This window comes from Hakea prostrata, chromosome 2 (assembly GCF_041222555.1).
Source record: "Hakea prostrata isolate BN-2017 chromosome 2, UWA_Hpros_2, whole genome shotgun sequence".
Classification (NCBI taxonomy): Eukaryota; Viridiplantae; Streptophyta; class Magnoliopsida; order Proteales; family Proteaceae; genus Hakea; species Hakea prostrata.
Window position 1 is genome coordinate 62,623,129 of NC_142601.1, and position 60,792 is coordinate 62,683,920.

The 60,792-nt window shown below is 37.1% G+C and overlaps 3 protein-coding genes across 5 annotated transcripts; 2 read left to right on the plus strand and 1 right to left on the minus strand.

Annotated features, from left to right (window-relative positions):
- The first annotated feature begins 7,460 nt into the window (after positions 1-7,460).
- LOC149025533 (uncharacterized) lies at positions 7,461-13,572 on the plus strand. 3 transcript variants are annotated; one of them, XM_089145745.1, is made up of 6 exons: positions 7,461-7,745; positions 11,030-11,233; positions 11,357-11,438; positions 11,552-12,401; positions 12,694-12,869; positions 12,986-13,572. In XM_089145745.1, the coding sequence occupies exons 3-6, from the start codon at positions 11,436-11,438 to the stop codon at positions 13,190-13,192; spliced, it is 1,236 nt and encodes a 411-aa protein (XP_089001871.1). In that variant the 5' UTR covers positions 7,461-7,745; positions 11,030-11,233; positions 11,357-11,435; the 3' UTR covers positions 13,193-13,572. The 3 variants fall into 3 exon arrangements, with proteins under 3 accessions (XP_089001871.1, XP_089001869.1, XP_089001870.1); XM_089145743.1 differs by lacking the exon at positions 11,357-11,438 and having other exon boundaries at positions 7,465-7,745; XM_089145744.1 differs by lacking the exon at positions 11,357-11,438 and having other exon boundaries at positions 7,465-7,745; positions 11,033-11,233.
- Positions 13,573-15,270: 1,698 nt separating this feature from the next.
- On the plus strand, positions 15,271-47,045 carry MEE18 (maternal effect embryo arrest 18). Its single transcript, XM_089145746.1, has 13 exons — positions 15,271-15,506; positions 16,235-16,351; positions 16,484-16,616; positions 31,219-31,315; positions 35,279-35,322; positions 35,987-36,143; positions 38,394-38,465; positions 39,053-39,136; positions 41,073-41,174; positions 42,195-42,242; positions 42,458-42,583; positions 42,707-42,799; positions 45,930-47,045. Exons 1-13 carry the CDS (start codon positions 15,329-15,331, stop codon positions 46,050-46,052), a joined length of 1,374 nt encoding a protein of 457 aa, XP_089001872.1. The 5' UTR covers positions 15,271-15,328; the 3' UTR covers positions 46,053-47,045.
- Positions 47,046-47,086: 41 nt separating this feature from the next.
- On the minus strand, positions 47,087-52,447 carry LOC149025535 (alkaline ceramidase-like). Its single transcript, XM_089145747.1, has 3 exons — positions 52,041-52,447; positions 49,381-49,739; positions 47,087-47,856 (listed from the first exon to the last, which is right to left on the minus strand). The coding sequence occupies exons 2-3, from the start codon at positions 49,629-49,631 to the stop codon at positions 47,343-47,345; spliced, it is 765 nt and encodes a 254-aa protein (XP_089001873.1). The 5' UTR covers positions 49,632-49,739; positions 52,041-52,447; the 3' UTR covers positions 47,087-47,342.
- Between the last annotated feature and the right edge of the window lie 8,345 nt (positions 52,448-60,792).

The window sequence follows — 60,792 nt, forward strand, 5'->3', positions numbered from 1 at the left end:
TTTACCATCATGTTGTCTCTTCGTACTCTTTATCCATGATAATTACTGCAACTGTACTTGACTTCACCTCGGTTATTTATTCTGGGAACTAGTCAGTTGCATTTGTCTTATCCTTCTGCGCCCCTTTTGTTTTTCTTTCTCTTCCTCTCTTCCAAAACTAATAGTAATTTTGTTTGCCATGGTTCCTTGGCTTGTGTAGAATTTTTGATCAACTATTTTTGTAGTTTTCTGGCTTTATGTGCTGATGTTCCGAACACCTGCTTGCTGTACTTTGCTTTGAGTACTGCAATGTTGCCTGTCTCCTTGCTATTAAATGTTCTCTTGATCCCTGTTTCTATTGTCTGATTGGTGTCGCTTGAATAAATTTTGGTTTGTCTGCGGTCTTTGTATGTTAGTTTGTCAATGCTGACTTGTGTCTCGTAGCCTTATCCTTTGTTTTTGTGTTTGATATATCCTCAAAATTGGTAAATTTGAATTTTGAAGTTTGTTTTTGGCATAGTTACTTGATTATGCTTATATGAGTTCATAAGAGATAAATTTTTGACATGGGGTACTTGTGTGAGTGGGATTTCTGTGTGTTGTAACCTACTCACAGTGAAGCCCCTAACTATATATTTTGGTTTGTCTTATGAAAACATTTAAAGTTTTCCTTTCTTTTCAGTTTGATCATGACAATGTAATGTTTTATACATAGTGGGAAATAAGGGTCTCAGTTTTCTCCTTTTTGGAGTCTTGTGATGTTGTTTAGTGTTTGTTGCATGGTAATATATGTTAAAGTTTATGGTTATTTGCTTGGAACCCGTATTAGATATTCTAGAAAATGTTTTGTCTGGAAGGTGATAGCAAGTTCAGTGTCTATGTGATCTTGCAAACCTTGGTCCTGATAAGGTGGCTAGGAGGGCTGGAGTGATAGTAGAAGTATGGGGCTATTGGATTTATCATTATAGACATGACTATCTTTGGGAGCATTGAATGTTCTTGGTTTGTTGTTTCTTGGTTTAATTTGTCATCTAGCTTGCACCATGATTTTTCTACTGTTGAACATTGTCCATCATTTTCGTTGTTTCTTCTTAAGTTGGATTTGTTTATTAGTAAGTTCCATGGTTTTGGAAATTGCAATTGTAATCAATGGTTGTTGTCATTTCACACTTATTGCTGTAATTTATTCCCATAACTGTCCTCTGAAAGTTTTCAGTTTCCAAATTCACATTTTATACTGTCAGTGTAGGTTAAATGGTCGACGGTACATGCTTGATGTCCTAATTTTCTGATGTTTTTTATGGTTTGATTGTGACCGTCGGTGTCCTTGAGTTTTTGTCTGCTTGGAAGTGTTTGCTATTGAGCTGCCTGTAACTATTGATTATTTGGACTGCTTGAACTGTTGTTTAATCATATGATCGTGTTCCAGGGTTTTCTTTTATCTCTGAAGTGGTCTTTTTATTTTGAACTTGTAGCTCGAATACCTCTTTTGTATGTTGAATGTGGAATGATGGATTGAGTTTGAATGGGTGTTTGATTCAGGTATTTGACAGCTTCTTGGGCGCACATGCTTTAAATGCTTATTGGTGAATTGCAGACAATGTAAACTCTGGTTTGATGAAATGGTTGGCTGTACTGTTGTCGCCGCTTCTCTTCTGTGCCCCTTTAAGATGTGGTTTGCTTTTCTGTGGCTTGTAGTCAATATTGGCAGCTAGGTTAGTTTTAGTATCGCGGAAAGTTCTCTACCTATTTGTAGGAGCCATATGCTACATTGCTTTTTAATGTATTTGAACGGTAAAAGGTTCTCTGGGTTCCTATTGATGGATAAAAATATTATTACATAATTTTCTTCGTGTTGGCATTTGCGTCGTGCACAAGTACGTGCATTTATTCTTTTAGGTTGACAAATTTTGAGGGTTTTAGAACAACAATTGGCTTGGTGGACTAATTTTTATGTTTTTCTTTTAGTGTTTCTAAATTAGAACTTTCGAATATGTTCTGAGGTTAAAGATTTAAAAGATGCTTGCCAAAGGTTTTTTCCCTGATTGGTGGTACTTACCCTACCCTACTTTACCAAAGGATTTTTAATTGTTTGGTCATTACGAACTATTTGTATTTTACCCAAGGATTTTATTAATGAGTTTCTTGTTTAAATTCATTATCATCAGAGTAATTAAGAATATCCTAGCTCAGTGATCTTAATGCATGGGTTTTATTGTGTAATTACCTTGTCGGGTGTGCCATATATCTTCTAATTATTTTTTTGGCCTATGGTGTGGAATTTCTTGATGTGGACTCTTAATTGGTAATTCATCTAAATGTCATGTAATTATTTTTCGGCAAGTTTATTTTTGCATCTGTCTGAAACTTTTTTCCTTTTGAGTTTGAGGCTACTAATCTTTGGAGAATATTTTCCTCGAATCTCTTAATGCGTTCTCATTGCCACTGAATGTGGTGTACATTGTCCTTTAATAATGAGCTTGGGGGTGTGTGTAAGTTGGGTACTTGAGTGTTTGCTTGCAATCATCACTTGCATTGCCTAGTACTTAAGTGACTTTGTGGTTTATTAAAGTTTTGAGGTAGAAGTTAGTTTAAATTGGGTACTTTTGTGAAGTCGTAGCATTTGAAAATTTGAGGTTAGTGTAAGCTGAGTTGGGATTGGTTGGTTACTGCATTTGGTTTCCAGGTGTGGTTTGATGTGCATTTAATTTGTTTTCAACTGAACTTTGTGTCTTGGTCCGGTGCATTAAAAATTTCTTCATTATTGGCAGTAAAGCTAAATTGTTTTTCTTCTGCCTTTCCCATTCATGTTACGTGTAGGCTAGAATGAGGTTTATTGTTGGTCTTTGCCAATATCAACTAGCAATCCTAATTTGCTATAATGTTCAAAGGATTGTGTACTAGTCTTTCTACTCTAAAGTTTCTTAAAATATTATTATATTTTCAAAACCTAACGTTGGGATGAAATTGTAAAGAAAGTTTGCAATAAGCTCCATAACACATGTTGAAACCCATTAGATTATTTACCCCAAAAGAAAAAGAAAAAACACGAGATCAATGTTTCTTCTAATTGTAGTTTTTTAAAACTGAAGAGGTTACTTCCTGTGCTATGTTGTAATGAGTTTTCATGTGTTCTGGTTTTTGCACTAATATATGTCTCAGGGACTGATGTCTTGGGACTGGGAACTGACTATTATAGTTTGTGTTCTAATGCTTTTTATGGCATTGTTCCTCTCGTTGACTAACTATAATGTGCTTAATTCTGACAAAGGTAGGAAGGGGAAGTGGAGTTTTATGGTTGTTTCCTTTTTCTTAAGCCATATTGTTGGGAATGGGGAATTTTTGCTCTCTCTACCTCTCTCTTATTTTATTTTGGGCTGAGGGTTGGTGTGGGGGTGGAATGAACGGCGAGTGGGAGGTTTTGGTTACTGCACAATGAACTATGCAATAGTTTTGCTTCCGTGCTTTTACCCTGCAGCCAGCTTATGTGGTCACGTCTTGAGTGGTTAGACCAGCAAAGGCATGGATTGACGTTGAAATTACCCAGTTTGAGCAGCTCTGTGGAAAGTGCAGGAAAATTTTAATTAGATTTGGCTTGCCCAGATGAATCTGTTTAGATGGTGGCAAAGCAGGGGATATATAAAAATGATAGCAAGATATTGTCTACTAGATATGCTTTTTCCAGAACTCAGACCCGAACTTGTAATCGAATCTATTACTGATTTCAGCGTTAATCATTTTATGTCTGGTGGCATCTCTTATCAAATGGATTGTCTGATGCTTTGTGAGATATTGCATGCATTTATCTCCATACCCCAAGCTTCATGTGGGTTGGCAAATAATTTTTTTGGGGTTGCTTCCCAATTTGATGGATGCGGAAAGTCTGGGTTGTAAATGTTTTCAAGCAATTCTTAAGAGTGGTGGTTCGGTTTCCGGTTGATTCAAGTATTGTTTCTACTGGTTGTTTTCAAGCAATTCTTAAAATAGTATCCAAAAGGTTTTTTTTGTTAATTATACTTCAAGAAAGTTCAGATTGTCTTTGGGCATCGCGGCGTTGAATCATCCAGTGATATAACAAGACAAGATTCAATTGGTTTCCGGTGAACTGTGTTGATTAGATAGAAAGAGCTGGTTTTGTATGAAATTTGATAATCGAGTTTTACTTATTTTTCAATGAAGAGAAGTGCCCCCAGGATGCATTAACGGATTTACCCAACAGAAAAATCTTCCCAATTAGATATCTTATTAACGATTGAAGTACATCTCTTTCAAAGAAAGTGTCCCATAGAAGTATGATGCTTCATTACTGCTTTCCCTATGAATCATCTATTGCTTTATGAAAAGAGAGAATTGTGTTTTCAATAAAAGGGTTTTTGCGTCAAGACTTGGAGAAAGCCTATTCGTGATTGTTGTGTTTACGTAGCCGTCATCCGTCTATAATTAGTTGTTCAAAAAGTTAACTAAAATTTATGATTTTGCTTAGAATTTCTGACGTAGATATTTTCTCAGATACGTATATCTACTCTTGAAATGCAAAATAAAGTTGGGTGTGAGGGTGGATTCAAGTTTTCTTTTGGTACAAGTTGGGTGGATTAAAGTTATCCTATGCCCACCAGGGGATGATATACTCATTGAGTTGAAAGAAGAGTTGATTAAAAAAAAAAAACTTTTTGGTTGTTTTTATGCTTGAAAGGTGTAAGCGAATGTCATGAACACGATTAGCTCTTGAGAGATAAATAACATAACCGGTGAAGGTTAGTGGTTGTTTGACAAGGTATAAAAGGTCGTCTGCTGAGCACACTAGTGTATCATATAAGGCAACATGTGGATTATACGAAAAAGAAGTTAAGTTAGGCTTCATCCGCTTCCGTAATAGCCCCCATGCTTCAAGTTGATTCTCCTAGAGATTTGTGATATACCCCTAAACACAATAAAATTCTAACATTAGTATTACAAATCACATTTACTTCATTAGTGCTCTTTGGAGGAAAATAATAGTGTTCCTGATTTGATTCATCTACTAAATCCACAAAACCATTTTCCAATTGTAAGCTATGTATCCATGTGTTGATGCTTGTGAGAACTCTATAGGGATTTGGTGATTATTTTTTGAAAACTAAATTATTCCTTTCTACCCATACAAAGTAGCATGTAATAATGAAAATGGAGAGACACCACTTCTTTGTTGTGTAGTCCAACTCAGCATTGTTTAAGATCGTAATGCCCCAATTGGTAATTGAACTTTCTGCTATTGATTCGGTTCTAAGTCCAAGTCTTCCAGTCGCCATATGGTTTCATTTTGTGTTTCAACAAAGCCCGCATGTTGGGTTCACCACCAGCCATTGTGAGAGGACGGCTTTCATCAGTAGTCCTGCATTCAGTAAGCGCCAAAAGAAAGATTTAAATTTTGGGTGGATGGGTAATTTCCAAAAAATTCTCCACCATGTTGAGGATTTTGTTGTGATTGGTTGGTTATGTATCATCAACTCTTTGACTGCTAATTTGGCGGTGAATTTCCCGGTTGAAGAGGTCGCCGAAACCTATTTATCATCTATAGATAAAAAGATTGAGGTTATTAAAAATTTGATTGTAGTTGTGGAGAGAAGAGAGATATTTCTTGTCTGTCTAAACATTTTGCAATTTTTGTGCGACAATGGCCTTTAGTGTCCCATATTTCCTCCTCAGGATTTTGTTCTGCAATGGTGGCAAACTGTTGGTGCCATGAATCATACCAAAAGAAGGTGTTAGAGCTAATTCCAATTTGTTGTCTTACCATTTGTTACAAAAGTGGAAGAATACTACAAATACTCAAATACTCAAATACTCAAATATCAATTCTAAGTGAGAAAAAATCCCAATTTTGAGATCTGTTTAATTTGTGCTGCCCATGTTTGAAAATAATTAAACACTTCTCAACTCCCCCAGTTCCCTTTTTCATTTGAGACTCCTTTTTCTCCTCTGTAGTTCCTCCTCTCATTTGAAAGCCTACTAATCAGAATAAGGATACTTATTCTCTTCTTCTTTCATCAAATAATTAAACAAACAATTCATGATTTCAGAAATAGAAGGAATGAGATTTGGTTATTGAAAGACTCTCTTATATTATGTTTCAATAAATTAATGGATATCTACATGACAGATAAATAAAACAAAACTTATAAGGGGAGGGCTTTAATTTCATTATAGGTTTAGTCTTTGCTTGCAAATTAGAATACTCATTTTCATCTTTTGAGCTTCATACTCTTCAGATATCGGTTAAGCCCTCTCCTCCAAAAATCTGAGCAGTTGGAGACTTCTTGAGCTTGAAATTGTTGAAGAAACAAAAGAAAGTTTGGTTTTAGTTGCTAGAGCCAAAGCTCTAAGAGAGAAATTAGTAGCGAAAACGACGAAATGTCCCCCTCAAAAACTCTATTATTCAAAGCATAATGAAAGTATATATACACTGTCAACATTGAATTAGACAACAAAATTTTCATGTATATTTCACATCAAAAAAGTATAATTGATCTTTTGTGACCCAAGGGGTCCTTAACAATACAATTACATGTTGAGAATTACAATCAATCAACAAAAGTTCATGTATATTTTGTTTACGAGATTTGTAGTATTTGATAATCCCCTAGCCCAATTGGGAAAACATTGGGATAGAGAGGATGTATATTATTGATGGGAGGCAAATTTAAATCTTATGACATTTTAGTGATTCTTTTATAAAATTTTGAAAATTAATATATTTAGTAATATTCATTTCACTAGTAGATTTTCGGTCAGAGCAGTATATACATGCCAATATGCCATAGCAATAGGTGCATTAATAATCTACTAAAATTGAGGAGTTTTTGTTAAGCATGATTTTCTACTTATATGTTAGTAATTATCACAATGAGGAAGATGTTGTTAACCAGCCACATGGTAAATTGAATGCAATCCAGATGGAATGTTATGCTTTTTTAGTGGATTACATGAGAGATTGTATGGAAAGTCATGTTTGTTGCAATGGTCAAATGCTCATTCATTTAATGATTGACCATGGATACAAGCCCTTGTAATAATTCTCATTTAGTTTGTGATAGATCCAATTTAGTTGGGATTTCCTACATTTTGGTTGTATATGAGAAATTGTCTAAGCCTAAATCAAAGTGGTTTTTCTTACCCAGAAAAAATCAAAGTGGTTTTCAGTTTAATGGGTTGGAATCGAAAGATAATCTCATGGGGAACTTGGATTAAGTTCAAGTTGTCATTGATAAACATTGACCAAATGTTGGAACAAAAATAGCTGTATACATCTTAGTGTTCTGTTTTAACAAAGATTGGACAAAATATTTTATCAGGTCTATTTATATAAAGAAATGAATGAAGAACCCATGTTGAGCCAAACCAAAATTCCAAATCTCCTAAAAACTTTAAACTGTATTGGAAACCGGCAACTTCCAAAAACCCACCTCCTTGTTTTGTGTGGTGGACCAGCTAAACTTAGCTGGTTTTCCACTTTCCTATAAATTGATTATCGATTGCAATTGCAATTTTAGCAGAGTTTCGCTCCTGTTGGACTCTAAAAAGTTTCCCTGTTTTTCTCCAACAATATTTTTTCACCTGCTTTCAGTATTCTGTTTTCCCATAAATTGATTTACTCTCTGTTGGACTCTGAAAGATTTCCCTGCTTTAAATTTCTCAGAGTCTTGTTCTTCAGAGCCTCTCTGGGTCTTGTTGTGATTGTCATCGGTTTGCTAAGCTTTGGTCTTTTTGATTTTCGGTTATCAGACTATGTAAGTTCGCTAGACCTTATTTTGCTTCTTTTCTTTCCAGTTGTTTGTGGGTTTTATGAAAGAATTTAGCTCTCTTTCTTTGTTCCTTGGAGGTAGTTTTTATGTTTTCCGGTTTTCATCTATGTTTTTACTCTGTTGAGCTTCTTCTCTTCCCTACTCCTACCTCTCACTTAGAGGCGCCCGCTTTGGGGGAATGGGTGTTGGAATTGTTTCACTCGTGCATGTCGCTAACCAGCATACAGATAGGCTTGGATTGTGCTTATATTTTTTTAATTTTGACTTGACTCTAGCCCAATAAACATGGAGTAGTATTTCAGTCTAGATTATCTTCAATAGCGAATAAAGAAATTGCAGGAACGAAAAAATTTAGAAAGGGATTGATGGAACCTGAGGATTTCACTCTTCAACATCGCGTTTGATTTTATTTAATCTAAGCTGAGATGGAAGGAATCTTGAGTTTTTAGTTGTGAATTCTTAATGATTGATTCTTCTCTCTAATCAATTTTTCTTGGGTCGAGGGTTGAGGAAGGGGGAATGGAAGATGGGGACGGATTAGAATTCCCAGTCCGGTGTCACGTTTCCATTTATGCTGTTGAGACCCGGGGGAGCGTTTGAGCCATGGAACATCTAGGACAAGCATCTATTTTTTGGTAGTTGCTGCCCAAAATTTGGCTTCTTGATCTTTGGGCTGTTTAATTTTGTTAGTTTATTTAGCAAGGTAAATAGTATCTTTCGTTTAGCAGAAATGGATTTCTTTTTCCTTCTTTCCTGGGCACATGTATGGTCTTCCTTTGTCTTTAATAAAGTTTCTTGCTATATTGTAGAGTAGTTCGATCACTTAAACTTTTGTTTACTCCAAAAGTTTGCCATTTACTGTTTGCACTGGGCCAGTCCAACCTGCAGCATTTTTGAACCGGAGAGGCTGCCATTAGAATTGAATTACTGTGCTGATATATATAGACCAGTTGAATGATAATATTTGGTTTGAGCCAGAACCACACTTTTCGCCAGAATCTTTCCCATGATTCTTGAGTTCAATGCACAATTTTACACATGGTATCTCTTTATGTTGGAGACTTATAAAGGTCCTGTATCCATATGCAAAATGCAATAAAAAGCACATTTCATTGGTCATGATGAAATCTTATGGTTTAGCATTGCATGTCAATGTCTTCTCTTGGAACACAAAATATAGACATTCATTGAAGTATTAAATAGCCCTACTCCCTCTCCCTATTATGAAGGTGGCAAAAACAAATTTTTGGTGGATTCCTAGATTAGAGAATCATATAGAAGTCGCCATAGAGATACTTGCTACAAATGGTGCTTATTTTAGTATACTAACCCCATCTTGGAATGACTCAGACTGTATGTGCATCATTTGCTAATTTATCTCAATATGTCTTAACTGCTTGGCTGTACAGGTATTTACATGTGATTATTATGTGCATGAACTTCTATCTTCTTTCTGCACATTTGCTTAGCCAAGAACTGAGTATGGCTTAAACATTATTTTTGACTTCATGTACTCCTCTATGGTTAGTAGCTTCTCCTTCCACCCCCGTTCCTCATTTTCCTTTTTTTCCCATTGGATTGCTATCAATCAGAAACCGTTGAAAGATAAAAAGGGTATATTTTTATTTTTATTATTTCAGATATATTCTCTTATGCCTTTCCTGTTCAAATTCCTCAGTACCATTCTGTAAGGTGAGTTCCTCTGGAGTCTTGCTGGGTTTGACTTGTTTCTTCCATATCAGCTCCCTAGACTTAAAGGGTCACCTGTGGTCATTTCTTTAGGTTTATGCTTGAAATTAACAGGGAAGAGACTTAAGTTGGTTGAAATAGTATAATGATGAATGTTTGATAATTTTTTGGCACATATAACTGTTTGATAATTGTCCATTAGTAAAGAATGATTCTGTTAGAAAACCTGTTTTTATCCATACCTTGTAAAGGTTGTTTGTCCTTTCTCTTTTATGTATTCTGTGGTTGCTTGTGGCTCAGTTGATCACAGGTTTTTGAATGTATCTGCATATTTCAGTACGAGGCTAGGAAAAGGGATCATTTTATTTTAATCAATATGTCAACAACACAAATGTGACATTTTTCCTTTTTCTTTTTGCCCTTGGGAAAACTTACTAATGCTGTGTGGGATATTTGTGGTTTGGTTTTGGAGTTCAAATTCGTTCTTTGATGGTTGCAGCCTCTGAAGACCACCAGAATCCCTGAACTTTGTCATTTAATGCCCCCAAGATTAGAAAATTGCAGCATATGGATGCTGAACTTAGATATAATTGGAGTCTGTCATCGACAGTGTCTTTACATGACTGAGTGTTGAAGTTCAGAATTGTTTAGGTTACTAGCTTCCTATTAATGTTGCAAACATTTCATACCAAAATGCCAATTGTTTGCTGATGTTTCAGTTGTGATAATTTTAGATTTATCTGATGCATCTTGTCTTTGTTGTACTTTCAAGTTATATTCAAAATCAGGCACCTCATAGGTTATGAACCCATCTCAGCTTTACCTTTACACCTTTTTCTCCTGAAATGTTTAACAACTCTAGGGTCCCCTTTTTGTTGTTAGAACAAAAATATGGATATAAACTGAGCCAGTTTATTTCTGATGTTACTGCAATTAGGTCTTCTGATTTAGGGTGGCCCTACTGATGTTATTAAGGACCTCTAATGGTGTTGACTTTGGTTTTGTTTTGTTGAACACCATCCCCCTGCCATGAAGCAGACTGAAGGTGTAGCTTAGATGAGAACTTAAATAAAACTAGAAAGTCTACAACTTGGGATGGGCTTTTCAGCAGTCAGGAAACTGTTTGTGGCCCAATGCGCTCTTAACAATCTATGAGTCCCACTTGCTTGATTTGCTTGTTTGTGTTCTTATTCTGTATTGTGGCATGCCTTCTGGGTGATACAATAGTTCAAATCTCAAATTTAGTGTATGGATGACAAGTTGGCTTCAGTTCAGATTGAGTTTGAATACCTTGAACCTGGGTCTGCCTTAAATTTTTAAATCTATGAGTCCCACTTGCTTGTTTTCAGTTCTTATTCTGTATTATCGCATGCCTTCTGGGTGATAAAATAGTTCAAATCTCAAATTTAGTGTATGGATAACAAGTTGGTCTTCAATTTAGATTGAGTTCGAATACCTTGAACCTGGGTCTGCCTTAATTTTTTTACATTCAACTGCGCAAGCCTGTGTTCTTATTTGAGGGACTAATCCTGCAGTTAACACATCTTTTTCGTGTAAGTTTTGACATTGTTTCTTCTCAGCAGGGAAGGAATGTCTCCATGTTGCAGTAAGCATTGAAGAAATTGGCTTGTCTATCCAGGAAGGTGAAGGAGTTTTGGGACCTACTTCATTGTGGTGTAATTATGTCCAACATGGACTCACAATCTAAAGGTATAACTTGGGTGGGGAACTTGTATCAGAAGCTTGAAGCAATGTACTTGGATGTGGAAGATATGGTGTGCCAGGTATGCATCTATCACAACCCCTAAAATCTTCTGGCAACAGAAATCTCCTTTGCCACTTGTTTCTTTTGTCTTTGGGGGTGATGATCTGAGTTTCATGTGTGTGTGTGCTGTCTTGAACATTAGTTGTAGTCTGTACGAGTGTGTATCTGCACATATGGAAACACTCTTCGTTCACGCATGGATGTGCTGATAGATTCTCATCATGGTCTGCTCTATAGTATTGGTGGCTTGCCCTTGTTTCTCTATATGCAGATTGTATATTCACATTTTTGAAGCTTTTATTTTCCTAACCATGTGTTGAATTGCTTTATTGGTTAGGAAACAACTAAATATGTCGAAAATCGGGTGCAGTCGGTTGGTGGAAGTGTTAAAAAGTTTTATTCAGAACTGATGGAAGAGTTTCTCCCTCCATCCTCTGAAGATCCTGAGAAGCATAAGGCAGGCATCCGTGAATATCCCATGGACAACCCACCTCCAGCCAACGAATTGGAAAAAAATGATCCTCTTGGGAAAAATTTGAGTTGTGATTCATCAGTGCCTCCATCCTTGGAAGTTCCTGAGAAGCCAAAGGAAGGTATTGATGAAAATCCCGTGGACAATTCACCTCTGGCCAAGGAATTGCAAATAGTGGCACCTGATGGGGAAAACTCGAGTTGTGGATCATCTTTCAGGGTATCCCCAAATATAATGTATTTGCCTCCATCCTTGGAAGCTCCTGAGAAGTCTAAGGAAGTTATTGCCGAAAATCACATGGATGAGTCTCCTCTGGCCAAGGAGTTGGACAAAGGTTCTGACTCAGCTATAGAACAAAATGAAGATAGCACTGTGTTACGTAGAAAGCTAAAATTTGGGGTTGGAGAAACTACCGTAGACGATACACTGTCTTGTGTGGAAGTAGTTGCTCCTTCAGGGAATGATTTGAGTGGGAGATTTTTATCAACTGAACTCCAAAATGAAAATGACAGAACATGTGACGTAACAACTGAAATGTCTACCCTCACTTCAGTTGATGTCACACAATGCAGTTCCATGCAAGGAACTGGGAAGATTTGTGATGAGCTTTTAGATGCAGCTGACGGTGTTTTTGATGTTCCCGCTGCATTCTTCAAAAACGAAGCCGGAATTGGACCAACTCCTTCTGGAAGTATCCCACTGATTAAATTAAATGGTATTCATCCCTTTCCTGCATTTAGTTTGTTAATTTCTTAAATTCTGTTACTGAACTCGGTTAACTTTTGATATGTGCTAACGAGAGAAAGCAATGCAATGATTATCCTGAATTAGATGGTATCCTGCTCCCTCCAGGCAATGGTAGAAGTTTCAGTGCAGGCAGGCGTTTGTCCAGACCTGTGAACTTTCCTTCTGTTCTGCTTTTTTTTCTTAATCACTGATGTCATTTTTAGATGCAACTTTTAGGATTTTGTTATGTTGGATGTAACGACTAAGTCTAAGCTGTGCAGGAACATCAGATGGCTACAACGTAGAGGAAATTGCTAAAGGCAATGGTGTTGCCAGTTCAGATGAGGCAACCATCGGTGCATATCATTGTGCGAACCTTGAGGAAAGTTGTGTATTGGTGGACATCGATGAACTTCACGTTGCCTCCCAGAGGGCAGTCAAGAACAGATCATATAAGGTACATAAGCAAACACTCTTTCCTTCTGCACCCCCTGTTGTGTATGGTACATGCTTGTGCATGCAAACTCAGTGACCTACAGATAGCCCACAATCTTAATATTCTCCTGTCTCCAGAAAAAAATTTATGATGCTTTTGCTTCAAGGAGGAGATCGCAAAAGAAAGATGTGTATGAGCAGATAGCAGTTTTGTCTGGAGAAATTGATACAGGAACCAGCAATGAAGCTGGAGGAAGTTCCCGAACATCTACACTCATTAGGGAGTTGGACTCAAAGAAATTGCCAGTTCATGATCTTTGTGATTCTGAGTGGGAAATCTTGTAGATAAAATAGCAAAGATGCTGTGAAGAACCAAGTAACACCACTGGTTATGCAGGCAGATGTCAAAATTGTGGTTCTGAAGATTATGCCGTTCTGCATCAATAATGGTGGCCCCAGAGCCATTTCCAAGTACAGAATGAAGTGAGTTATTGGAAAAATAATAGGCAGTAGTAATTACTAAATCTATTAGTTTTAGCAAAGGAATATGTGCGGTAGTTAATTCAATAAAAATTTATGGCTGGGTTTCATACTGGTGAGTATGGAATGTTTTCTGGTGGGGCAGGGTTTTTTACTCGAGACTCTTATCTGCGGTCAAAATTTTGCAGTTGCCTATTGTTATAGAGCTGTGGTGGTTATTTTGTTTGATCAATGCTTCATTTAAAGCTGATGGGCTTTATTTTTATTATTTTTTTTACTTCTTGTCTTTCCTTATAATAGAGTTGCTGGGAGTGAAGAGTTTGTTTTTTTTTTCTTCTTTTTTTCTTCGTAATCAACAATCTTATTCATTGTGAGTCAAAGGCGTGGTCAAGCGTAGCTTTAATAACCACCCATTAGAACAAGGTCATGTTGTTGGACTCTCAACTGAGAAGGCCTTGCTAAGAAATCTGCAACAATATTGGATTTCTTAGAGATAAAATGGGTTTTGAAACTTAAAAACTTAGTAGTTAACACCTTTATTTCTTGTATGATAGGTAGAATATAGGGAGGGATAGGGGCATTACTGTACAGTCAAAATTTTACAGTCAAGATTCAACATGAATATAATCCATTCCTTTGCTAGAGCCTCAAGTAACCTAGCTCTTAATGTAAGAGCCTCACACTCTGCTGTGAAGAGGAGGATATTCATATAGGGTATAGAGTGGGCTTTGAACATTGTTACATAGATTTTTTATCGCAGTATATAGTTTGTGTAGGGTGACAATCCCAAGTTCAAACAATGGCTGATGTAATCATATCAACTCAGAGGTAGCATTAGTATCCCCTTTGTACTCAGATTTCGGTAGAGAGTGGGCTACAGTGGGTTGTTTCTTGGAATTCTACGAGATCAAGTTAGGGCCCAAGTAGACACAGTAGTCACTTGTAGATCGTCGATCAATAGTTGAATTGGCCTAGTTCGCGTCACTAAAGGCAGTGAGAGAAAGATTTGAATTTAAATTCAGAGACTTATCCTTTACAAAGAGTAATCATTCAAGTTGATTTTTACTTTCTTTTTATTGAGGTTGTTATTGATCGACACCAAGCATCGATTGATAAAATTTTTGTTGAATATAATCCACTGGAGTGTTTGATAATCCAACGAAAGATAGCAATCTACCATAAAGAAGCACCAAGAAACAACCGTAGATTTTGCACAATTTTGGAGTTTCCATTTTCCAAATCAATAGAACTGTTAGATTTCCTGCGATTAGAAGATGATAAGGAAATTATAAATGATTTACTGAAGGGATATCGCATATAGATAGTATTTGTCGAATATTTATCGACGGATAATATCTAACTTAAATTGACATATCCAAATTCGAATCCGATTATTAATTGAATCATCCAAATTTGAAAAAAAACGTATGCAGTTGCTTTTAAATGGATATGAGTCCAAATCCAATTGAAAATTTGGATACATTTATGTTCCTAGGTGATCTAAATCCAGATCACGAAGAACAAATTAAAGGAAATGAAAGTACGAGTCAAACCAGTGTAACTGAGTTACACTAGAACAAAGGCTAAAGCAGCCCAACTTAATTCTAGATTTGCGAATAGTGTTGATCCTTTCCACCCAACTGCCTGTCCTTCCGTTTCCCCATCTTCATATGTGGGTCTGGGCAAGTTTGTGTTAGACACTTAGACCAACCTTGAGCCTGGGAGGATGGGTGAAGAGGATTTAGACTAGAATCTAAGCCCCGGTTAACCCAGGACCCGTCGGGCTCAAAAGGGGCTTGGGTCGCCGGGCGAAACTTTGTGGTACCCTTTCGTGACCATTGGGAAAGGGCAATCTCGTCAATTACGAAATTCGAGGACGCAAATCGCAATGACGCATGGGTGAGCGGTTACCGTATACGTTTTCTTTAAGATGCCGTATTTGTTTCACGGCCGATAATTTCCGATCTCTTTCGGATAGTTAATGAGGGCTTTCCCGGTAGTATGGCGGACAGCGGTTTGAGTCGAGCGTTATGTAAGGCGGCAACCATTCCAGTAGTTTCATTTGGTTCAAAGGCGCCTTCCATCTCCAGATCTCTGGTCATGGCTAAGCCATGCTCCTCAGCTATCCATGCTCAATCCTTTGCCAATCCTAAGCAACCTTCTTTGCTTGTTTTCTCAGGTTTGGCCTTCCCCATCGTTAATCTCTACTCTCCCTGCCCCAGATTTTTCGTTTTCTTCGAATTCCGTGTCTTCTTTCGTGTGCAGCTGAATAAAGTGATTTCAAATTAGAATGCAGAACAAACGAAGCGAATGTGAATCGATAGTGTATGGTAAAAATAGGAAAAGAAAACGAGATAGTACGAGTAATGAAATCTCTAAACAGCAATCTATTAGTATGGTTGGGATCCCTGACCTTTTCACTTCTCTGAATTGAATTATAAGTGAAAACAGTATATGGAGATCTGAAACCTATGGGGACTGCGACAACCAAGTGATATTGCCAATGCAACATTTCGTTTTTTTTTTTGTTTGTGGGTCTCTTAGCTCTTTTTGCATCCTTACATAGAAGAAATGACTTGTCAATGGCTTTATATCCAAGTCAGTGGAACCACTGAGGGGCTATTGGCAGAAAACGTTTTCTTTTTCATTTTTCAGATGATAAACCGGCATTGGGTCACTGTAGGCCCTGACCACCATAACCACCATTGAACTGATAGCCATCCACCATATAACTCAGTGGTTTTATGCGATGCTGGGACCTAATTGGATTTGGATATCTTTGAAACTGAATTTGAGGTCTTGCTTAAATTTTTTTTCTTCTTCTTCTTGGATTTGGTACTTTTTTCTCCTTCCAATTATTATTATAAAGTTCAAGGAATGCATTATAATTAGCATGTATTCGTTCAGGTGGAACTGCATTTAATGGTGTTGTGGAAGAATTGAAAAAGTTAACAACTCGTGTTGCACATGTTCTCCCTGTCTCTGATGATGGAGGAAGTACGGCTGAGATTGTTAGAGTGCTTGGTATGTTGGGAAGTTGTGGGTCATCATTTTATTTTTTGTTCTAGTTCAATTTGTTGTCTGCAGTTAATTTCTATTGCTTGAAGAGGAGCCCTTATAGCATTGGTACTATATAATTGGATGTGTATGCTGCAGGTGGTCCAGCTGTTGGAGACATAAGGTCAAGATGTTTGAGATTGTCTGATGAAAGTACTTCTGAAGCTCTAGCTGTGCGAAGATTGCTTGGTCACCGCTTACCTCTTGATGCTTTACAAGCCAAATTAGAATGGTACTTCAACAGATTCTCTATATGAGTGTTTTCGATATGATTCATTCAGAAATTCTACATGTTACCTTGTTACGCCATTGTGCACATTGTACTGACACAAGAATTGAGTTCATGGTTTCTCCTTTTATTGGAAAGCACAAGTCCCGATCAAACCTAAATTGGATTATAGATTATTTTGTGGGTGGTAAATAAGTTTATTGAGATTTATATTGGATCATAGATTATTTTGTGGGAAGTAAATAAGTTTGTTGAGATTTATCTTGGATCCAGACACCTCCGGATGGAAATAAGAGGCTTGGAGCGCCCTGATCAATTACAAGCTCCAAGAGAGTTGTTTGAGATGGGATGTTCATGTTTAACATAGGCCTAGGGACCCCCTAGTAAGGAGTGATAAGGTTCTTATTGAAGGAGCTAAAAAAGCTAGGCATTCCTAAAATGACCGTAGGAGAAGTTGTTAGGAAGGATCTGCATTTTCTGGGTTCTGTACTGAGTATGACATTGGACAGAGGTAGTTGGAAGGCAAGGATCAATGTGGTAGAACCCATTTAGTTGAGTTGCTCCTGCCTTGCTGGACTGTGATCAATGTGGTAGAACCGTAGAACCCATTTAGTTGAGTTGCTCCTGCCTTGCTGGACTGTGCCTCCTTCCTCATACTTTCATCTTCCTCTTTCCTGTAACTTGCCTTCATTTATTTCTCTTCTCATCCCCCCAACCCCTCTCTTGCTGTATCTTCATTCCCTTTTTCTTGTTTAGAACTTAGTTTTCCTGGCTGTCTATGTTGGATCCATGTAGTTGACCCCTTGAAATTGGGATAATGCTGAATTTGTTGGTATTGTTGAATAGAATAGCTATGTTAATTAAAGCTACTTTTTCTACTATTGGTAAAAGACAGAAAAACAGACACTTTAGCACCCAACACTCCTAGTCAAAATTGGAAATTAAGATAGCTAGAGGATACAATTCATTAGACTTAACTTTTTTTTTTAGTGGGGTGAAATTCATTAGACTTAATTTACTACCCCTTTTTTAGCCCAACAAAAATTGACTCTCCTCTTAAACTTATCTAATTCTCATCATCATCATGAAGGTTTCTTTGACAGCCTAGATATCTACCACATTGAAGGAAGCTTTTCTTCGAGGAAACTTTCTTGGGTCTCAGATTTATAGTCTAGCTAGATTCTTTATCTTTATCCTGAGCATCTATATAAGTATGGTTATTAAACCTTTTATGCTTTAGTATTATATGTGTTGGGTTAAGATGCAAACAAGACTATATGGGTTTTTTCTTTCTTTAATTTCTCTTCTTCAGCTATAACTCTAGAGATTAAGTCATTTATAGACCAAGTTTTATCTTGGGAATTGGTCTTTATAATAATGTCAAACTTAATGGGAATGGTGTTATAAGCTTGATGGACAATAGAAGGGTCATGAGGAGAAACGTTAAGGGCTTTGAGTTTGGCTTGAAAAACAACTATCCTAATGACATTATCCCTTACTCCTCTAGAACCATCATACCTTGTGTTAAAGAATCCCTGCAGAAATATACTATTCAACGCTAAATGAGTCGCTACCTTTGTCCCATTGCATCCAAGAACTCCTTAGCAGTGCATTTAGTGGGTAATTGCTCTTTATGTGTTCCTTGATGGACCTCGTAATTGACAACAATGGATATGATTACTTTCACCCAAGTAGCAAAAACAAATTTTCATCTCGTCTACTTTTATTAGTCAAGTTTGCTGGTTTCTCAGTAACCAAGGATATGTGGACATTTATCATTTTCATAGCAAACAATACATCCTCATCCTATTTGTTAAAATTTGACCCTATAAGAACCTTAATAGTGACCATATTTTGTTGACTGAAAAGATGACTAAAAATTAAACAATACATACTTTATTGGCATGATGTAGGTAATATGTAACTTAAAACCATACAGGTACACACTAGAGCATATGTATATTATCATGTAAATACCTTTGGCCATAATTTATGACATACAATTGTGTTACCCCCTTACATATCAATGGCCATGAGAGCATTCCAACCTTGGAAAACCTTCGAAAATCTATCACCTTTGGTGTATAAATTTCTTGGATCAGTCGACTCCCAACCATATGCTGTATATGTTACTCTCTTAATGCCCAATACACAACATCACCTTTGGGTGAATAAAAATGCATTCACTCTCAGAGATATCCTATTAACATATACGACTGATATTCCACAAATCTAATCATGAGTGCCACTTTTGCAGTCACCCACAATCAAGTTCATGAAACTCTCTCATATGGAGATGTGCTTTATGTTACCCACAATACAATATTAGTTGTAATTTCAAACTGAATGGTGAGGGGTTGAATTGCCTATAAAATCACAACACATGTTAATACATTGATTGAAAAAGGTTCGGGATTATCAAAAGACAATGAAACTTTATAAAACATGTGTGCTTTACATTTCATAATAATTATATGAAACATGGTCACAATATAAATACTGTAACGCAACATGTAGGAAGCATGCCAAAAATCTGCCCAACGACATCAGAAGTAAAAAAGCTATAAACATGTCATATCATTAATTCACATATATAGAAGTAAAATTAGGTTTTGAAAATGGTTCCATTACTTTTGAAAGGGTTCAAAACATAAAACCACAAGAGCACGCGTCAAAACTCTTTATGGTTTGGCCAAAAAAATAAAATAAAATTATATATATATATTTTTATAGCATTCTGGTTGTGAGTCTTTTGATTGAACTAAATGTCTTTATCATAATGACATCTAAATAAACCAATTTATATTTACTGAACGTCACTAAACAACTTGAATAAACTGAATCAATTAAACCATTGAATTGGGTCGATACAATAAGCCAAACCTAAACCAAGCAGCCAACCAATACTGTTCCAGATAGACTGACCATTGACCAGTCAACTAGGTTACTAGGCTGACCCGTTGGGTCAGTTGACGCCCATGCGGGTTGGGTCGGGTTTAACCCATTGATGGGTTAGCTCGCTACATCATCACTCTTTTAATTAATTAATTAATTATTAAAAACCATAAATTGGGAAATATACTCGCAAGATTCCGGTGGTGCATGGCGGTGCATCTGACAACCTATGGTGGCCTATGATATATCGGAATCTTCCTTTGTTGAGAGCTACACAACCATGGTCTTGGATTTCCAAAGCTTATAGAAAAAAGTTATAAGCCAAAAACTGTATGGTTTTGATGGGAACCTTGGGAAGAAAATTATAAACATGTATAGGTTTGATTTTAGAGCTCAAAATTTGTCACACAACATGGGTCTTTGATCAATTCTATGCTAGTTTTGATACCATATGTCAGATAAAATCTGTCCAAGATCTTGTTGATTGAATAAAAATACCCCAAATAGTGATGAAAGAAGGATATAAAGCTTACCTTAGGATCCATTGGACATAATTAGGAATGCAGCAGAATCTTTTCTTCAGTCTCCTAAAAACAACGATATTTTTTTATTGACATTAGGATCTTCTTCTTTAAGCTCCTCCCTTTGACACTGGCCCAATAAAACAACCACTTTATCTACTCTCTCCTTATGTACAGAGAATTATGCATGATTAATCAGGGTTAGAGGAGGGACCTAACATCTCCTTATGTAGGCAACCCATTAGATCCTCCATTAAGATCTAATGGTTTGTATTGCCTATTACTAGCAATCCATATTAAAATTATAATGACTTTATATCTTCTATATTAGACTAATTTAGGAAACCCAATAAGAGAGAATGTTTATAAAATACTCCACATAAGGTGGACTATTATTGATTGTATCCTATTCTTATTTGATTTTTGAAATTAGTCTAATATGAGAGTATAGCTATTAGAACTCATATAGACTGGTTAGTGTGGGCTTATAGGGACTATCAGATCTTAATGGAGGATTTAATGGGTTGCCTATATAAGGAGATGCTAGGTCCCTCCTCTAACCCTGATTAAACATATATAGTTCTTTGTTAAATAGCGAGAATTTAGAGGGTGATTATTCCATTGAGCTAGTGAAAATGGAACAACTTAGAGGAGAAGATTCTAGTGCCAACAGGAGAGATCGTTGTATGTAGGAGACTGAAGAGAAGAATCCATTGTGTTCCTAATTGTCTCCAATGGATTCCAAAGAAGGCTTGCTTTATGTCCTAATTTTGTTACTATTTAGGGTGTTTTTAATTGATATATGCGATCTTGGTTAGATTTTATCTTACATATGGTGTTAGAGCAATCATAAAATTGATTAAAGACCCATAAGGAAGTTGTGTGATTAATTTTTCGGCTCCAAAATTGGACATAAATTTTTTGAATTTTCTCCCATGAGTTTCCATTGAAACAATATGGTTTTTGGCTTATAACTTTTATTCTAGAAAAAGTTTTGAAAATCTGAGTCGATGGTTGTGTAGCTCTTGAGAAAACAAAGATTTCGATATATTATGAGTCTCCATTGGTTGCCGGACGCTCCATCGGAAGCCAGTGGGTATTTTCCCCAATTTTTTGGTTTTTTAATTAATTAATAATTAATTATTAAAGGGATATGGCATGGCAAGGTTGCTGACCAACGGGTCAAACCCAATTGACCCTATAACCTGGCTAGGCGGCTCAACAGGTTGACCCGATGGGGTAAGTTGGATGAACCGTAGTTGGCTAGTCAACTGTTCGACTGTACTGGTTCACCATTGCTTGCTGTTTGATTTAGCCGATTTTGGTTTATTGGTTTGGTTTCTGTTGGACTAGTTTTAATTGATTTTTCTGATTAAAAATTGTTTGGTGATGTTTAGTAAATATAAATTGATTGTGTTTATGTCATTGCAATTGTAACAGTTGATATTGTCACAATCAAAATGCTCTATTGCCTATACACTTACTGTTTTTTAATATTTGGCCAAACTGTGAGGAATTTTGAGTCGTGCTTTGAGGCTCAATCTTTTGTCCTTTTAAACACAATGGAACCATTTTTAAGGCCTAATTTCACTTGTATGTATATGAATTAATGATATGACTTGTTTATGGCTTTTGTATTTTTGCTGCCGTTTGGTGGATTTTTTTGGGCATGGTTTTTACATTTTGGCTTATGGTTTAGTATTGTGAGCATGCTTCATATGTCAATTATGCAATTATGATGTGTATGACACATTTTTTTATAAAGTTTGATTGCCTTTTGGTAATCCGTAACCTTGCTTAAAGGAATTGAAGATAAGTCTTTGGGCGTAGGCCTACTCTTGTTGCTGATGTAGGACCACTCTTTATTAGATGGAGTAAAGGTGCAACAACCTTTTCAAATGATGTATCAACATATGTTGTAATTTTATAGGCAATCCAACCCCTTGCTATTCAGTTTAACATTACAATTAATATTGTTTTGTGGGTAACATAAAACATATCCTTGTATGAGAGAGTTTCGTGGACTTGATTGTGGGTGATTGTTACAGTAGCATTTATGGTTGGATTTGTGGAATTTCAGTCACATATAATAATCGGATGTTTTTAGTGTTAATGCATTTTTTATACACTTAAAGGTGTTAATAATTGTGTTTTGGCATTAAGAGGGTGGCATATATAACATATGGTTGAGAGTTGACTGATTCAAGAAGTTTATAAACCCAAAGGTGGTAGATTTTCAAAGGTTGGAATGTTCTCTCATGGCCGTTGATATGTAATTAAATACTACAACTGTATGTCATGAATTTTGCCTAAAGGTATTTATATAATTATGTATGTGTGCCCTCTAGTGATGTACTTACAATGTTTTAAGTTACATGTTATCCAAATTGTGGTGATAAAGTAAGCATTGTTTGCTTTTCAATCACTTTTTTTTGTTAACAATAATATGGTTACCGTCTTATGTGCAAATTTTAAGAAGTGAAAGGAGGATGATTGTTTGTTATGGAAATGGTAGTTTTCAACATATCTTTGGTTATTGAGAAATTGACAGCTTTGACTGATAGAAGCAAGATTGTCAAGGCAACCAAAGCGATTGGGGCTCCGTTTAGGCGACAAAGCAACGCCTAAGGCAATAAGGCGACCAAAACGGTTAGGTCAAAATTTTTCAATACAACTACAAACTACTTTTTAATACAACTACTTTGTATAATAATTTAAACAAAAATTCAATAGTCACATTCATCCAAAAAAGAAAGCATTCAAGAATCATAATTATGATAAATTATCCAAAAAAAAAAAAAAAAAACACAAACATAAGTTCATCTCATCAAGCATCATAACAATGACTATGTATTAACAGGGCCAACACGATAAATTAATAGATCTCATTATTCCGGTTTCCAAGTCATTGTCCATTTAATGATTCATTGATTCTCGATGTTGAGTATGAGTCATGCTTCACATTCTGTTGTTAATGGGCACGGGGTCCCGCTCATGCTACTTAGGTGAAAAGTAACTGTACCTACTTATTGTCAATTAAGAGGTTCCATCAAGGAACATTTGAAGAGTAGTTTACTCGCTTAGTGCACCAAAGGAATTGTTGGATGCAGTGACACAGAGGTACTGAGTCTCATCTAGTGTTGAAATAAGTACATTTCTTTTGGGATTCTTTAACCTGAGGTATGATGGTTTTGAAAAAGTTAGGGATTATGTCACTAAGATGGTTGATTTTCAAACCAAATTCAAGGTCTTTAGTATTTCTGTTCTTTACCCTTGTATTGTCCGTCAAGAGCTCGGCATTATAAAGACTAATTACATTTTCCACTATGAAACCTGGTCAATAAATGACTTGATCTCTAGGGTTATGGATGAAAAAGAGAAATTAAAGAAAGACAAAACCCATGTAGCCTTGTTTGCGTCTAAACCCATCACCCATAAGGGTAAGAAGTTTAAATAACCATAAGGATACTTAGGGTGAAGACAAATAACCTAGTTAGACTAACAATTTGGGACCTAAGAACCCTTAAAGAAGGGAGGTGTCCATTGCCTTTTTGTAAGAAGAAGGGTCATATGAAGACCTATTGCAAGTAAGTATAACGCTTGGTTAACCAACGCAAGAATAAATCTAATGATTCTTTGGCTCTTGTTTGTGAATGTAATTCTTTTTAGTCCCATTCAGTTCCTGGTGGCTAGATAGTGGTACTTCCACAATACATGGGTTCATAAATAGGAGGAAGCCAATTAAGAGGAAGTTAAAGCTCATGATGGGGACACATGTATAATAGAACATGGAGTTTGCGGGAGACATCACTTTTGTATTAGATATTGACTTTAAATTGATATTAAAAAAGTATTAGATATTCGATTTAAATTGATGTTAAAGAACACATTCTATGTACCTACATTTAGAAGAAATTTTATTTCTCTTTCAGTTTTAGACTTGTGTGGGTATTCTTTTGAAGTAAAATGCAGTAAAATATTTATGTTTTCTAATTCAAATAAGGTTGGATGCTACACAATTTCATGCAGATTATATAGATTGTGTTTGACTCCTGTTGAGGATATCTTTGTTTCTTATAATGTTGAAAAGCTGCCCCCACAAGACCCTTGCCTAAAGAATAATCTTACATATTGTGGCATAAAAGGCTTGACCACATATCTAAGAAAAAAGTAGGAAGGTTGATAAAGTTTAACATCCTCCCTACCCTTGAAGGTACCAAGAGACTTGTGTAAATTATTATAAGTGGTAAGTTGACAAGTATTAGAAAGAAATTTACAGTACGTAGTTTTGACCTGTTGGAGGTCATTCACACGAAAATCAGTGGTCTCTATTTAGTCACCTTTATTATTTCATCATATTTATAGATGAATACTTCCAATATGGTTAATATACTTAATTAAGGAAAAATATGAATCTCTTGATAAATTCAAGATCTTTAAGACATAATTTAAAAGCAATTAGGAAAAATCATTAAAATTGTTAGATCTGATCGGGGAGGAGAGTATTATGGCAATCATGGGGATGCTAGACAGCTTAAGGGCCTATTCACCAAGTACTTGTCGGATTTTGATATAGTTGGTCAGTTTACTATGCCTTGCAACCCTGAGCAAAATGGTGTAGCCAAAATGCCCTGTAGATATGGTGAGTATGGTTAGTAGGACTAATATGTCTGAGTTTTTATGGGATGAAGCCTTGAAAATAACTCTTTATATGCTTAACCGTGCCTCTCCCAAATCTGTTCCTTTGGCTTCTTTTGAGCTGTGGACTAGTCGAAAACCTAGCTTGAACCATCTTAAAGTTGTGGTTGTGCTATAGAAGTAAGTTTGTATAATCCTACATCGGGAAAGTTGGAATTTAAAACTACTTGTTGCTATTTTGTTTCTTAACTAGATCATTGTAAGGGATTCGTGTTTACAATCCTTATGGAGGTACCTGAATTGTGAATTCTTAAACAGCCAAGTTTTTGGAGTTTGATGTAGCCGAGAACGGTGGCTTATGTTCACTGATTGTGGAGTATAGTAGTAATATTGGAATATCTGCATCTTTCTCTCTACCTATTCATATGGATGTAGAGAATACTACATCAAATGTTGGAGCTATTGAGTTCCAGGAGCCTATTGTTGTTGATTTCCTATTCAGGTTCCTCAAGTTCAAGATGCAGTTGTGGAGGCTTTATTTAAGAGATCCATTAGGTAGAGAATGTCTGCAATATCACCATACTAAATGGTCTACTTGGGTGACCATAACTATAACATTGGAGGTATGATTGATCCAGTTACCTATCAAGGAGTTGTCTCTGGTCTTTATTCTGATATGTGGTTGGATGCGATGAGATGTAGTTGACATAATGACATTCAGGAGCTTGTTGATTTGTCTAAAGGCTACTCAGGTAGTTTGGCTAAGGAATCTTGTTAGGCAGTTGATAGTTTTTTGACATTGTGGATAGACCTTTCTAGTTGTATTGTGATAACAATTCTTTTATGTATCACAAAGCCTAAACCCATGGAGATCAAGTATTTGAGGGCAAATTACATATAGACCCCTTGGGTTTGCAATCAATTTTATCTGCTACCCCTTGAAAAAAGTCAATTATAAATGCCTCTTATTGTTAAAGATTGAGGTTATGTAATGATCCCATCACCAATTAAATATTTAAAATACCAATCTTGCCCTTCCTAGTTGAATTTTTAACCCCTTTGGATGATGAACACATGGTCAATTTTAATCCAATGGTCACCATTCCCAACCTTTAATTTTTTTTCTCTCTTCCTCTCACCCAACATTTCTATTCTTTTCCTCTGCCGCCGCCTTCTTTGGCTTCAGTAGTACGGCGCCACCACCATGTAAAAGGAGATGGTGGGGATGAGTTTATTTTTCCGGTTGGTGGTTTGCAAATCTTTAAGCCAGCGGTTGTTTGATTCTTTTTCCATTTTCTCATCCAATGTGTTTATATTTGCAAAGAAGATGTCCTTTTCGGCTTGCTTAGAGAGTCTGATTTACTTCTTATTTTTGCGAAAAAAATTTCATCCCTTCTTTGTCTATTATCCTCTATTCCCCACACTATGAATCAAGAGAGAAAATGATGCAGAATTGGCAGGAGATACAAAAGAGAGAAAAGCCCAAAGCTCAAGCCCATTAAAGCCTAAGGACATGACCCAAAACAGCCCATGGCTTGCATGGGCTAAGACTATTGGAGCGGGTTAAAATGAGCCCATGGTTTCATGGGCTTGGATCACTTTAGTGGAAGAAGAATATCAGCCCACTATTTTGAACTAAGCCCAAGTCTAGCTTTGAAAAGTCAACAAAAGGAGCTAGTAGGTGGTGTTGGTTAGTGGTGGGGTATAGTTGGTGGATATTTCCATTATTGTTTTGACTAGTGGTGTTGGGTAGTAGTTGGATGTGTCCAATGTTGTTTTGACTAGTGGTGTTAGGTAGTAGTTGGATGTTTCCATTAATGTTTGTAGTAGGTTGTGTTAGCTAGTGGTTGGATGTTACCATTAATGTTTTTGTCTCTTTAGAATGCTATATAAAGAGACTTATGTAAATGGTGAAAAACCAAACTTGGAAATGAAATCAATTGCTTGCTAGCATTCCTCCTTTTGGAGAACCCTTGTGTTTGATCAAGGTAGATTGGTGTTCGATCCAATCGATCCACCTTGCGTTGAGAAGCCCGGGTGTTAAGACTCCTTGTGTTTGATCAAGGAAGGTTGGTGTTTGATCCAATCGATCCACCTTGCGGTGAGAAGCCCGGGTGTTACATGTTACTTTGTTGTTCTTATTGTTTTCTTAATTCTCTTATATTGTTCCATCCATTCTTCTTTATAGCATACTGCTGTTTTGAAGACCTAGTTAGTCCTTGTTCTTAAACCAATATCCTTGATTCCCTGTAAAAGGTCCTATTTGGCTACTATTTTGATCAATCAAATTCGGTATCTACATTAGAAAAAGAGAACATAATTCATAGAATAGAGCTCAGCATTTCTTTCTTGACACTTCTACTAGGAAGAATTTTTGGGTTCTTGTGAAAAAAAGGTGAAGGACCCACGTGCAAAATCGCTTTTAGAATGAGAGAAATCATGAAAACTAATCGGGTTTGATGCCATTTTACTTGGGTTCTTCAAGGAGCTAGTGAGGAAACAGAAGTTGCAAGTATTGTTTCTTCTCCTTTTTGACCTGTATTTGCCTAAAATCTGATTTCCACTTTGTCTCTTTTTTTTATTTGATTTCATTCCTGACAAGTTCCTTATGCATATTTCTGTAAAAAATGACGATCTAGTTTTTCTTCTTGCTTTTTTGTTTATCCTTTACATTATCCAGTTTTTTTCCTTTCCTTTTTTTTGGGGGGGGGGTGTGGAAGGGTGAGGCCAGTCCTCTGTAGACTAGGAAGAAGAGTGGAGAGAGTAGAGAGAAGATTATGGGAAGCAAGGTAAATTTGGGATTGTAAAAATACTTACATAGAGAATGGGTAAAATTGGTATTTCAGATATTTTCTTGTGATGACATTATCACTTAACTTCAATTCTTGACACAGGGGCCGTTTGTAATTGATTTTTTTTTCTAGGGGTAATAAATGTAATTGATTGCAAACTTCAGGTGGTCTATATGTAATTTGCTTAGTATTTAATCATTAAAGAAAAGGTGAAAGAAGGTGATGTCATAACGGGGCACATTGATACAGATGATATGGTTGTAGATCCCTTGACTAAGGGCCTTCACCCTAATGTATTTTGAGACTTCTGAGACATTTAGTGATTATGGGCCTGGGAGCATCCTTTGATGTGGTTTTTAGTGGTAGTGTTTACATTTTGCTCTATTATGTGATAAATTTTTTTCATCTGTACTTGTCTATCGATATTTATTTACGTATGCACTAATTATATGTTGTTGTGATATATGGGTCTTTACATTATTATCATGTTACATACTATGTGTGTCTTAAGGTGTGTTAATTTTAAGTAATGTGATGGGTGTTGAATCCACCAAAGATAATCCTTCTCTCAACTGATTTGTAATAGCAGTAAGTAGGGTCAAATCCGCAGATATTGGTGAAGATTTATTCATTGATAAAAAATTGGGGGGGCCGAGAAACTAAATAATGAATAAAACAAATAAACAGATGTAGTAGTTAACAAAAAAATTAGAATAATATAAACTTTCAATCAAGATTTAATTTCAGTATTGATTCTTTCAATTGATCATTGACTTAAAAACAAAAACTTTAATTTCGGGTAGATTGGTTATGGTCATTGAGGATCAGTCCTCTAAGGCTCTAACAACCAATCTTTCCCTACTTTCTCGATAACCTTTAGATCCGTCCTTTGAGTTATTCCCTAATTAATAAACATAACTTTCAGCTCTGTCCTTTGAGTCATGTCTATTAATCGCATCAAATATTAAAGATCCAATCCCTAGTCAATAAACCCGGAAAAGCCTTGTTTATTTAAACTAGGACATACATTTTCATAGCAAACTCTCTAGGGCATTGATTACCCATTCGAGGATGTTATTTGTCATTTATATTTGAATATAAATAATTATTCTAATTGACTATGTATTGAATTAATCATTAAACAATAGACTTTTTGTCTAAGTATTAATCCAATAACATAATAAACATAGAAAATGTATAAATACTTGAAAATTAAAGAAAACTAATTACTCGGAGTCTCACAATTGTTGAAAATCAAACTTCTATTAATCTTGATTGAAAGATATAATTAGCTAGACATGGGAAAAAAGAATAAAGAAATGAAAATGGAAAACATCGTGCCTTTTCTTCCTTAGAATTGTGGCTTCTTCTTGTTGATAGTGTGTGATAATAAATCTCCGAAAATGCCTTCCTTCTTATAAAGTTTTCTTGCCAATTCTGCATCCTTTCCAATTTTGTCATTTCCATTGTTCTCTTTAGCAATGCAATTCTTCCCCATTCAGTTGTTTCCTTTCTTTCTCCTTGCCCATTTGATGGTTTCCATTCTTCATCCTTGCCTATTTGATTGTTTCCATTATCATTCTTGCCAATGTAGTGGTTTCTAATTTAGTCACTTTCCAATTCAGCTTCTTCTTTAGATGTCCAATTGCAAAAGAGAATGAAATCTTTGTTTGTTGAGTTAAGACATTTTATGAAAATCCTTCTGATTTGGACAAAATCAAATCTCCAGCTTTGGACATAATCAAATCTTCTTTGATTTGATTTAAAAATGTGGCACTATGGTTTTAAACCACTCTTTTTCTGGACTTGATATCCTAATGCTTCAATATGTCCATATAATAGAAATCCAATAAAACAACCAATTAGTCTCATTAAAATACAAAGGATTTGATATAATATTAATGCAATTAAGCGACCTATCACAAAGGTTGAGACAATTATTTATTAGCCTTGAGGTATGTCATGTAACGCATAAAATTAAACTTGAGTTACTAAAGAATGACATATAGGTTCATGGGAACCATAAAATATATTCTCTCGTGGCCTTAGGTCACATAAAATAAGAGATTTGGACTGACATAAGGAATGTGATATAAAGATATAAACAAAATGTCATTCAATTGCCGCACTGCCATCTTGCATCATCCATTTTAGTAGAGTTAAGAGTTGTGACTATGGATGGTCCTTTGTCGCTTAAAAGATGCAATTATTGCTATAATTCGGTATTTGAGGCTTTATGTGAAGGGATAGAATTTTAGTATTATCTCTAGACTAATATAAACTTGTGCACTTAAAGGTTAAAACATTTTCAATGTATTTTTCAACTGTTTTCTTAAAAACAGATAGAGTTTTGTTTTAGTTGACTTTAGTTACAAGCAATATAACCCTAGTGGGAGAATGTTATAATATTAATAGAATATTCCATAGTAAGGTGGACTATGGTTTATTGTATCCTATTCTTATCTAGTTTCCTTAATTGGTCCAATTTGGAAGATATATAGTTAGAACTTTAATATGGACTGGCTAGTGTGTGCTAATAGGGACCGTTAGATCTTAATGGAGGATATGATATGTTGCCTATATAAGGAGATGATAGGTCCCTCCTTTTAATGTTGATAAACACACATAGTTCTTTACACATAAGGAGAGAGTACAAAGAGTGGTTAGTCAATTGAGCCAATGAAAATGGAGGAGCTTAGAGGAGAAGATACTAGTGCCAACAAGAGAGGTCATTGTTTGTAGGAGACTAGAGAGAAGATTCCACTGCGTTTATATTGTCTTCAATGGATCCCAAAGAACGTATGCTTCATGACCTTGTTATATCACTATTTAGGGTGTTTTGATCAATCTGTGCGATCTTGGTTAGATTTTATCTTACATCCTGGTTGAGCAGGGTTATAATTATGAAATTGTCAAACTTAAGGTGTGGATAGTCAATGATTAATAAGGCTTAAAGCTGTCTGCCAGTGAAAATAGTGTTGCTTTTGATGCATTCTCATTTCCATTTCCATTTAATTTGGTTTTGGTTTTTACCTATTTAACTGTAAAGAGGGGAAAAATTCCTTGCCATGACTGCATGCTTCTTGATTCACCTCCATGATGACCTCAAACCTAATACCTTCTAAGAGCAAAGAAAAAGGGAGGTTTCCGGGAGGGAAAGCCTTCAATGATTTGTCAAGAACTAAGTAGAGTTATTATCTTGAGTGGCATTTCTTGTTACGCATGTTCTGAACTATTTTCAAAGTGACATTATGAACTTGTGTTGTTTTTAAATATTACTTGCTATCTTTTATGCCATTTTTTCTTTGTACATTTTGATGACTTGTTTCCATGTTTGTTTGTTTTTTATTGGCATTTAGCTTAGCTGTTGAAGTTCATCTTTGGTTGTCTTTCCTGTGGAAATTATATTCTAGAACCCTTTGTACATCAAAATTGACCAATACAAAGTTGACATGGTAGCAGGAATATCACGGACCTTCTTTTACTTATTCTACCCTCCCATGAGTAATTTTGTTTAGAATCTTATACTGCATATTGCTTTAGCTGATCCATCCATCTAGAACCTTTTAGACTTTTTATTTTTTGTTGAATAAGTGGGTCGAGAGGAGATTTGAACTTGTGACTTCTTAATTATGACTCTGGTCCTTTCCAATTGGGCTATCCCCTTGGGTTTGCTTTTGTTTGTTACTCTATGAAATTTTTTTTGTTAGTTTAATGGAGCGCTTATTGGAATTGGTATGTTGGGTGAATTTATGACAGGTACAAAATTGTTGAAGGAGAGCACCCTTTATGGAAAGATGTATCAAAACCCTACAGGGAAACAATTCAAGCTTTTCTAGTTTATTTTCAAAGTCAGGTATTTAACACTGCTACTCATTGCCTGATACCAAGTTGTGGTTGTATTCTAGACAAACATGTGTGGGACTACTTGGGGTAGGACTCTAAACCTTGAGGCATTAGGTGGAGTGGAGATGGCCCAAGGGCATTTTGACATCAAGGCATGTCCAAGATCCTAGATAAAGTATGAAGGACTTAAAATGGGCGAACCTGGTGCTGAAGGCTTCCTCACAAGCTGAGTCCATGGGGGGAGGGGGGGGCAATTTTTGCTGATGCTGTTTCATAGCCTGACCTTAGACTACTAGTGTCATCCATTGACAGATTGATTGTTGTGGCAAGGCCTGCCCCTCAGCACTCTGTTTCAGGTGTAGCTTCAGCATACATGTGGATATACATCCGAGGAAGGCAATAAACAGACTCAGCTTTGGTAGCATATTAAATAAAGTGGGCAGCCTATGAAATACCTTCCATCTGGAGGTGAAACACAAAGCCTAAGGCATTGGGTAGAGATGACCAAAAGGTATATTAAGACACAGCGACAGTCCCATGGGTGACTGGGTCATAAATAGTATGTCAGCCAATGTAACTGCCAACTTCTCAATACTATCTAGTGACAGCTAAAGTGCTGGATGTGGTGGTTGGAATAAAATGTAATCATCATTGTGAGTTTGATATTTTTTTATTTTTATTTTTTAATTCCAAAATTTGGCATATCGGTGGTTAGATTCTCCCTAGCAATCTTAGCCCGTCTGGGGTGTCAGTAATACTACAATATCTTTTCATATTCTGTCATTGTCAAGATATCTTTCTTGAAGTTGAATCATAGAGGACAATTCTCTTCTTGCTAATGAATTCTTTTTGGTGTGGTTTTTCCTGTTTGTAAATATTCCAAGAGTCATTCAATTAAGGAAGTGATAAGAAGCTACCTAAGGACTTCGCTTCCATTTGAAAGATCATTGTCAAGACTTTTTTCTTTTTGGCTTTTGTTTTTGTTTACCTGACTACTCATCTCTCTCGCCCTCCCTCCCCGGTTCACTAGTTCCATTTCGTGCGTAATGTTGTCCTCTGCTGTAACAACCAATCTCTCAGCTTGTAGCATAGTTCCCAAGCATGTATAGCATCTTTTTGTTAATTGTGTAACTTCCAGTAGATAATTTTATAAGTTATCTTTCTTTTGAGGGGTGGAGATCTTAAGTTGAAAGGGGGGGGGGGGGAGATCTTAAGTTGAACCATAGACAGACAATTCTCTTCTTGCTAATGAATTCTTTCTGGTGTTTTTTCCCCTGTTTGTTACTCTTCTAAGAGTCATTCAATTAAACAAGTGATAAGAAGCTACCAAAGGACTTCTCTTCCATTCCTAAGATCATTGTCAAGACTTTTTTCTTTTTTGGGTTTTGGGTTTTGCTTTGGCTTACCTGACTACTCATCTCCCCCCCCTCCCGGTTCACTAGTTCCATTTTGTGCGTAATGTTTTGTCTGCTGTAACAACCAATCTCTCAGCTTGTATCATAGTTCCCAAGCATGTATTGCATCTTTTGTTAATTGTGTAACTTCCAGTAGATAATTTTGTAAGTTATCTTTCTTTTGAGGGTGGAGATCTTTCAGAAAACCATTTGTGGTTGTTATAATTCTTCTCTGGTTTTTATCATTTGAATTGTTAAAACCTCAGTTTTTAAATTCCACTGATTCAAAATGAATCAATGGCCAAATGGTTCACATACTCCTGTTGGATTGATTTTTAGAAGAACACCATTGAATATTTACTAATTATGTGACATTAGTTTGTGTGGATCTGTGTGCTGGAACACTATTCAGATCTCATATGGTGATATTGTGATTATCATAGAGTCCAAGAGTCAAGACTATGAAAGGAAAGCAAGTAAGTGGGATAAAATGTGTGAGTGAGGTGGGTAATCTTGGAAGGGAAAACAAAATAAGGGTAGAACCATAGAAGGGACCTAAGGGTGAAGATCAAGGCAGGCTGGGAAAGGGCATTAATAGGCGTTTAAATAAAGAATCATAGTGAACTAGTGCTTTGAGCCAAGGCAGTTTGTGGTGCGTAAAAGCCCATTTCTACAAGGTGGTCTTGATTCAAGCCTCTGTTTCACATCTTCCTTCCCCTACCTGCCTATCACAAACTAGAAGGGAGAAGAGAGAGCACCCCCCCCCGGGCATGAGGAGGGTTGCATTGACTCAAAATTTCGGGGATGGATCGATACCTCTATGGGTGGAGATTTTATTTCTTAAAAAAATTCTAAATGAGTAGCATGTCAGTCGTTGATATAGTTCTCACACTTCACATGGGCACTGATCTGGAATAGATAGCCGTTTCACGTTAGCACGCGCTGATAACCAACCAGCAGGCATCTATAGACGTATAACCCTGTAGTTTGACTTATGTCCACAGGAGGGGTTGCTCTTAGGGTAGTAGCAGCAGCTGCAGCACTAAATCTGAAATAAAGGGATTGAAGAGAAGAAACTTTGGTTCTCTTCGGCTGCAGCTATGTTAAGAACAGAGCCCAATAGATTAACAGTATAATGGTATAAAGAAGAACAAGAAAGAGGGAGAGAGATCTTACAGAAGTTGAAAAGAGAGGGGGGGGGGAGCTCACACAACATTGGCTACGGGTGCACCAAACCACACACAATTTCAATTCATTATGGAATCCACTTTTTAAATTTTAACAATGGTTATATAGTATTAAATAGATAAAAATCATGGACTCTTTATTCAATTCTGAAACCAAATAATTCATCCAAAAAAAAAAAAAAAATCTAAAATCAAATATAATGGAACTCCAGTACTATGTTAGTCTACTCAACATAAAGTAAAAGGCCATAAGCTAAATCTAGATAATTGTATAAATTATAAATGTCTTACCTAGTCTACTCAAAAGGAAATAAAAGGCCTTAGGATAAATCTAAATAAATAAATAAATTGATTATAAATATGTTACTAAGACTGCAAAAACCAATTTGCCCCATTTCATCTCCATCCAGGTTCATTGAATCTATAATTCAGTTCATTAAGTGGAAAAGTGTCATACTTGGTGTTAAAAAGAAAGGAGAAAATTTCAGGGACACCCCTAGATAATTGGCCAAAAGCATGGACACCTCAAAACTATGCCAAATTGGCAATTACCCCCTTTTCCGTTTGAACCATTAATTAGTTAGAGGAAATGACAAATATGCCCTTAATTTTGTCTTATTCTATATCTTATTATAACATACAATGATGAACGAAGGAAGAAGGAGCTCCTGGAGGAAGAAAGAAGATCATATCCTAGGGGCAACATTGTAAAATCACAAGAGATTAGGGGCAATATAAGAATTATGAAATTATCTAACCATGACTTAATGGAATTTGCTAGCAAAGTGTACGATTGCACAATAATTTAAGAGACATTTTGGGGTGTTTGCCAAGTGGCAATAGGATTTTTTTTTGGGGGGGGGGGGCGCTTTTTGCCAATTGTCTTTGGGTGTCCCTAAAACTTTTCCCCCACCGAAAAAAAATAATAAATAAAATAAAGTTAAAAAATTGATTCTTGTGTTTCCTTGTCACTTTCCTTTCTTTGACTCTTCAGACATCCAAGGGCTTTAAAAACCCCATTTACTTATTCTTCTAAGAGCAAGAATTGTGGGATTTGCAATTTCCCCCCCCCCCACAGAAGCTGATGACAATGTTGTTAAATATGTATGAACTTCTAAAACTTTGTTACATGATCTTGAATTAATTATAATGCATTAAGAGTAATAAGTCCTTTGATACTTCCTTTGCTTCTGGGTTTTCTGTAGTTTTCCTATTGTTTTGGGGTGTTATTGTGAATCCTATGATTCACAGTTTTAAATCCATTTCAATTCAGTAAAGACCTTTTGTATTACGATTCGGTTCAGCAATTAGTAGTATGTGAAGTCTAGTTATTCACAATTTGTAGTATTGAACTTTTCATGGTTAGATGGTTGATTTGAATCTGTATTGCAGATCCTTCGACGGTCAAGTGAATCTTTCTCTTTCTGCAATGGCAGGTACATTCGTCCTCAAGATGAATAGTTCAAACATATTATGATATGCATATAATGGTCAAGTTTTATAAACTGTAACCAGGTCTAGTGAGTAATCTAAATTCATGCCATCTCCAAAAAGCAGGTCTTGGGAGAAGAATGGGTGCTAGTAGGTGAATAAGAAAAATTAGTTAGGCACTTTAGGAAGGATTCCCCCCCCCCTCTTCCTTTGGAGAAAATTGGTAATATTTCTGCAATGATCAGTTGATGATTTTATAGATGAAGCATCAGAAGGGCACCCTAGCACCATAGGGAATTCAGGGATGCTAAGTGCTGGTTTACCTAAAGATGCGGAGGATATAAATCCATGACATGGCCTAGGTATCACATTTGACATTGACATTGAAACTATCCCCTACATCTCACCAGCAAAAAGATTTATCTTCATCCTGAAGGTTTTGAGAGCATGTATTTTCTGGGTAGCCCAAACATTTAATGTTTCTTATCTATCATCTAAAAGTTGGATGATAAATCAAATTACTTGTACTAATGCTTTTTGACTGCTTTTCAAGTTTTGCCAGAGGTTGACTACCAATGGGTGAATGTTGTGCCTTATTACTATGCAAGCACAATATCTAATTCAACTGTTGGCATGTTTAAAACTTACAGAGTTCTATTATGTTTGCAGCATCGGAAATTTCTTCTTTGCAGGGGCACGCATATTCTTTCAGTCTTTAGATGCTGCAATATTTTTGTTTTCCCGTGTTTCAGATATACCGTCTGAAAGTCTTGTTCTCCCAGTAATTTCCACAAATGACAGGCTTACGTTGGGCTGTGAATTATGGGTAGGGTGATTGCTTCTGTTTCATGCTTATGTGAATATCTTTATTCATCAAAGAAAAGCCTATGAACAGCTCAGCTTACTCAACCCTTTGCCAACTTTATGGGGTTGGCTACATGGATCCTTTTCCTCCAGTAGCTCTATTCAAAGCCATACCTGTTACCAGTCCAAAACTGTGCATTCATTCACTTATTCTGGAGTCATTAGGCCTAAACATGGCTCTTTTAGCTCATTTTATCTGAATCAAATCAATTCCACTACTGGAGCATTTGAAGGCCTCCAATGCACCTCAAATGGCTTTGTTGCAACTTATCATGTAGGAGCTACTGTTAGATTAATTGTAGTTTGATCATTCTTTTCATGGTTATCAAAGTGGTTAAGTGACCATGGCATTTGAGGGCTCCCTTAAGTGCCGATTAGGCTGCCACTTGGTGTCTCCTTGGCAGACAAAGTGTTGTAGTGTATATTTTTTTATACAACCATCTTATGTGGCACATAGAGCATATTAAAACTTATAAGCTAAACAAATGTTAAGAGTCATACCAATAAGATTATCATTTAGAAAAAAACATACTAACAGAAGTTCATCTCACCATAATGGAATAGCAACCTATCCATGTTTTGTTGTACAACTTGTATGGAGTCTATGGAGTATGGACTACGAAATACTCGGCTACTTATGGAGGAAATAAGAAGAGATTGAAAGGTGAAAAAAAGAGGGCCTAGAGGACCTATGGTGGAAAAATCCAATAAGGAGAGGAGTGCTGCCTACTGGCTTGCTGTTAGTGTGAGGTTTTGAAAAGAGCTTCAGAGAAAAGCAAGAAGAAGTCATGGTCATGGACTTGGAGTGAGATGGAGAAAAGGATTTCTGTGGAATCTTGATGAGAAGAAGAGTTGCTGAAGACTTGTTTCTTTTTTCTATTGCTAATTTCTAATTAAACTCCAATTGGTTTTATTCTTTTTAACATCAGATTCCCCCCCCCCCCCCCCCACACATCTTTAATGTTAAAATGTTCCCATGCTTCTAGTTTCAGGTAATAAAGTGAATCACCGAATGATAAATGGTTTATTAATTATCCTCGTTTAAAAACCCAAAAAAAAAATTAGAAGTACTAAATGTCAAAAAAGTGACCGTTCAGTCCATAATGCATCATATGGTGTACTAGTTGTCGTCTAGAGTCGCAGAAAGCAGGCCATCACCTTGGGCCTCCATAAATGATGCTTTGATAACTATGTTAGTCATTGTATCCTTTCTGGTTTTACCACACTGACTTTATTTTTATGTTGTTTATTCACTACTAACATTCAGTTCCATAAGTCATTTTTTGTCATATACTCGTATGATTGTCCTATAAACTTGTCCTTTGAGTTTTGAAGGATACATTGATCATACAACAACCCCTACACTCTCCGCCACTTTACCCATACTATAGTAATTCATTGTGCAGCAACATTCTTTATTTCTCCTCTAGTTGTGATCGAACCTTGGTACCTAAAATTTCCAGTTTGCCATAATTCCATATCATCAATTTTGGCCCATCTGCTTTCAGTCTTATATTAAAACCTTTTCATCGCAAGGTTAATCTCCGCAGTTCCAAGTCAGAATCTATTATGCACACTTTAAAAGAGTATTGCAAGAAAAAGTTGTTCTTCAAGTGATGTGATCTTGAATTTATATCTCAATAATTTGTGTTGTGTTTTTAAGCTCTCCCCTGGTATAAGCTTACAATCTTTACACAATATCCTGTTGGTTCTTCTAGTTACAAACAAATCTATTTGGCTACTAATTTACCCACTTTTGAAGGTTAGTATGCTTCCCTTTTTCCCTAAGTATCTGTTTACTTTTGATGAATCATAACCAAAAGAAATTTTATAACTGGAGTCCCTTCCTTGAACTAATGCATCCTTGTGTTCCTAAAATTGTTTCTTGGTATTCTGATTGAACCTATTTTGGGTGCATAAGCATTATAAAAATTGATCAACTTTTTCTTTTCCTAGCACAAGTTTGATGGATATTGCCCTATCACCAATTCATTTAACTTCCATGTCTCCTTTTAAATCTATGCCTACTACTATTCCCTCCCCACTTGTGTTATTTTTATTGTCATACATGAGAGTGTATGGTCATCCGGTTTCTTTGTACCCTATGATATGGTCTTTTGTATGCAAACTGTCATCTTCTGCTTAGTATATCCATGAAACTTGGCAATTATGCTGATTGGTTTTTCATTGATTTTGTGCAAATTAATTTCAGGATGGAACTGTGATACGTGGTCAGAACGAAATATCTCATCCAACCAGTGGATCTATCGCAACCATAAATAAGGTACCTGTGATTAGTGACTCTTTGAACTTGTGCTACAACATTGAAACCTATAACTCCCTCAGAAACATACTACTTGAATGAGGTTGCCTACATGGATCGATGATTTTTATGTTTTCCTATGAAGTGTCAATAGATAATTAGTTATATTGCATTCTGGGTAGGAGATGGACATGATTGGAATAATTCCATTGAGGAATGTAACCGTCATAGCTCCAGACTACATCTAGCTGACATCATCTCATGGTAGAGTCTATAACTAGAAGTACTTTTGTAATTACCAGTAACAGGGGTGGGCCTTGGTGCTACGGTCAGTGGACCACAGTTGTAGCCTGAGGTCAAGGCATCGAAACAGCCTCTCAGAAAAAGTTGCTAGGGGTAAGGCTGCGTAGGAAAATTGCCCCCTAGACTCTGCTTGTGTGGAAGCCTTTTTCTTTGGTTACCAGCAGTACATTCGGTGTTTAACTTGAAAGAAGCCATGATAGACTTTTAATCCTGTAGATAACTCCACAACCATATAAGATGCTAAGTTGGTTCTTGTTTGTGTTTCATCAATTGGATCGATAATAGCGTTGGTTTATTCTGGATAGGAAAACTCTAAAGTTTCGACACTGCCTTCAAGAATAAAGAGGGTGTTCTACATGTCCAGTGAGGGGAAAAATTTGCTTCATGAGGTAAATAATGCGTGTTAATTTTTCAAGTTCTTCAAAATATACAATGAAGAGATTGGTATGTGTATCTACACTGTTCTCAACAAATGCTGTTATTTTCATTTGATGGGTTATACTGTTGCTATCCACACTGTTTGATGTAAGAGGTATTTGAAAATATTGCCTATTTATTGCTGTGTAGTTTTATACAGGCAGAAAACATGGATAAAAATGAAGAAGTGAAGAAGATAGGATTTGACATCCCCACTTCAACCAGCCCTCAAACCACCCCAACTCTAACTATCAGATTAAAAAGAAAAGTGATAAAACCCTACTATTACTTCCCAAAATCAGCACAAGAATTGCAAGAATTTATAGACTTTGGTTTCTATGGGAGACACCCCCACAGCTGGTGTCCCTCTGCCTACGGCGGAACTCTCTAAACCGGCCCCCCCCCCCCCCCCCCCTTTTATACCCCCAACCCCCCCCCACACCCCCCCCCCCCCCCGGCCCCCCCCCAGGTGTAACCCACTAACCCTCATTCCACATGGCCTCATCCCTTGGAAACCCTTTGAACCCCATCGACTCACTGGCCTCATCCCTAAGGTAACCCTAACTAACCCTCATTCCACATGGCCTCATCCCTAGGGTCCTAACAAAAAGTGAAAAGGATAAGAAGACACAAGCTGTGTTCTTTTTGTGAGTATCCCAGGAAGGTTTCATTCTTGAAAGATATACTCTGAATGAGTATAAAGCTAGGAACAGAGAGGGGGAGAATGGTTCCCAGAACAAGTGAAAGGAAAAATTAAATTTTATATGGTTTCCTAACAACCATTGTGCATTCACTGTGCGTTTGCACCATTTTCATAACCGCCATGTGACAGCTTGCTTAGCACCCAAGTAAATTTGAGATGTGGCCAAACAAGGGTAACCTTCTCTATGCAATAATACAGGTTGGCAAAATCGCCATCACTCCAGCACTATTGTGCTAGCCCTACAAAATAGTGATAGCATTTATTATTTTCTTACTAAATGGCTGGAAGTCTAAGTGGTAAGCAAACATATGAGCTGAATGTTGATCGATAATGACTCTTATTCGATCCATTTTTTACAGTCACTTGCATGACTGAGCCAATTATCTTCTCAGGATCTATTTCATCCAGCCCCTTTTTCATAACAAAAATACATAAACTCTGCCTTTTCCCAACTAAATGTGGTTGGCTATATATGGATCCATTTTTCTTAACCAAAATAAGATGCATAATTTCATGTCATTACCAAAGCACACCAGCATCTGTACTAGCTAATTGTATGTTACAGTTGCTTAACCAACCTTCCTAATTCACCCCTCCAACCCATCCTCCCCCACCCCTGCCCCCCCCCCCCCCAAAAAAAAAAAAAAAAAGAGAAAGAATAATATAGTGCGCTTGTTGGTTGATAGCCCCCCCCCATGGCCCCCCCGCCCCCCAACGCCCCCCAAAAAAAAAAAAAAAAAAAAAAAAAAAAAAGAATTATATTTATAGTTTGCTTTGCTTGTTGGTTGATATTGCCCTCTCCCATGGAACATTGATAGACCTATCACAACTCCTTTTACACAAGGGAAACCTAATGCCTCATTTTGTGAAGGGTTCAGCAATAAGCACTTTTTCTAGATTTCATTCACTTGGAATACAGCTTTGAGCACCGTCATCCCCACGTGAGCTTCCACCTGTGTTGGAATTTCAGTTACTTTCATGTTACTCTTGAGCATGTAGTCCTAAGTTGTTTTAAAACTCTTAAATTTTCTAACATTGTCATTGATTGTCTCACATAGCCTATGAAAATATAGTTAGATAGTGTTGGGGAAATCTCTGATGATATGCTTTTTCCAACAGCAATCTATTTTGTGTTGTAGAATCTTTCTTTTTGTGCATTGTAAATTGTTTCTTCCCTTGATATTTTTGTTGCCTTCTTTGAGTAGGTCTTCCCTGAAGCTAACCCTTCTGTCCTGGACCAGCTGAATAATGTTGACTGCATAGTTTATGCAATGGGTTCACTATTCACTTCTATCTGCCCTTCGCTGGTAAAATCCTAGATCTTGATATGGTTAAGTATTTAGATGGTGAGGCTTTTGATATTTGGTAATTATGTGGAAGCAAATTATGTTCAGAGAAAAGGTTGAATTTATGTTTACGTGTGGAAAGTATGCCCTCTTTGTACCATGCACTGTTAATTTGTTATTGTAAGCATCCCTAATAGAAAGCAGTGTTGGTGATGTGTGCAAGGCAGGCTTTAAATTTTGATGTCACATGTAGAGCATTTAGAAGTGGAAGCATGTAACTGGAAGTCTATGGACTACATAGTGACTTCATAAAAATTTTTTGAACTTGGAACCTGAGATATTTTATGTTTACGTGTGGAAAGTATGCATTCATAGTTTAGAAAGGGAATATGAAATTCCAAATCATTATGCAAGAGTCTTCCTGCAGCAGTCACCTTATTGACGTTAGGGTTTGTTAGATAATATTTGCCTCCAGTTCATTCTTTTGATAGGATGTGTTTGACCATGTAGTTGGCCCATGTGTTTGTCCTCCAGTCTATATTGGGTGGGGGTGGGGCAACTCTTTTCTTGTCTCACGATTCCAAACAAAGATCCTATAGGCTAGCTTCTTTTTTTTTTGTTTTCTTTTCATGGGAGGGGGAGTGAGGGAGCGAGGTGGGTCTCAAACGCCAGATATAACTAGTGGTTGCTGTTTCAGTGAGCAGCACCATGATCAACTGCTCAGAGTTGGCATTCTTCTCCTATGCATGTCATCCATTTTAAGTGTCAAATTGTTGGTTTGGTAAGTCTTGGAGGAGAGAACTTGATTTGGCTGTATGGTGGGATTATAATGCTAAAATTTTCATATTGAGGATGAAGCAATATGGCAGGAAATGTGGAACTTGTTAAGGCTTCTATCAACATGCAACTGTAAACTCCTGATAGTAATGTAGGTCTGACTTATTTATTGGGAACATTACCAGCAAACTCATTGGTTTTTGTTATTTGCAATCCTGAATAATTGTATCCTTTATTTTCTTTTACTTTCTCTGGCATTCGCAGGTCTTGCTTGGCATTGGAGAGATCATTTCCTCGAGTTCTTGTCTCAAGGTATCCTCTGATTGGCTATTATGATTGTTCAGTTGTTCCTCTAGTTAAAAAGTAACCCAAATTTTTTCTTCTTAATTCTGTTGTACCAATATATAATGATGGTTGACGATGTAGAGATTTAGTTGTATTGAGTCACAATTTCTGATTCCTACATCAAAGACAGTTAAGGTAATTAAGATATGTTGGTACATTTACTCAGTTTCTTCCAAATGTAGGTCCTCTTGTTGAATGGCTCGCATGACAGAGAAACTACTGGGTTCTCTGCGTCCTGTTTTGTAACCGCTATTACAGATGCTCTAAACAGAAAATATGGAGAGCCTCAAAACTGTCTCAATAACCATGTAAGTTAATTGTTTTGTACGTGAGATTAACTGTTGGATTTTCTGACTGGCATTTTTTCCATATCAGCATCATCCTATTCTCATTGCGTAACACATGTTTTTACGATGGTCATTTTTTTGCAGCCGAGTGAATACATCAATGCCTTGTTGGTTCCTAAGAATGCTGAAATTCCTGTAGATATGAACTCTTTGGCTGCCCAAGGAATTTTTCAAGTGGTATTGTACACTTATCTTTTTATGTTTTGAGACCAAACAACCCATCAACCCAAAAAAAAAACTCACTAGAGAGAGAAAAGTTGTTTGCTTGACATATTTCCATTTAATTTTTTTTTTCTTGGTAGAAAATTTCCATTTGATTTCTTATCTTCAAACAAATTCAATCTCAATACAAAAAAATTGGCTCATCTCTTAGAGTGGCAGCTAAAAATATTCAGGAAATGCACTTGTGAAGAACGCATCCAAGGACAGGAATGGAGTGCAGTCCCTTCATGGTTTATTTCAAACTGTAACACACAATTGAGAGCAGTTCTTCTGTTTTCTTTATTCAAACACTTGCCTCTTGGGATTTCATTGAGAATGATCTTGTTCAGGTTGTCCGAAGCTTCTTTTTCAACCCTTCTCAGCTTTCCTCCATCAACCAATCCTTCCTCTGCCTCATCCCCAAGAAGCAAGGGGCCTCCTCTCTCTCCGATTTTCCCCCTATTTTCCTCTGTAACCTCCTTTACTAATTTATCTCTAAGGTCCTAGTGAATAGGCTCAAGAAGGCTCTTCCCTCCCTTGTGAGTTCAAATCAATCTGCCTTTATCTTGGGGTGTGGTATTGCGGACAACATCCTTCTTTGCATGGAAATTGTCCGTGGTTTTGATAGTTCCGCTCATTCCCCGGCAGCTCTTCTCAAGGTAGATCTTCACAAAGCTTTTGACTTCATTTGTTGGGACTTTATTAGTGATGTCCTCTCCTCCATGGGCTTCCCTCTCCCTTTTATTCATTGGATCGAGATTTGTATCTCCTCTCCCCGATTCTCCATCATCACCAACGGATCTCTTGTGGGCTTCTTCTCTTCCTGTGTTGGCATCCTCCAAGGCTGCCCCCTCTCCCCTTACCTTTTTTCCCTAGCTCTAGAGGTCCTCTTCCGTATTCTCCAATCCAAAACCGACCAACTTCTCATCTCTCCCATTCCCAAATGCAAATCCATCAACCTCACCCATCTCGCTTTTGTCTCGATGATCTCATGATCTTCTCCAAAGCGGATCACCAATCCATCTCCTCCATTCTTTCAGCCCTTTCGCTCTTTGAATTCTTTTTTGGCCTCCGTGTCAATCTTGATAAATCCACCCTCTTTCTCTCTGGTGTCCCAACTCAGCTTCGAACCTCTCTCCTCCAAACCTCAGGCTTTAAACCTGGCTCTTTCCTTGTTGTCTACTTTGGCCTCCCCCTCATTCCCGGTAGACTAACTTGCCACCACTGCCTCCCCATGCTTGATCATATCCGCAAGAAGCTTAAGCTCTGGAAGGGCAAGCTTTAGGGTTGTCCTTATTTGCTCTGTCCTTCAATCTTCGTATCTCTCTGGTGCGGTATCTTCTCCATCCCCAAATTCACCATCCATGCTATGGAATCTTTGTTCTGTGCCTTCCTTTGGAAAAGGCAAGAAGCCTCTCGCTTTCTCCACCTTATCAGTTGGTCAACTATTTGTTGCCCAACTTCTGAAGGAGGCCTGGGAATCTGCCGGATTTATGATGTTAACCTTGCCTACCTCCTCAAACCCATTTGGAAAATTGCCTCAAAGCATGACTCCATTTGGGTTAATTGGATCCATTCCTATTTTCTTCGTGCAAATTCCTTTTGGACGGCTCCCTTATCCCCCTCTAATCCCTTAGGCGGGTTTTTGGGGGGAAAGGGGGGGGGGGGGGGGGGGTGGAAAAAATTCTTGAAAAAAGTGTAGATTTCTTACTTTTCCTTTAAATTCCAAAATGGTAGATTGTTTCGTTGCTTGGGGTGGGAAAGTGGGAGACAAGTTTGTCCCCTCCCAGCCCTGCTATTTTAAACCCCACATATTTGGTGGGACTTTGTGGGAAAGTTGGGAAAAGCAAAAGGGGGCCCCCCCCCTCACTTTTCCACAAAATCTTTCCTTTCCTTTCCTTCTCCCTCCTCCACCATGGGACCCACATGTTTTTTCCCACCCCTTCCCACCCCACCTCAAACAAACGCATCCTTATGGATTTGGAGGAAACTCCTCTCTCTAGCTCTTTGGGCATTTCTCTCCTAACCATTTTGGGCCCCGAAATGCATTCTCTATAACCATTTTGGGCCCCGAAATGTCTATGTCTCTCGTATCCCAAAAAACATTCCCTTATTAGCCATCATCTCCAATGGTTCATGGAACCCTTCCCCCCTCCCCCTTCTCACACAAGTTTGGGATTCTCTTCCTCGTCTCGTTGGTTCCCCTCATGATCTCATAGTTTTGGCTCCCTTCTCCCACAAAGACCTTCTCCACTATTTCCACGTGGAATCTTCTCCAAGCCCATAACCCTAAGCCACCCTGGGTCCCCTTGGTTTGGTTCAAAGGTTTCATTCCACACCATTCCCTCACCCTTTGGGGAGCCCTCAACCATGACCTTCCCACCCAATCCTTCTTTATTAGCCGCCATATCTCAGTAAAACCCCAACTGCATCCTTTGTTGGAACGGCTTGAAAAACCTTGAGCACCTTTTCTTCTCCTGTCCCTTCTCCAGATCCATCTGGGGAAAGCCCTTGCCTCCATCTGCCCCCATTCGAAGCGTTCCTTTGGGTTTGATCGTGATTGGTCTTGGATTGTGATAAACTTTTCAGGTTCTTCCATTTGTGATCGGATTGGTAAGCTAGTTTTTTGTACTTCCATTCATCATCTGTGGTGGGAGCATAATCTTTGGAGATGGACTTCCAAATCTCACTCTTTAGACATGATTTGGAATGCCATCTATTTTGATGTCTTTTCTAGATTGTTAGCATTCCCCCACCCCTTGTTGAGGATACCCCAAGGAACAGATTCATTCTTGTCTCCTGGGGTCTTAGCTCTTCTTTTCGGTCTTCCTCTTAAAGACCTTGTTTCCTTGTCTTATCGTTCTTTAATATAATTATTTACTCATCCAAAAAAAAAAAAAACACTTGCCTCATTAATTCAGGAAAACAGTATTGTTTGAAATTCCCTTTTCTTTTTGCGTTGTTTCTTTTTTCAGAAAATTTTTTTAGTCATGACTTGGTAAACCTGTGCTATTTACACTTGAGAACTCTTAAACCGATCTCTCTCTTTCTCCCTTTTTTTTGTTCTTTTTGGGGGTAGAAACTCATAACCTGATCCACATTGTAGATAATGGTTGATTCCATACATGACACCAAAGCTGGAATTATTTTTGACCCGAAGTCTTTAATTCAAGCTCTTGCCCATTTGATTGATGATCAAGCGAGCATTCTTAATAATGGGGCTTTATGATCGTTTGGGCTAATCCAGTACCGTGTGTGAGATATAAAGTGATATCTGATCCTCCAGTTTTAGTTGGATTATTATTGTGAGGTAAGGTTCATAATAAATAAAGGAGTATTCTATTAATATTGCCTGTCAATCTCATCCGTTAACTCATTATGGTTTATTGGAATAGTTACTGATATTTGTAATTGTTCTTCAGGTCTTTACAGACAATGTTTTGTGAGATGAATGTACTTATAGAATGCAGGCATGTGATCCTCCAATTCTGGATGATATGTATGATATGATATATACCATTGAAAGCCTTAGGCAACATGAATTTCATCAGATCACTTATTAGTTTTCTTTCTAAGTGTAGTTTTGCTTCTTTTTTTGGGTTTTTGTTGGGGGGGAGGAAAGGGAATGGAAGTGAAAAAAATTGACAGACATTTCCTCCAGGTTTCTTTCCAGAAAACTGTTTTAAGCAGCCATTTATCTGTCGGCTCCTTTCATCATAACAGAAGAAAGCAGCATTGGAGTTATAGTGGAAATCGTAGAAGGAAGATGTGCGTAAAGTGTGGTACCATACTCATGGTGTCATTTTCTGATACCTTTATTTTTTGTATCAGCCATTGGTTTATACATTGAAAGATTTGGTAGTTGTGGGGCTGACATCTTTTTTGGTGATTTTTACATACCAAAACATGGTGAACAATTGTATTCATTTATATTTTTGTTGTCATTTTTAATCTGAAACTATTTTTTTTTTCTTCTGGCAAGTTCACGTTTACTTGTAACAAAAAACTCTCTTATATGGTAATCCCTGGTCTTACTTTTCTTAGCCAAATAAAATATTTGATTTATTGTTCATCATCAATTTTTTATGCTTTATACTCTGATTTCCACTAAAACCTGCTTTTAATTTTCTTTAGAGAATAACCTCAATATTAGGCCTTACCTCTACTGATCCCCTTAGGCTCCATTTTGGATTTTGCTCATACGGGGATTATTCTAGGTGAAAATTCAACATCAACTTAACACAACTTCGACCTCAGCAAATACTTTGGATCAAGATTTCCTATAACAAACAAATTTTGTGATCAGTAACAGAAGTTCTTTCTACTCTTCCCAAGGAAAAGGCGAGAGAAATTCAATTAAAATGTCTAAATATCGGGCCTAACTAGATCTAAGTGATCTCAGCTTTGTGCAGGAACAATCACCATTTACAACTCAGAAGAATAAAACTGTGACTGCTTGCAAACTTTGGTCACCTAGGAAGAACAGTCATTGAAAAGCAGGAAGTTAGCTGACCATCATTCACTGGGTCTTCGGCTTCTGGATCTTAACATAGGGAAAAAATCCCAGGAAGCAGACAATCCTTGGGGACCAACCTCGTTGCTGAGCACGGCAGAACATCAAGAATGTGTTGGCAAAGTAGGAGTTGAATCCCATAAGAACATGACACAATGCGTGACCCTGAGGATTCAGGTACCAGTTTGATATTTCCTTGCAGAAGAATCGATCACAGAACCAACACATACTTGCCAGAATTAGAGAACCAACATAGAATTTGGCAAGCCGCTTTGCTGCCACATCTTCAATGTAAATATAATACTTGTACATTCGGGGGATGCAGATGAGGCAGAGGATCACATAATGCACCTTGAAGCCAATGCCAAACCGCAACTGTGAGTGGACAATGGCAAATACAGCACCATAGAGAAACAGAAAGGTGGGCATTGTACTCCTGTAGTGCCAATCTGGTGAGTAGAGGATGTATATGTAGAGGAGCATCTCCCACACCATTGGAGTTTCATCACTTTGCTGTTGTCTGATAATAGATTCCAAAAGTTATCTTCAAGTATAACTAACAAATCATCTAGGCATTAGCCAAACAATTATGAGCATTGCCCTTGAGACTAATCAAAACATATAGAAATTACACAGGCTTCTACAAATTTATGTGTAAAATAAGTAGGAATCCCTGCAATACCAATACCAATACCAACAACAAATGAATAACATCTTAAATTGTCATCCCTGGATGCAATTCAATTATTGCTGAAAATGATATACAGGTATGCAAATGAAAATTACTCTTTCAAATGGATAGCATTTAGGGATCTCAGAGGGAGTATATAATTGACAGAAGAGCAGAGTCATGTGGTACGGTCAGAGCATTGCCCCATCTCAGCAAGCTAGGAAATCTATCACATAGCAGGATGGTTTAGGGCTCAATTTTCAATGAGAGTTGTCCTAACTTCCTCATCCATGTACTTCCCAACCCACACAGATACTGCCATATGCCACGATAAAAAGTAATTAAAAACAACTCATCCTTGAAATATGTTGGGCATTCTGAAACTGGATTAGGCATTAAATTTAAACATGTGAATACTTTCCATTCAACGACTTTGGTTTTAGCTTTTTACATTCCATGTCGCAGAAATTGAGGGGACACACTCCTGTTATAATTCATAAACCTGCCGAATGCTGCTGCTTCTTCTTCTTCTTTTTTTCTCAGTCAGGAAAAGCAATAAAATTTCTTATCTGTCTGTCACATTTGCTAATGTTAGATATTTCATAAACAGTAATCTAGTATCTCTTGGGAGGAACAGAGTATAAACCTCACTGAAGAAAGTGCAAATAATTAAATGGCAAGGTTAGATGTGATTCAACTAGGATACACGTGGTTGTAACAGCAATTAGAAAAAATGGATGGTAGAGACTCATTTTACCATCAGGATAGTTCAGTTTGGCAGCTGTAAAGGTTCAAAGTTCCAAAATTTAAATCTTTAAGATTCAGATCACATCTTGTAGCCACAGGTTGTTTATTTTGGGGAAATGTTATATTAATTATATTTTCTTGTGTGTGAAGAATTGACAACAGCTAAGAACTACAGAATCTAAATATGTAATCAGTTTCTCTCGTCACATCACTTCCAACCATTTCTCTTCTCATTTTAACCCCTCCATTTCCACATGCCCATAACTTTTCAGTACAGCTCTTCTCAATGACAGTTCAATACTTACTTTGGAAACCAGCTTCAACAAGTAAGCACAATAAACTTCCCATAGAGTATTTTTGGATGAAGACAAAAAAGGTGATTAATTTTGCACACAATTCAGGATTCCAACTTTGATATTTCAATAAAAGGTACATTATTCCAATCCGACAAAATTAATAGCAATAAAAAGACAAGCATAATATTAAAAAAAATAATAATAATAATTTGCATTCAGATGGATGAACAGGTGCCCCTACCATTATTTCACATAAGCAAAGAGTTGGAAGAATAAGCTTGATAAATGGAAGAAACAATACAAAGCCAGATACTCAGAGAAAGATACTTACACATGCTGCAATGTGGCATGGAACAGTATACTACCAATGGCAAGTATCATGTTGGATATATGAAGAACACTAAATCTCTTCTCAAACCGTTGTCTCAAGGAATTTATAAGCCCAATAAAAGCCAAGACTATGGTAGGGACATTCGATATTGTGTTAAAAAATTCAGCAATATAAGAAGAATAGACGTAATTCTTCTCACACCACACTGTGGTGGATGTGACAGGACCCCAGAAACTTGATCTATCTGCCATTCTCCAATATATTTATACCCAAAACACGAATATGTCCAGCAGGAGCACCTTATCAAGATGTGAATTAATACCAGTAGTCTCCTCACTAGATAACTTAGTTCAAGGGAACTGCAAGACAGAAAAACCAAAAACAAAAAGATGTATTAAAAACTGCAGAACTTATTGAACATCAGCCAAAATTGCCAAGAAGTACTTACGTTCAACTTTTCAAGAGTAAAATATTGAAATCTATCAAGATAAAAAAAAAAATAATAATAATAATAAAATAAAAAGAAGAAGTAAAAATAGAACAATAAAATATAATAAACAAATAAAATAAAATGGTAAAGATAATTTAAGTATTACAAGAAATACATCCTTATACTTGATTTGTCAATGCTAGAAGTCTAGCTAAAGTAGACCTGATACAATGTTTCTGAAACATTGCAAATGCAATGATGTCTGTAAGATAAGTTCAAACATACAAACAACACCTTGATTCAGCATAACAAAGCCCTTCTGAAAAATCAATGGGGTTAGCAACACAGAAACTGTTAGGCATTCAACTCTCTTTGAGGCTGCGTTTGTGGTCACCACAAATTCATATATTCTCTCATCAATTGGTCAGCTCTAATCTGAGTTACATCAACTCTTACCCTTAATGAGTTTAAAGGCCAATGGCGCAAATCCTGAAACCAGTTAAATGTCTTTACTATAATTTATCTTTCATCAAAGCTACCCCAAAGTCATATTTAACTTTTGACTTCTCATTTCAATTTTCTGGCTTTTCCACTCAACTACATAAAATTTACTCCTGTTTTCTCCCTTTGTGGACACCAGCTCCATAGTCGATGCAATATTGCTTGTCTTATACCTATTTAGAATTTTCCCTTATAAAGTTTACATGAAGTGTGTACATCACATAGCAGCGCAAAAGCAACCAACCATATTCAAGTTGGAAATTTTAGCTAGCAGTACTTATCAATCTCTTATAGGGAACTAACACCTAACATAAATGAGGAAAAGATTAGATAATAACATGGTTTAATAGAAAAATAAAAATTGATCCTTAATTTCCTCTTCTTTTTTTTTTAATATCAACGCCGCAAGATCAATAACCTTATCCCATCTTAGTAGGTCGGCAATGTGGATCCTAGAAGAGACAGCAACAAAAGAATAAACAATTAATGGGATGGGGAATACAACATAACCACAAACTCTAGGCCATCGACCACAGAGACAACTCGGCCAACCTTCTGTTCTAGGACACAAAAAGAAGTGTGAAAACAGAGGCTGCAACACATAATATAACTGGATAGGGTGGACAGCAATGATCTTTGGTCTCCACTCAAGCTCTACTTGGATCATACTGGGAACAAGGCCTATGGTAAGCATGTTCTTCTTTACCACTTCTCCTATGATCATCTTAGGCTCACCCCTGCTTCTTTGGGTTACCTCAGAACTAAACATTCTAATTAATTGGGTCCATAGCTTATCCTCTTCTTAAAAAAGCTGGACATTCTCAAAATTAGCCTATAAGATTAATCTTACATGCTTCAGCAAACATTATTAATAATACAAGACATAGTCAACCAGTTAGAATTTTAGCAGCTTTTATTTTCTTCTTTTTTTGGGTTGTGGAAAGGGCCAACCAGCGTCCCAGCGAGAGCATAGGTTTATTGGGAGTTAAGGATAAAGTCACGGTTTCTTGATGTTTCTATAGCCGGTAAGTTTTCTCAAGATTGGCACCCAAATGACAAGAACAAAAATTATTCCAAATTAGATACATCTAGTACATTAAGAAAGTTTGTTGGATTAATATACCTGCAGTAAATCAGTAAATCTTAACCATCCGCTTACCTCCAAAAAAAAAAAATCTTAACCATCCAAAATCAAGAAATACACAGATATCAGACATGCGCTATCAATCAATTTATGCTTCATAATCTACCATTATGCAGAAAGACGCTGAAAAAAACAACAGCGAAGGTCACATTTGCAACAATTCATTTCAAGCAATCCAAATCAGAACATGTCTAAATCAATTCAGCAAAATGTGTATCACCTCAAACATCTCAATCAGGTTTATCTGCATATCAGTTCGACAAACAAGCAGTCTATCATTTTCTTTCTTGGGTAATGAAACTTTCACTCATTGGAGGAAAGAAGCAGTCTATCGTGACAGTGTCCAGAATTGTGATATCAGGTTAATATCCAGCCAAGAACTCGTAAGTCAACTCCAAAACAGTCTTTCCAATTGATATCCTAAATCAAATAAGATCTACAATAAATTTTATTCACAATCACGATAAAAAAAATAACGAATAATCACTCTTCACGGTAACTTAGAAAAGCCCAACAGAAAATCGATTTGGTTTTCATTCAAGATATGAATCAACAGAACATAGGGAGAGAGATTGGATATGTAACCTTTTATCCACGGTGGCCTCCTTGTCACCCACAACCCTAACACCGCCGGTGATCGAAGAGGTGAGGCTCCCTAACGCGGGAGAGATTAGAAAAGATAAAGATACCCATATGCACACCGTCGGCAACTGCCTGCTCTGCTCTGCTCTGCTCTGCTAGTACCCACTACCAATCCCCAGTTCCGTTCTGGATTCGATCCTGGAAAATAGTTTCTTATCGCTTTTTGGATTTATGGTCCAAACAGAGATACTAAACCTAATTAATTAATGGGAGTCTCATCCGTATTAAATATACAAGCAACGGCAAGGGGTTCAACTAGAACCGTAAACCCTTGAAGAACAAAAGCTAGTCAGAGAAATAAAAAAAGAAACCCTAAAATAATACTGACGTAGCTTTTAACGGTTTGTTTGCTCAATCACCATCGGGGCGGTGAATGGGTATCTATGTTACAATAAATCCAAATACAACTCCTTTTTTCTTTCTTGAATTTCTTTACACGAGATTTCAGATTTGTCGCTTTCTTTTACCTTGTCGAAATTTATGTGAGATGTCGACCGAAAATAATATTGCTTAGGTTTTCTAACCGTTTCCTTACGTTCCTTACTGGGAACGTGGGACTCCCGATCCTCTCCCATGACCTCAACTACTCCTTACTCTGTTGACCGCTGTAAACCACAAATTACATGGACTCACAGATATTAATAACGAAAATTATATTTTAAAAATTTTTATTATTTTTTTTACTTATGAGCTTGTATACTTGTGGTTATGACTTATGAGTCTCATGACACCATAGAGAAAGCACAAAGTGTTCCTATCAGGGAAGATGATTCACATTTCAAACCTTAGAACGTGACCACAACTATCCGTTTACATGGGGTTTTTTTGGGGTTTGAATCACAATTACTGAAATTTAAATAAATTACTATTTCACCCAACAAAAAAGAAAAAAAAATTTCACAATTACTGTTCGCTACTGAGAAAGAATGGAAAAGGTCATAGGTGCGAGTGCAACTCTCTAATGATATATATATATAATAGTCTTCACCCCACCCCTACCGTTTTGAATCCTTGAACCAATTGAACCAAATAAAAAAATTTCCCTTAAAAGTTTAGTTGATATGTCAATGTTATGAGCAAAAATTGATAAATTGTATAAAGATGGACGAATAAATAATTGATGCCATTTTTTTTGGAAAAGAAAATTAATGCTTTCATACTATAATAAAATGATATATCTAACCCTGCATTTATTATAATTACTATTAATCCCTTCACTTCAAACGATGTTAAGTTGTTGTTATTTATTAGTGCACAAAACCATTTTACTTTTCATTAAAATAAGTGTTAAATATTGAAAATTTGTTCAGGGTAACAAATACCAAGTATTTGGGAAAGAAGAAGAAAAAAAAAATGGTAACTCGTAACTCTTTTAACTTTTTTTTATAAAGAGATCAAGTATTGACCTTATAGGATTTACAGCCCTTACAGGCATGCACCAACTGGAGCCAATGATGGTGTATGAACATGCATGAAAACGAATAGAAATAAATAGATGTCGGATAATAACTTCATATATTCCAAAGTTTGGGTGTGGGTGCTCCATGATAAATCAATAATTTTCCTTTTCATCAATAGATTTCTCAATAGATTTCATCTGGTTTTCTTTCTCCACCAAACAAGCAGACAGCACAGTTGAGACATGAGGGAATCAATTTTTTTTTTTTTTTTTTCCATTTCTCAATAGATTTGATCTGGTTTTCTTCCTCTACCAAACAAGCAAACATCACAGTTGAGAGATGAGCGATCGGAGCGGGATTCAAAGAAGGGAGAGAAAGAAAGAAAAGGGATGAGCACCAAGATTCTGTAGATCCCCCCACCTCTAATGCTATTTTAATTTGAGTAGAAGTGAAGTGTGATAGATCTCATTGTTTCATAACCGCAAATTATGTTATCATAAATGAAATTCAAGTAGCGGAGGAAATTGATGGGGAATTCTAAGAAGTGGAATGCCCATCCCACAGTCAGTCAAGTCTTTCTTCTGGTCTACGCAGGAACGTAGAGATGACGAACACTGTGACATTAGCAGTGGAGATAGCATTGAGTGTAGGAAAGTGCTTTCACATGGCCCATGTCTGAGTTTGATAAAATAATTCAGAAATGGTACCCCAGTGTCTCACATGGGCCCCACACAATTGTGGTAAAAAACATCAATCCCTTGACGGGGAGGTGATCCGGACTCAGCAGGTTTCTGGTTTTCATCCGTCGCTGGAAACTGAAGCTGTCTCTAGGTCCTAATATGTTCCTCAAGCACAAACTTACTTATAACCATAAAGCCCTAGTATTCTTTTTGAGAATCATATGGTTCAAGTTACTTGGCAGGATATATTTTGTGTGTTAGTGAAATTCATAGTTTAGTAGTTGGGTAGGTTTGTGTCCAAGAAAGTCTAATATTATAAGTCCTGGTATTTTTTTAAGTTTTACATCCGCAAATGTATTGGTCATCATCCTTGCTGAACTGTTAGTCCAAACTTTACCCAGACTGATTTTGGTATCACTAATTTCTTTTCTATGAGAAGTCATCCACTTAAAACTTTCCAACATTCTGGAGTCTTGAAGATCCCCGAATAATAGCGAGATTATGGCAGGTTTTCTAGAAAAGTATCAGTGATAAAGGACCTCTCCATATTGGTATTGAGTCAAAGGAGTATGAATCAAGTCTTGTCTTAAAGTTGGAGATGATGAAGCAAGGTATTGCAGATTGAACAACTTAAACCATAACCTCATTTCTTCAAGATTGTCTACTGCTAGAGAAACTATAATCTCCATCTGGAGGAAAGGGGTTTATCTACTACTAAAAAGTTCAGGAAGGAACTTGATGAGGTGGCCTTACACTAACCACTAATGAAGCACCCAAAAGAGCCAAGAATCAATGGTTATGATGACTTAGAGAAAACAGGGAAATACTTACTAAGGCCATGGTCAATCATTTGTCATTGTGGAGACAGCTGGCTGTGGTAGTACTGATGGTACAACCAAGTATTGGCTAGTGAAGACATCACCACAAACCAATGGGAACACCACAACACAGAAAAATGGAAATAAACTGTATGTAGATGTTTCATCAAGTCACCTTATATTGCACTGGATGCCATACTGAAATACTTGAACAAATACAACACAACCTTCCTATTTACCTTATTTTGTTATAATTCAGTCAAAAATCAGTCCATGAATGCTTAGCATGCAAACTACCAAGAAAATCCAAACACAAAATAATGAAGAGGAAAACAAAGGATTGGCATATTACAATTAGCCATAACCAGATACTACTGGAACAACCCCCCTCCCCAGCAAAGAGGTCTTTCACCACAATGGTCCTACAACTTTTGAGTTAAAACCATATTTTTCGCTTATAGCTTATTCAACTACACCTGCTTTATGAACCATCAATTCTTCCCAATGCCCTAAATTTACAACACTGAATAACACTAGATAAAACCATGTATCTTTACAGAACCTAGGGGGTGTTAACGAACCAAAGCTAATAATTTTATCTTGTATCTTTAGCCCAAATTTGATGGGATATAATAAACCTTGATGGCCTTTCAGTTCCAACAATGTGAAAGTGTGTTGTAGATGAGATAGGAATACCAAACCTACTAAGTAATTAGGCTCCTGCATAAATTGGGTCAAGTAAATTTTGTTGTATTTCTATGAAGGCAACCCAAAATTTAGGAATATATACATTTACAAAATGAATGATGGATCATATATAGCAGCATAAAGATTGAATAAAATAATTAGCTCAAACAGAGGTCAAGGCATCAAAACAGCCTCTTAGCGAAAATTGTTGGGGTAAGGCTGCATAGAAAAATTGCCCCCCTCCTAGGACTGCTTGCGCAGGCCCTTAGCACCAGGTTCACCCTAGTAAGCTCAGATGGAGCATGCATTGCCCCCTCCCCTCAAAAAAAAAGAAAAAGAAATGGCTCGGTATTTAAACATGCATTTAAGTCAGGAAAGTAAAACTTTTAGAGCATCCCAGTGCACGAGACTACCACTAACTTAGGTGTAAGAGGGGCAAATGTATGCAGGGGTGGAGGACCAGTTAGGAGATGAGAAAAGCTGCAGGGGAAGGGGAAGGGAAAGAGATCACATAATTACATGCTACCACTCTCCCCTTATCTTTTCACCTTGACATTAAGAAGTTCTGTCTCGTCTCCTCCAATCCAAAATTGATCAACTCCTCATTTTCCCCATCCCTAAATGTAAATCTCTCAAGCTTATCCATCTTGCTTTTGGTAATGATCTCATGATCTTCTCTGAGGCTAACCACACCTCTATTTCCTCCATTCTCTCCTCTCTCTCCTTCTTTGAAACTCTGTCTGGTCTCAAAGTCAGTCTCGAGAAATCCACAATCTTCCTCTCGGGTATCTCCAATTTTGTTCGTTCCTCCCTTCTCCAGCTCTCCGGTTTTAATCTAGGCTCTTTCCCTGTGACCTACCTAGGCCTTCCCCTCATCCCTAGTAGACTTACTTGTCACTGCTCCTCTATGCTAGATCACAACCGGAAAAAGCTCCAACTCTGGAAAGGTAAACTTCTCTCCTTTGCTGGTAGAGTGGTGTTCATTTGGTCCGTCCTCCAATCTTCCTATCTTTATTGGTGCGGCATCTTCCCTTTCCCCAAATCTACCATCCATACCATGGAATCCCTCTTTTTTGATTTTCTTTGGAAGGGTCAAGAAACCTCCTATTTTCTCCATCCTATCAGTTAGCATCATTAATCTAAAGGAGGCTTGGAATTCGTTAGATTAATGCTGTTAAGTTGGCCTGCCTTCTCAATCTCATCTAAAAAATTGCTTCCAAGCATGACTCCATTTGGGTCTCCTGGGTCTACTCCTATTTTCTCAAATCGGACTCCATCTGGATTGTCCTTCCCCTTTCCTCCTCTTCCTGGATCTGGAGGAAACTTCTAACCCTCCACCCCAGTGCACTTTCTACAGTCTTTGTTCAAATCTCCTCTGGATCCTCCACTCTTTCTGGCTAGATCCCTCATCCGATGGGTATTTTGTTCTCTCTTCTTGGTCCTCGGGCTGTCAATGAATCTCGTATCCCTAAGGCTATCCCTCTCTCCTCTTTTATTTTTAATGGGTCTTGGTCCCCTTCTCCCCATCCCAGTCTCACACACGTTCGGAACTCCCTCCCCCATATCATCCTCTATTTCTAACCACACCTCTTAGATCCCTTCCCATACCAAAACCTTCACAACTGCCTCTGCTTGGAACCTTCTCAAGTCCCCATCCCCCCTATCCCATGGGCCTCTCTTATTTGGTTCAAAGGCCACATCCCCTGCCACTCCCTCACCCTTTCGCGAGCTTTTAACTTGGCCCTCCCAACCCAATCCTTCCTCATCAATCGTCACATCCCCGCCAACCCCAACTGTATTGGAATGCAAATGAGGACCTAAACCACCTTTTCTTCTCCTGTCCCTTCTCCCGATCCATTTGGAGTTTAGCCCTTGCTTTTATTTGGCCGAGATTGGCATTGGATCTTGAGAACCTTCTCTGACTCCTCGATTTGCGAACAAGTGGGTAAGCTCGTCTTCACCGTCACTGTTCATCATTTATGGTGCACAACATGAGAAGATGGGCTTCCAAATCCCAATCCCGAGTCTTGATTTGGAATTCCATCTGTTTTGATGTTTCTTCTAGACTTATTACTCCCCCCCCCCCGGTTATGACTGTCTGAGGAATAGGCTGATTGTTAGTTCTTGGAGTCTAAACTCCTCTTTCCAGTCGCCCTCTTGACCGGCTGCTGCCCCCTCCCCCTGATTCTCTTTGTATTTCTTGTTGGCCCGTGTTTTTAATATAATTATTTATTCATCCAAAAAAAATCCTATGGTTGGCTTGCATGCAACTATTTCAAAAGGAAAAATAACAAGACTCCTAGTTAGACCATGAAACTGAAACAACAATATGCAATATGATACTCTTAACTCAAATCTTCTAATCCTAAAAGACTTGAATAAATAACTGAAAAATAACTAATTCCAACTTGTTGGCCCGAACTCCATTTGTATGGTTCTTTTGATCCATAGTCTTTTCATCCTTTCTATGGAAATATCATGTGGTATACTAGAGAGAGAAGAAACAGAGAAGAAGGAGTTGAGAGGCCCATCCTACAAAGGAAAATCTACAAGCAGAAATACTTTACAACAGTATAAATAAGAAAATCTCATATATACACCTAACCTTTACTCCAAAAAACTGAGACGGCAACTAAATTAGATCCCAATTGTTGAACATTTTCTTGTAATCAAATGTTAAGCATTAAAGAAACATGGATAAGATGACAAGGTTATGAATGATACAACACAAATTACTACATTGAAGGATAACTATGAATAACACCACTACTTGACTAGATGAGGAAAAATTAATCAAGGTTGGCCAACTGCAACTAACACTAGAAATACAACAGTTAAAGGATGTGATACAACAAAACTAGAGGCGTTATGAAGGGGACGAGGATGTCAAAATGTCAGTTGAAGTGATGAGAAAGGCAGAGAGTGCTGATAGACAGCAAATGTGGCTAATAGACAGGGAAGGCAGAAGACTTGGACAGCCAACTGCTAGCAGTTGGGAATAAGGCTAAGTGAGTTCAGTTTGTTTTCTCATGTTTTTTTGTTCCTGGATGAGGAACAGTGGCTAGAAAACTGTAAACGAGTAAAGCTGAAAGATCAGAAAAAAGAAGTCATAGCATTCATAATCTTCTGTGGTCCAAACTTATAAGCATACTCAAACAATCAGAAGCAAGCTGAACCTGCCAGTAAGTGTTAAGGTGCAGCGGCGCAATGGTACTTTTATCTGGCATCAAAAGCCAAATGAAAAAAGGGTTATCATGTTATTCAGCAGTCCTTATGACTAAAAAGCACATTAGATAGTACTGCCACTTTATGGATCACAGGTATATTTGTTAATGACAGGCTAATTGCAATCTTTACACTGACATAAGTTTTTCTTCTACTTTGAAGTAACCACAGAGAGAGAGAGAGAAGTGAGACATTGTAAACTAATCTGATAGCACCTCTCATTTGTATCATGTTCCTAAGATATAGAAGACGGGAACAGGTGATGAAATCTTAATCTGAAAAGAACTTCTTTTTCTGGTAGAAATGAAAATAACCATTGAAAATCATTAAAACTTAAAATTAGGTTCATCTATGGATTTTCCAGGGTATAAAGGCAGATGAAATTGAAAAATAATAAGTATAGAGATGGATAGCAAAGAATCAGTGAGAGAGGAAACCAGCTACTTGGAATTAAAAAAAAAAAAAAAAAAAAAAAAAAAAAAAAAAAAAAGAGTCTGGAATGGATGAAGATTTCTTCAATCAATATTTGTACCTAATACAATTAAACATTAGGAGCATCCACAGCTCTGAAGTAAGATAAAACACAATGGTTATGCATTGCATGCTGTCAGAAATTTTTACTTTCATGGAGCTTCCTCTGTTTGTTTGGTAGGAAAATTCAGAAAGAGACCAATTACAAAAATTTCCAGGATCAAAAGAATAGACTGAAGTTTCAAGCCTAACCAAGTTTACATTCATCATTGAAGCAGAAACCACAAAAAAAAAAAACATTTGACATTGATTTAACATAACATATTCAGTCTCATTTCCCGCTGTTAGGGTGTGACTTTGTGCAAAGAACCTTCCGCCCTTTGTCACGTCTCCGCTTCAATACTGCTCTGCCACTAGTGGTTCTCATTCTCCTACGGAAACCATGGACTCTAGCCAGTGATTTCCGAGATCTGCTCCTCTTAGTTAGACATAAAGCAGCCTTCCCAGCCCTAACCACAAGACTTCTACCTTGCTCCCTTCTTACCCCACGATTGAGATTGAAGTCAACCCCGAGAGATACACCTGCAGTTCATATAAGCATAAAATTGCATGCCCTAAATTGTTCTAAGAACCGTCACATGAATCGACTTCCTCAAGTAGTGACAGTGTGCCACCATTAATCAGATACTCGAGACCTCGTACTTTAAGTACTTGATAGAGCAAAATTGAAAACCTTAACTATCACAATGGCTGCTGGTAAAATGCAGCTTCTAACAAGTATACGAGAAAATTCAAATTATGATCCTAACAGTAACCTGGAAATGCCATCCATGATGTTAATCGTTTTTTAATGCAAATGGCGTTAGACCCAAGTTGCAGTAACCCTTAAAATCAATATTCAATGGAAAAAAGTTCATAATTGAGAACAATAAGTATTATATGAAATGAATTCAATCTGTTTTACTGTTTCTTCTTCGTTTGCCTCTATGCAAATATAAGAACTGATAAATAATAAAGTGGAAGAGGAGTACCTGCGAAAGAAGAGGGAAAAGAAAGAGAAGATGAATAAGGGACGAAAGAGCAATGAAGAAACCCAGAACGCGTGACAGAGTTTGCCATTCTACGAGTTGCAGAGCTTGTTCTTGTCCCCGTAAGAAATGAAAGAGAAGCTGATGGAGCGCCAGTTCTAATGCCCGCGCTCGAAAGGGAAACGATCGGTATCGAAGCCATCTCTCTCTTTTTCCCCCTCTAGCAATGGCTCTGTACTCTTGTGAACACTTATCCTCTCATGAGAATCAGAAGAGGGCTGAGAAGCCTTATCGACAAGACGACACTCGATCTCCCACTCACTGAGTTAATCCCTCACTCGCTTTGGATCGGATTTCTACCATAGTTTTTTTTTTGGGTACAAAGG

Coding starts and splice junctions, on each gene's coding strand:
- LOC149025535 (XM_089145747.1), bottom strand. CDS start 49,631: ATGGCAGATAGATCAAGTTTCTGGGGTCCTGTCACATCCACCACAGTG. Junction 47,857..49,380: donor CATGCCACATTGCAGCATGT/GTAAGTATCTTT, acceptor ATCTATTATCAG/ACAACAGCAAAGTGATGAAA.
- MEE18 (XM_089145746.1), top strand. CDS start 15,329: ATGGCGGACAGCGGTTTGAGTCGAGCGTTATGTAAGGCGGCAACCATT. Junction 35,323..35,986: donor TTCTCTTTCTGCAATGGCAG/GTACATTCGTCC, acceptor TTATGTTTGCAG/CATCGGAAATTTCTTCTTTG. Junction 36,144..38,393: donor CGTTGGGCTGTGAATTATGG/GTAGGGTGATTG, acceptor AATTAATTTCAG/GATGGAACTGTGATACGTGG.
- LOC149025533 (XM_089145743.1), top strand. CDS start 11,132: ATGTCCAACATGGACTCACAATCTAAAGGTATAACTTGGGTGGGGAAC. Junction 12,402..12,693: donor CCCACTGATTAAATTAAATG/GTATTCATCCCT, acceptor TAAGCTGTGCAG/GAACATCAGATGGCTACAAC. Junction 12,870..12,985: donor TCAAGAACAGATCATATAAG/GTACATAAGCAA, acceptor TCCTGTCTCCAG/AAAAAAATTTATGATGCTTT.